This window comes from Eleutherodactylus coqui, chromosome 12 (genome assembly GCF_035609145.1).
Source record: "Eleutherodactylus coqui strain aEleCoq1 chromosome 12, aEleCoq1.hap1, whole genome shotgun sequence".
Classification (NCBI taxonomy): Eukaryota; Metazoa; Chordata; class Amphibia; order Anura; family Eleutherodactylidae; genus Eleutherodactylus; species Eleutherodactylus coqui.
Window position 1 is genome coordinate 52,194,417 of NC_089848.1, and position 72,089 is coordinate 52,266,505.

Here is a 72,089-nt window from a genome sequence, read left to right on the forward strand (position 1 = left end):
TGTAATCGCTTGTCATTTGCTCGTCCCGTAGAACCTTCATTGCGCTTTCATTTGATAACGTTTTCTGACCTAACCGATACATTTCTACCATCAGAGAGAAGAACAAGTGTTTACATTGAAATAAACTGTACAATATAGTAACTAGTATGAGAACTAATTTTTAATTGCCATTGAAACTCCATTTCTGATCTCCGCTATGAAAGGATATGTTCAGTCAGGCAAAACTATAAGCTATATTCATTGGTAGTTCGTTAAAGTAATGGGGCCATGGTTCACAAATAGAGATGAGCGAGCACGCTCCTTTAAGGCTGATGCTCGAGTATCTGATTACTCGTCTGAGCACCATGCGGGAGGGAGAGAGAAATCTCTCTCTGACTCACCAACCCCGCTGCCCCCCGGCATGGTGCTCGGACGAGTAATCAGTTACTCGAAAAGACCGATGCTCGCTCGAGCATCAGCCTTAAACGAGCGTGCTCGCTTATCTCTATTCACAAATATTCTTTTTGTGACACCCCCTCCCATCTTACTTCCACGCCACTTACCAAGACTCTTTTATATGATAGTCATTAATTATGTAGCAGTAGCTCATTTTCATTGTTGAATATCACTGCTCTAAGCCCCATTTACACGCAACGATTATTATGGCTTTTAAGCGATAATCGTTGCTTGTAAACGCTTCCATCTTTCACTGTTTGGCTGAATGATGATTTTCAGGTAAGCATAAAATCCATCATTCAGCTGGAGAGAGATAGCAGGGACCACATGCTGTGTTCTTCACAGGAGCAGCTGATTACATTTATTCAGCTGACAGCCTGCAGCAGCCCATGCAAAGACAATGCATCTGAGTGCAGTATCCAGACAACAAGCTAGGCTTTGCAAACTGCTGCTGGAGGCTCATTTACATGCAAATGAAGCTGATAAAGTGCTAATGGGCATTAGTGCCCATTAGTACTTTATGCAAAATGATCCCTAAAACTGTCAATCTTTCAATCATTTGAAAGATTGTCTTTGCATGTAAATGGGCCTTTAGAGTATATGAAACTTTGCATTGTAATTGGATAATAGAGTAATAAAGGGTATGCATACTTTTGGTACCAGAGTTTTACTGCTCCAATGGATTGGAAATGAAAAGCAAAGCAACTTTGCTAATAGTCCAAATTTAAAAAGTCTCTTACCATTTTGTATGTCTCCTTGTAAAATTGAACTACATCGAGGGTTTGTTAGTAGTCAATTTCTATGGACTTGGAAGACCTAAAATGATATTGTCAAGACTATATGCAAAGTTGTTTCATTTGTTTGGTTTTTGTTATAGATGAGCAATAAAATGGTTGTAACAGTATGCAAACCCTTTAAAGGGAATCTGTCAACTATTTTGAGTCCATAAGTGAAGATTATGGGCCCAAAGTAGCTCATCCGCTGAGTCCAGGAATGTATGTGTTCTGGTTTCCCTTTCCCGCCATTGCCCCAGTGTCTGAGCCCACCCCTGCCACTGCAGTACACTGAGTAGACTGCATGGCATACGCCAAGTAGTCCTCACATTTTAATATTAGAATAAGAGGACTACTTAGCGCGCCACTCAATACACTGCAGCAGCGGGTGTGAGCGCTGACACTGGGGGAACGTCCGGGAAGGTAAGTATAACACTTACATCCCTGGACTCAGCAGATCGGCTACTTTGAGCCCATAATCTTGGCATATAGGGCTCAAAGTAGCTGACAAGAGTCTCTTTAAATCAGACTAATCAGTAAGATTTCACATTTTATTCATTCGATGGAGCTGTTTCATTATAAGCTGTACCAAACAAAAAAGAAGTAATTTGCACATCTTTGATGTTACAATATGGAGTTAGCTATATATATCTAGATTTCACAGTAATAAGTGGAAAAGAATGATTACAAACTATCCCTTCTGAAGAAATAAGTGTATTCTATTATGAATCAGAAATTTATATTCACCAGTGTCCAAAAGTAGCAAAACATTTTATAATAGAGATCTATGCCAGTGGACAAGGAAAGAAAAGGTTTGGTCTCAGCCACATTTCTATTCATGTATCCAAGTTGTGTGAAGAAATTAGTATGTGTCCGTATTGTGTGAGTAACCTGCCCAGCTATATTGATGGAGGAGCTCAGGGTGCATAGTAGACCTCACCTATGGAGGTATTTACTGCCACCAAGAATTACCCAAAAAGAGAATTGAATTGAATTTTTTAACCGGGACTTCTATTTTAGGTTACATTGACTTTCATATGAGGACCATTTTGAGCCTCGAATCACTATTCTCAAAGAAGAGGTTGTTCCCCGCTTTCCTTCTTGTTTTGGCTCCAAATATACGATACTCATATGGATTCTTGAAGGACACATCAGGAATAGTCTGATCATACTAGCAGTGTCTAATAGACAAATGTTAAAATGGGCAGATGCATTTACGTTTATGTGTAGGGTATACAAAAACAACTTAGCTGCTACTCAAAAGCATTGTTAACCCAACTGAAATGTTGATGATTGGTTTAGGACTCATGACCATTACTCACCGGGAACTCAAAATACTCCTAAACAGAAGAAATAGCCCAGCATTCATTGGTTGCTTGCAGAATCCTCAACAAAACCCTTTTGTGACTTAAACCGCTAAGAATTTTACAAGCACCATGTGAGCGGCGGTCTGTTTCTTCTATCGATTACTGAGGCGGTCACCTTTCACACATGTAACCTTGGAGCAGTGGAGTACCAGCTGGATTTCTTTCTATATCAGACCACTCTGTCTGTACCTAGGAAACTCTTAACGGGGGTCAACAGATACATGATTTCAATAAACGTAGTACACAGAAAGGCAATAGAAAAACAAGAGTAGAACCAGCATTATTGTCCTTTCTCTCTTATATTAACCTCGAAATTCTTTGTGTTTTCTTAAAAATGTTTGTTCTTAAAACAGAACTACTACAGAAAACATTTGCGTGCCTGATACGGCTCAACAATCCGACTCGTGTTTTCACACATGCAAAGAAAAAAATTTTTGTAAGGCTGCTGCTAGAGATGAGCGAACGTACTCGGTAAGGACGATTTCACAATCTTGCACCGCGATTTGCGAGTACTTCACTACTCGGGTGAAAAGTACTCGGGTGCGCTGTGGGTGAGCGGGGGGTTGCAGCGGGGAGTGGGGGGGAGAGGGAGAGAGAGAGGGCTCCCCCCTGTTCCCCACTGCTACCCCCCACTCCCCTCTGCAACCCCCCGCTCACCCACAGCGCACCCGAGTACTTTTCACCCGAGTAGTGAAGTACTCGAAAATCGCGGTGATCGATTGCGAAATCGCCCTTACCGAGTACGTTCGCTCATCTCTAGCTGCTGCCCCTTTTCTATTACATAGGATATATATAGTACATAAGACCCCGTAGACACAATACTTGAAACATTTAATTCAGTTGTAATTCTCTTTTACATCTGGATCAATGTCACAAATTCTCCAGTCACGTTATCTTTTCTTAATTCACGTGCCTACAGAACCCACCAGCAACTTGAATTCCTCCATCGATTGTGAGCAATCATCTGTGTGGCTTTTATATTGCACAATTTATCTGCCTGATAAGCAGATTTTACAGCCTATTTTTCTGCAGAAGACAATCACAAATTTACTGTTTTTAGCAGTCCATGTTTCTACGGATATAACAAAACTAACCATGTCAAAGTTGGAGGTCCTGTTCTTGGCTGCCATGTGACGTGCTCAGAGGTCCTGTACAACTCCATCTGTAGTCACGATAAACCAATCCACATTACAGGACGCACTGTTGTATAATATGCAAACAACTGCATTAGTCCCAATGTCTAGAGCCAGAACATGAACATATTGCAGCATTGCTTTGAAAATGGCTTCTTTTTGACTCTACAAGTCTCTTTTTCTGGAAATAACAGAAATACAACAGTGCGGAAGGTAAAAAACCCCACAGTACTAAGAGCCATTGGTTGACGGTTATTGGTTGATGACTATATATTTAGGAGCTGTTAATCTTTTGAAGCAGAAACTGTAAATATATCTGTGCTCTTCGGTGCTCTTCTATTCTGCCAACTAGACACATCTCCAAGCACCGCTTAAGCCTCTGGATGTGTATCCCCAGCAAATACTGAGGAAGGGGCGCCGTAGCCCCAAAATGCATCTATTTATGGTGGGTTTAATAAACCAGAGAAGTTGAGCTAAACCCCTGATGTCTGGTGCTTCTCTAAGACGGTCAGGCCTATACCCAGTTTTTTATTAACTGATCGAGTTACACATACATCCTCTGTGAAGGTTGAGACGTTATTTGGGTTGGTTGCACTTGCTAAAAATTTTGCCAAATTTTTAAACCCATTGGGATGACCGAAAAATATATATGTCAGCTTCCTCCTAGGGGGTTGCTCCACCAATGTCTCTCTTTTTTATCCAAAAACATTTAATTGGATGCTTATCAAAATGGTAAAAATGTCACATATAACTGAGAAGTTGGGGCGGTACGAAGGGTTGGCGATTAGGTTTAATATATTTGCATTTTTCTATTTTTGTTGTATCAAACATTTTTTACAAAAATGACATCAGCAAGTGCAGCCATATTGGTAGCATCTCGGAAACCGATGGCACAACTTTCGTTCAACCATGTTGTAGATTTTCGAGGTTATTTGCCTAATATAGCTGCCCATTCTTTTTGCAAAAAATGGCTGCCCCAACAAAATAGTAAAATCCCAATATCTTCGTAAATAAACAGAATTGCCAATCTTTGACTTCTGCTCTAATTGCTGGTTTTAGTGTCATACAATTCTTATATTTTGGGTAGAGAAGTATGGAGATTTGTTGGTGGAGCTAGGGTGTCCGTTTTACCCTGTAAACTGAAATAGACAGACATTTTTTAGTTCACAGTTTCCTTGACCCAATGCTCTTAACCTAGCGGATGATCATGTAAGTGTGGCCGACCAGGCAGTAAAAAGCATAGACTCATGTGCCCTTTGTATGACAACTAACTATATCTGATATGCCTACAGATTGGTGTCATTGGCCGTACCTCTCAGATTCTAATACAATGTATGTTTGCTAACTGTTACTACTACATTTCCTAGAAAGGGATTGATCATGGCAGTCCCTAATACTGAACGGCTACCTCCCAACCTCTAGTACTCGACGTGGAGTGATTCCACCCAGACAGAAGCATTTGATAAGGAATGGTTTTGGTTTCGCTTTGACCGATCTAGATGCAACTATGCAGACATGATGAGACTTTTGCTGTACTATATATCTTACCTGCATTTTCGTCTTTGTGTGAAGCCATGTATAATGGTAAGATGCAAACCTTGATGGTAACTTGTTGCTCTTGACATAAAGAAAAGGAGAAATGAAATATGTTTAATTTTCTTGCCCAACAAGTATAGATCACATGCAAACTCATAGATGGGCTATATTTTGAAAACAGTGTTAAGTTATACTGCTAAGATTGTCATTTTTGTAGCATAACAAATAAATATGAATAACAACGAGTTGTGTCTTCTCTTACGTCCAACCATTTTTCTGTGATTTGTGTTTTTAATGTCATTTTAGGCCTTATGACCACGAGCCGCAGAATCCGACCCTGCCCGCGCCCAAGGTCCCTACGGGTCTTCTACTTACCCGTCTGGGTCTTCGTTTTCTTCCCTGCGGATGTGTGCGAAAGCACTGGCCGGCGTGCCATGCGCAGTAGAGTTTTTTTTCTTTTTAAACTACTGCTTTACCAAGGATCGGACAGCTTCCATTGACTTTAAAGGGGTTGTCTCGCGGCAGCAAGTGGGGTTATACACTTCCGTATGGCCATATTAATGCACTTTGTAATATACATCGTGCATTAAATATGAGCCATACAGAAGTTATTCACTTACCTGCTCCGTTGCTAGCGTCCCCGTCGCCATGGATCCGTCTAATTCTGATGTCTTCTTGCTTTTTTAGACGCGCTTGCGCTGTGCGGTCTTCTGCCTGGTGAATGGGGCCGTTCGTGCCGGAGAGCTGGTCACCACGTCGTCATCGTAGCTCCGCCCCGTCACGTGTGCTGATTCCAGCCAATCAGGAGGCTGGAATCGGCAATGGAATGCACAGAGCCCATGGTGCACCATGGAAGAAGACCCGCGGTGCACTATGGGAGACAAACCGCAGTGCATCCCTGGGAAAGGCCCGGCGGCCATCTTAGGGAGAAGATTTTTTAAACTCCTTATTTCGTCGGATCGGTGAGTAGCAAGCGGTGTAAAAACCGCTTTAATTTGCTATTTTATGCCAGGGGGGTGACAGGGGGAATGGGGTTATTTAAAATTTTGATGCTTGCCGCGAGACAACCCCTTTAATGGAAGCCGTTCATGCAGGATCCGCATTGAAATGGAGCATGCTGATTTTTTTTCCCCCAGACCAAAAGGTCTGCAAATGGAATCTGCATGCTTAATTTCATTTGCGGACTCCCCGTGTATCTCTATGGCTTGATTTGTGGGCAGTGTAGTACGTGGTCCAGTGCAGGTTGTCTTTAGTGAGACGGAGCTCCAGGAGTTGAGGTCAAGGGTGAAACGTGAAATTCACTTTGATATATTTAGTTTCTTCTATATCGTGGGCAGTGTCCTACTTACAAGTACCTAGAGGATGGTATAAGTGTTGCCTCTCAAGGTGATCACTTACGCCTATATTTCATATTTTTAGGAAGCCATGCCGCTCTTGGGAATAGAAAAAATGGGGCAGCTGGCATACCATACACACAAGTAGGTGTGATATATATGTATAGTACTGTATATCCAAGTCCTGCCTTAGAATAGTCTAAAATGTGGTGCACAAGCTTTTAGGGGTCTGAGATAAAATTGCTAGACTTACTACTTCTTCAAGGAAATAAAAAGGAAACTTAATTTGACCCACCCACTATGCAGAGAGAAGTGGGCCCTGCAAACGTTGCTTGCCAAAGACTACCCCTATGAACAATGGCTGCCAAACATTGCTCACAAAAGAATACTTACATTACCCTAGCTAGAAATCACCCCTACTGACTGCACCACACCCAGATAGTGCCACATCATGTCTCCTGGATCCCACGCCATCCACAAGCAGATGACGCGTGATTGGCCAGTTATTGGCCTCTTATATTACAGTATCTCCTTTTATAAGAAGTCTGAACCTGGCTGAGCGGCTGTCATTATGTGCAGAGCGCAGCTTACTGGTCTACAACCTTAGACTTGTATGAGGCTAAAACTCCCAGCATAACAAGGACTTGTAATTTCACAACAGCTTGGCCACCAAAAGTGTGCCGGCCATTGATACTTTTTGCCTAAAGGGACTAAGAAGACATTATTATATTGTTGTGGGCACGATGGGGGCCGCTTTATGTGTTGGCATGGTGTCAAGAGATCTGTGATCTAGAGATAGTTCAGAGGTGGGAAGTTATCGTTCAGACATTTATGGCATGTCAAGTGGAGATGCCCTGAATGTCAAAAATGGGAATACCCCTATAAGACCCCATTCAGACCAGTAGATTTGATGGAGATTTTTATACGTATGAAAATCCACAGAGAAGCCACAACAACCGCAGCACGTTCTGTCTTTGAGAGTTCCCGCGGAACGCCTCACCTATTGTATTCAATTGGACCTTTAAAAACATCAGCCTCATATGCAGTGCGGTGTGATGTTTCCCATTTAAATGAAACGCTTACGATTCTTTGGCGCGCCTAAATCACGCGCCTGATGATCGCAATTTCACAGAAGTGATGCAAAGCATATTTAAACAATTTCGTGCCATGCATTGGCTTGAAGAATGTACGCCGGCTAGCATCATATCGCGCTTGACCGTGTGAACGTAGCCTGAAGGTGATTATTTTCAGTGCAACAGTGCTGCAAGCTGCACCCAATTATTGCGCTTACTGCATGACATTACTGATTTTCCGTAAATGACTTGGACCGGCCGACAGGGAGTGTTTATATGAATGTCCCCACTAGTAGAGCCTTATTCACATGAGCCTGTCAGATTTCAGCGCGTGGAAAAACAAACATTTTAAGTATGTCTGTGTGATATCCATATGTATTGCGCTGTCTGGGTTTTTTTTCACATCTGTGTTATCCATCTGTCTATTTTTTTCGCACAAAAAAAAGCTAATGGAGGTCCAATTTTTTTAGAATTGCTTAGCTGTGATCAGTAAAAAAAAATGGAGCGCACACAGATGTGTTCAAGAGACTGGCAATCTTTAGTGCTCACATTGAAATTAATGAGAGCACCGGCTAAAGCCAAGTGCTTGAACTCGGCTATTTTCTGCATTCCCATTGAAATGAATGGAGTCACGGTCAAGTGTGCGCTCTGCTGCTCCATTCATCTTGCCAGTCTTCAAAGTCGTGGCAATCGGTGGGATCCCAAAGGTCGGATCCCCACTGATTAGCTAGTTATGCCCTATCCTGTGGATACGGGCTATCTGCTTCCAGCTCTGTCCACACTGACAGCAGTTCAGAGAATCAGCTGATCGTGGGGATCCTGTGCGTCCCCCCCCCCCCCCCCTGTTGGTCAACTATATTAATGATGACCTATCATGAAGATCATCAACAGTGAATGTCCTAGAGAAGCACTTTAGTTTATCTTTATAATGGTTGGAGCTCAGTTATTTCATACTGAGCTCCACATATTAATATAATAGGGTACTTGCTTCTCCGCCTGCTGTGCAACCAACATCTCTCTCCTTCTCTCACCACTGCCTGGCCCTCCATAGTGGTATTTGCACATGACATATGACATTTTAAGGGATAGGCACTGGCGGATATAGGGGATGCAGAGGATGAGGTTGCACCCGGGCCCAGGAGCCTTAGGGGGCCCACAAGGCCTCTCTTCTCCATATAGGGAGCCCAGTACTATGAATAAAGCATTATAGTTGGGGGCCCTGTTACAGGTTTTGCATTGGGGCCCAGGAGCTTCAAGTTATGCCTCTGTGTTAGAAGAAGTTGGGGGGCCCCAAGATAAACTTTTGCACCAGGCCTATGAGCCCTGTGGATAGGCCTATGTGGGTTGATTACCGGTATTTATTATAACCTACTCAGAGCTGCCACACTTTCCCTGAGCAAGTTTGTTCTGTTTCTTGTTCATTGGTGCAAGGATTTGCTATTTTGGATTTGACATGGACCGTTTCCTTAATCTCCCTTTGGATAGCTGCCTGCCCTGGCCCCAAATCTTAACAACACTTTGGGGTAAAATTCAATAAAGCCCGGCATTTCCGCTGCTGGTTTTAGCATAATTTGCCCCATCGCAGCTCCGTGCACCTTCATGAAAATGTACGCCTGGTCCCAATGAGGTGTACATTTCTGGCATCATTTACCCTAGCTTTTGGTGTAATAATACCTAAGTCTGTTGGCCTGGGGGAGCGCTCTCCTGACAAGCCTCGTCTTGAAAGTCACAAAAGTTTTGCACAAATTAGAAAGAATAAAAAAACATGTCCGTTTTCTTTCTGCCCACAGGTGGTTGTATGTGGTATTGCAGCTCAGTCCGATTTATTCCAATGGAGCTGGGTTGCAATACCATAAACAACTCTTGAATCCCGTTTGTGAAAGCAGCCATGTTTCTCCGCTGCTGTAGTACTTGTGCATTTTGACAGTTTCTCCTTGTCTTGCTTAAGTTCTAGAATAGGTTTTCATTTAAAAATTAGAACAAGTAAAAAAAAAAAAAAAAAGACTAAATTACACACTTGAAGGGGCATTTAACCCCTTGCAGTACTGATGACGTATCCAAAGGACAAATCACAAATAGTTGATCGGCGGGGGTATACCACTCGAGACCCTTGATGATCTGATCATAGCCTCCGCACTCACTGCAGCGGCACCGGACGGAGTGCAATGGAAGGTAAAACTCCCTTAATGAGGGTGAAGCTTTCTATTACACTTCTGGCTATGACCTAAAGTGGATGGAGCTATCAACACCTGGCCCATTGCAGTGAGTGCAGTTGATTGCTAGGGGTCCTGAACAATGGACTCAAGCATAGGTCATTAATATTGCAAGGGGTTAATCCCCAGAATACCAGTACATTGTTCTAAAGGAAAAATATCTCGAAATATACTTTCTTAAGCAATTTAGTAGATATATTGACAAATTATAAAGGGGAACATTTTAGTAATAGGGTTGCCTTAAAATGTGGGACTTTATGTTCCTCTAAAAGATGAACATTTGGGCGGTTCGGTCAGAAGCTTCTTTATGTGGAGGAGGCATAAGACCTATTGGTTTCAGTCAAAATAGCTGAAGATAAAATGAACTTCTATGTGATTATGGTGGCACAAAGCCCATGTGAAAGTCAACCAAGGACCTCACTTAGAAATGGAAGATCTCGAGTGTTTTAAACCTGCGCAGTGACCTACAGGGAGCTGTGAGGATTTTGCTATTTTGTGATGAAAATAGAAAAATCTCATTCAAGCGTACAAAGTTTTCAGAGACACAAAGAAAAGACACCAACGCTAAGAAAACTGAACACAACATAGCCAGTTCTAATAGATACACAAGTCGACCATTTATAGCTACAGTCCTGTGTGGCTTCCTGAAGCACTCTCATAGTGACATCTTGTGGCCAAACTCTGAGTCTTCCTAATCCTCTTCCTTTACTAGTGCCAATACACATAAAGGAAATCATTGTTTGCTATTGTTGTGCATGTCTCACTCATGTCTATTGTTTCCAGGGGAACCTGAGACATTTACATAGATGACTTAACAATGCAAACAATGTAAGACAAAAGGAAATATCAGCAAAGAAGTCTCTAATGGCCCTTTTACACACTCAGCTAAACGATAGCATGAGCTAAGGGTGTTAGTACTGGTACAAAAAGTTTAGACTGGTAGAGGCCACCGCTAGATCGTGGGCTTCTCACTCAGCGCTTCACCTTCTATATGAAGTGCTGAGCAGGGAACATTTACACTGAGTGAGAAGCCAGCGATCCACGAGGGTTTTCATGCTGACTGAAAGTCACCGATAACGACTTGCGAACAATAGCTGAGCAATTTTTTTGCATTTACACATTTGGACAAATTTGGAGTGATAATCATTACGTGTAAATGGGCCATAACTTTCCTAAAGGTCTATTTACACTGGAAGACCAGTCAGGCAAACAATGTTCGACAGCTTGTCTGTTACATCCCTGCAGGCTGTGGGAATAACGACCTACACAAACGCAACTAAAATATAAGACTCAAGAGGAGAAAAGGGAGTTGGGATGTGCATACACACTGGACACCAACATCAAACATAAACCAAAGAGCAAAAAAAACACAACAGACTACAAAATACTGACCAATAGTACTAATACACATAGGCCCACAGATGGAAGTGCTAATAACTAAGTACAAGGTATTGGTTTGTATTATGGCCAGAATACATAAGCTCACAAGTCCACGTCAAGGGTCCTCATTGTCTTGTGAGTGTCTACTCTAAGAAGACAACTAAAACCCCAAAAAGGGAACCCTGTCTACAAGCAGGGCGATTGTCCCAATACAGACAGCCCCACACTGGAACCCAAGGGCCTGGCTCGCCCCAGATGGAAACAAGCAGAAACATCAGACAAGGAAATGCAACAGGACAGTTCACACCAAGTGTAGTCAACACCTACAGACATATGCAGAACATGACTTTCTTCACACCAAGTGACTGCAATATAAAAGGAACACCACACAGAACAAGACATAGTTCATACCAAGTGTAGTTCACACCTTCAGTCATACACAGAACCTGTCATTGTTCACACCACACAGACAGAAGGAAACCTCACGCATCTCATGCCTGCAAAGATAAAACTGGAGCTAGTTCAAGTGTCCTCACACCGAGAAAGGGGAAAAAGTGTCAGACAGCAATCAGACAGAAAAGGAACATGTTGTCAGATAGTACCCACCAGACAATGTACAGGGCATCGGATATCTGGAGGACCCACCTGATAAAGGGGAAGGGAGAAGGGGCTCACAGAACATGCAGACAGGTAGATCGGGTGTCCAGACCATCTTCAGTGAAGGTGGGAAAAGCAATTCAAACCAGCAGCATGCATGGCACCAAGTACAAAGTGGGAATTAGATCAAGGATAAATGACCAGCATCCTCTAGTAAGAGGGAGAGACTGGGAGTTATGTGCACAAGACCAATTGTAATTGGCTAGCTGGAGCAATCTACACACCATCAGCCAGCCAAATCAACCACACCTGCAGCAGTGTGCTTCTGGAAACCCATAGCACTACAAGCCCCAGGAGCGCAACATGACATTGTCCCAGTGATGCACACAGGAGTGAGTATCGCTGGCATTGCTCACAGTGCTGTCAGAATGGAGGCAGAGTGGCTAGGGAGAGTTCTCTCCCCAACTGCCCCTTTCACTGTAAGCAGACATGAACAACTGCTGATTACACCGAACTGCACATCGTTCAGTTTTCTGCATGCAGAAACTAAACGACTGAACAACTCTCGTTCAGTTGCTTGAGGCCCATTTAGACACAACGATTTTCACTCAAAAATCGCTCAAAGCCGTCTTTTGAGCGAGAATCGTTGGGTCAAACTGAACGGACATCGTGCAGTTTTCGTTAACGAGTCAAGGCAAGCTGAAAAAGAACGATGAGCCTTATAAGTGCCGCTCGCTGATTTCTCAGCGGGACACCGCTGATATTGTTTCAGCTGGTATCCCACTCAGAGAACACAGCTGGAGTATGAAGAAGACAGCGCTCCAGCTGTCTTCTGCATACCCCACTTGGAGCACTCAGCTGTGTACCAGCTGAGTGCTCCATGAACACAAAAGGAGTAAGCCGAAGACAGCCCTGCAGCTTTGTTCTGCATACCCTGCTTGCAGCGCTCAGCTGGATACCAGCTGAGTGTTCCGAGAAGACAACAGCTGTATGCAGAAGACAGCAGTCCCTCTTGTATTCTGCATACAGTATGAGCCTTCATTTACACACTTAAAGTGAACGCTCAGGACTGTCGCTCAAACTGCCGTTTGAGCAAATTTTGAGCACTCATCTTGCCGTGTAAATGCACACAACGATTATCGCTCAAAATATATCTTTTGAGCGACTATTGAGCGTTAATCATTGTGTCTAAATGGACCTTTAGTCACTGCATGCCTTTACACGGGACATTTACTGTTCAAAGTCCCACAGGAGCTCGTAGAAGATAATCATATGAAAGTGCTATACAAATAAAGATTATTATTATCTTCCTGTGAAAAAGGGCCATAAGATGCCATTTTACCATTATCTTATTCTTACAACTTCTGAGAATAGCAATATGTAAACAGTGCTTTAACCCTTTCCAATCCATTTATTTTTTCTCACCCATTCTCCGCAGCTCCAAATAAATTGGAGCTGGGAGAATGGGTGAGAAAAAATACATTTTCCCTGCACCCTCCTGATCTGACAGAGTTCAGGAGGGTGCAGGGAGGGACCTGCTTACCTGACCGGCGTCTTCCGCATTCTCCTTCTGCCTCCCGGCTCGGCGATCATGTGACCGCTGGGGTCAGGTGACACCTGGCGGTCACATGATCGCCGGGTCGGGAGACAGAAGGAGAATGCACAAGACGCTGGTCAGGTAAGCAGGTCCTTGCACGGTGCAGGCTCCCGGCTCGGCGTTCATGTGACCGCCGGGGGTCAGGTAACACCGGCGGTCACATGATCGCCGGCCGGAATCTATGCATTGCATAGCGCTAATTGAGCGCTATGTAATGTATAAAGAAGTGGGCAGAAAGGGTTAAAAACCCTTTCTGCCTTCTCCTCGGGGGTCCTCGATGACGACCAGTAAAGGAGTGCATCTGCACCCGATGTGCCTGACGATCGGGTGAAGATCCACTCCTGCACTGCAGTGTCGGGCCTGCCCCGACATCGGAGCTGTGGAGGAAAATGATGATGTCGGGGCAGGCCCGACATTGGACTGGAAAGGGTTAACAACCTACATTGTAGTGTGTAGAGAAGGTCTATTTCTTTCTCACTGTGAAATGAGTCTTTGGTGTCCAAAGATAAACACACACACTTCAGCACGTTCACATTTAAAATATAAATAAAATTGCATAAAAATGGAAGGTTCTTAATGCATATTTTGATCAAAACATATGAGCCCATCCGCCACGTCCAGGCGATCATTTGCTTTCGGACAGGTTCCTAACATTAACACACAGTTGGTGCCCAAACAAATACATAATATGTCCATTTATATGAGAGCCTGTGTTATGTACAGTACATTGGCATTACTGATGTAATAGGTAGCCTCTAATAGGATCATTCCATACCAAATCATCACACAAAAATGAACTTTTCAACCCAACCGTCTCAGATTTTTGTGAAATATGGTAGAATAGTAGAGGGCATAAAGTAGCTTATAGATATACAGTATTAGCCCTCAGTGATACAAAGCCCTGCATGATTATAAAAATAGTTTTCTAATAAAATACTACATTCTTCATTTCAAGGTCACACACCGGAATGTCCTTAGGAAGATGGAAGATGGTCCTAAATTTGCATTCCCAAATTCTACTGTGACGTTGAGATTTGAAGTTGCTATGCACTAAATGCCTGATTAGGGGGATTTATGTTGGACAAACAGGACAAAAACTTCAAGCAAGGATGAGATCTCATTGCCACACAATTAAAGAAAGGCTGGAGTTACCTGTGGTTGAATATTTTGGTAGTCAAGGACACAACATAAAACATAGGAAGGTTACTATATTAGCCCCTTCCCACTATATGATGTACATTTACGTCCTGCAGCATCAGGGTATGTATGCTATAGCATTATGTCATACTGCAGGAGTGATCAAAGCATTGCTAGTTGTGGTCCCCCAGGGGAGCTAAAAAAAAAAGTCAAAATAAGATCAATAAAGTGTTATTAATTGTAAAAAAAAAAATGAATAAAAGTTTAAATCACCCTCCTTTTGCCATATCTGTAATAAAAAATATTGAAAAATACATATTTGGTATTGCCGTGTCTGTAAAAGTCTGATCTATCAAATTAGTGCATTATTTATCCCGCACGGTGAAAAAGAAATAAAGAACGCCAGAAATGCACTTTTTCAATCACTCTGTCTCCCAGACAAAATGCAATAAAAAGCTAGCAAACTCTTGTATGTATTCTGAATTGGATCTAATGTAAACTACAGGACATCCCCCAAGAATGAGCCCTCGCACAACTACATCGATGGAAAAATAAAAAAGTTATTGCGCACAGAAGATGGCAGCAGAAAATAATTTAAAAAACTTAAAGGTCTTTGAAAAAAAATATAAAAGTAGTACAGTAAAAGAAAACTATACACGTTTGGTATCTTAGCAATCGGACTGACCCATTGGATAAAGCTAACATGTTGTTTTTGTTGCAGTTTGTGCGCCGTAGAAACAAGACGCACTGAAAGATGGCGGAATGTCGTTTTCTTTTTCATTTTAATCAACGTAGTATTTTTTAAAAGTTTTTCAGTACATTATATGGTACATTAAAAAATACAACTTGTTGTGCAAAAAACAAGCCCTCATACAGCGACGTCGATGAATAAATAAAGGAGGCGCGATTTTTTTTTTAACAGGGGGGAGGAAAAAACGAAAATGGAAAAAAAAAGGGTCTGCGTCATTAAGGAGTTAAATACAGGTTCAAATCTCAACGTCATAGAAGAATTTTTGGAGTACAAATTTATGACCATCTTTGATACTTTCAACACAGGCTTAAGTAATAACAATAATAATAATCATCTTTATTTATATAGCGCCAACATATTCCACAGAGCTTACAAAACGGGGGAACAGAAACAAAACCACGGTTACATGTAGTAATCGATTAATGGAGACAGTAGGGTTAAGGGTCCAGCGAGCTTAGATACTACAGATAATGGGGTGATACAGAAGGTAAAGGGGCGGGAGATGTGCATGGTGTGGCGAGGTGGAGAGTGAGGGATGCTATACACAGACAATGGTCAAATTGCCATATAGTGGCCGAATCGGTGTGACTGCAGGGGGCTGTTGGTTGTGGCTAGCAGGGATTACAGTCAGTAGGACAGGGAGCATGTTATCAGGCGGAGTACAGAGGGGTTTGGTTTAGGAGCAGTGATATCCCTCTCTAAAGAGGTGCGTTTTTAGGGCACGCCTGAAGTTTTGTGCGTCAGGGGTAGCCTGGATAGTTTGGGGTAGAATGTTCCAGAGGACTGGTGCTGCTCTGGAAAAGTCTTGGAGGCGGGAATGAGAGGTTCAAATTTAAGGGGCGCTTAATTTGATTTAGTTAGCGGAGCTGAGGGCATGGACTGGGTGGTGGATTGAGATGAGGGATGCAATGTGGGGCAGCGCAGTGCTGTTGAGAGCTTTGTGGATGAGGGTCGTGAGTTGGAATTTAATTCTGTATTTGATGGGCAGCCAGTGCAGTGACTGGCACAGGGCAGAGGCATCCATGTAGTGGCCGGACAGGAAGATGAGCCTGGTTGCCGATTTCAGGATGGATTGGAGAGGGGAGAGTCTGTCGCAGGGGAGGCCGATCAACAGCGAGTTGTAATAATCGAGCCGAGAGTGGATGAGGGCAACAAGTGAGCGTTTTTAGCGTGTCCACGGTGAGAAAAGGGTGGACTCTTGCGATGTTCTTGAGGTGCAGCTGACATGTTATCAAATAATTCAAAAGGTTCCATGGCAGAATCAAAAGGTTCCATAGCTGAGAAATCTGGTGCAGAGATAACACACAGCCCTGGCGAACCCCTAACACAAATTTAGAGACCATAAAACCTCCACATCCTTACCAATGGAATAAACGAGTAATTACTCCTCTGTGCTGTTATTGTTTTAAGTACAAATTAATCACACCATGCCATATCTGTGCCATTTAATGTGTATACATACGGTACTTCTTCAGATTTATCCTTTTTTTACCCGATGAAGACTTAAGTAGATTTGAAAGCCTACTGTAACCTCATCTCTTTGTTAGCCATTAAAAGGGTCATATCTATAATATTACTTTGTTTCTATTATGGAGAACAATCCTATTTTGCTCTACTAACATGATACCAATTTTTTTTCTTTTTCTTACAAACATCAACATTGACACCTAAAGGCTACCAAACACACTATAAACATTTTAGCCAGAGTAGATTGGATGATCAGCTGTACAAATGTGTGTACAAACGGAGTTTAAATCCTCATTAGAACATAATGTTAAGGCCCATTTACACGCAATGATTATTGCTCAAAACCCGTTCAAACGACCGCAAATGAGTGATAATCATTGAGTGCAAACGCGGCCATCAGGCACTGAAGGATGAATTTAAGGTAAGCTTAAAATCCATTGCTCAACCCCAGAGAAATAAAGTATCTCTTAATAGACCGCATGCTGTGTTCTCCATGGGAGACTACATTATATTCTGCTGACAGCCCTAATGAGAGCACAGCATCTGTGTGCGGAGCCCAGCCCACATGCTGGGCTATGCAAGCAGCTCCTGGAGGCCCTTTTACATGCTAATGAAGATGATAAAAGTGTTAATGCTCATTAGTGTCCATTAACACTTTATGCAAAAAGATCTCTAAAACTTGCAACCTTTCAATTATTTGAAAGAATATCTTTGTGTGTAAATGGGCAGTTAGACCATTTTCAACTGAATCCACCCCCCACACACACAAATTTAAAGGACTACCATGAAAAAATCCACCTTGATAGATCAATTTCCCGAAAGAATATGTGATCAGGATAAGAAAGCTTGGCAATATGTATGGAGGATCTATACAGTTGTACTTACACTTATAGCTAATTTCAGCATTTTGATGTATCGCTGTTATGGCAGCTGACCACAGCATTTCTCTTTCCCTGCTTTTCTACCCCTAAACAATTTAAATAACTCTCATGTTATTTAAGGCATCTTAGCCCACTGGAGGATTCCAAACGGTTCTGCAAAGGTGCTTCTGTAGTCTGACTCCTGGTTCAACCCATGCCTGTTTTACCAAGCTTTCCCCTCTTCTCCAATCCTAACCTCGGTTCGCATTTTACCCACATTATATCTGTCTGCTGCCTGCCCTGATCATTAACTTGTCATTATGCAAGAACTCTTCCTGTTTTGACTTTGGGCTTGTATATCAACCATGACCCTTCCTGCTCTTCGGTTCTACTGACCTATAAGCGTCAGCTACCATAGTATTGAGGCTATTCTTGTGGCAAAAGACTGTAGGTCTCTGCAGAGAAGACCAGATCCCAATTGGTGGGGTTAAAGGGTGGAAACCAGAGGATCCCAGATGCTGCCCTCAAGGGTAGCCCTAAGCCAAATTGGTCTGTAGGACTCTGTTCTGACAACCAATTTTTCTTGCCCTCTAGTTGTTAAGTATAACTCCATGACAGACACAGGTTGTGTAAAGTTGTTTATTTGAAAAGGCCAACAACATATACTTTGTACAGACATCTCCGTGTAGCAAGAAATTACAACTAATGGATTACATGTCCAGGTCAAAACATTTTGCAGATTTAGTTTTGCCCCAGTAATTTCTTCCACAATAGAGTGGTTCATTCAAACACATATCATCTTTTAAGCCTTTCTTCATTTTCAGGAGCGCTTCATCAGTCAGCACAGACATATCAATACAATGTAGAAAATTATCTAAACTCTTTCACCATGTCTTAAAACAATAGTACCTATGTTATACTTTGAAATTCTAAAATAATACATTCAGTTAAAGTTGAGAAACGTTTGGAAGTGAAGCTCCTAGTTGCTAGAGGGTCCACAGTAAAGCACACAGCCTTGTGCAGCCTAGGATCACTTCTACACGAACACACGTCTATATAGAGAATTACATCTTGTGTTTCATCTTTGCAGGCAACAATGGTCATTTTACTATAGCACAGTACGAAATCTCTCAGAAATGCAGCTCGGAATATTGTTGTATTCAGTTGTGGAAATAAAAAAAAAAACATAAAAGACAACATACAATTTTAGTTAATTCTTCTGTTAGATGGGATCACTAATCTCAGCATTTTAGCACCCCTATAACATTTAACCTTACTGATACCTAGAGCAAAGCTGTATGACGCATCAATCTTGCAGAGGTAACATTTAAACCTCTCGGCCTTTTAACTTTTTGCAATGGGGCTAAAAATGAAGATTTAAGAGATTTTCCACCCAAATGTATTTTTAGAATAATGTGATTAATAACACAGGCGGAGATATAGAATGGCCTGACCTGACTGCTGCCAATCTACACTTCCCCTTCTCTGCTGCCAGCATGGTGCCAATCTAGCAGTGGGCCGAGTCATCAGACTGATTGGAACAGCCATTTAATTGGAGCTGTAAGGTCTGCCTTCATCACAAAGCCAAAGTAGCACTGAGTATGGGGCACAGGAGCTTGGAAGTGCTCAACTGCTTATTTTCTATTAGAAATTTGCAACTAAAAATTTAGGTAGGGATCACCTAATAGAGAACTACCAGAAATTCTATATGAAGCCCTTAAGAACGTGAAAACATTTTTTTAAACATCCTATTCTTGTACAGTTATCCGAGTTTGTGTCCTCGCAATAATACTTCCTGTCCCTGGACACTTCCGCTCTTTACACGGGACGATAGCTGAACGCTTAAAGGGGTAGTCCCGCGCCGAAACGGGGTTTTTTTTTTTTCAACCCCCCCCCCCCCCCCGTTTGGCGCGAGACAACCCCGATGCAGGGACTGAAAAAAAGAACAGCACAGCGCTTACCTGAATCCCGGCGCTCCGGTGACTTCTATACTTACCGGTGAAGATGGCCGCCGGGATCCTCTACCTCCGTGGACCGCAGCTCTTCTGTGCGGTCCATTGCCGATTCCAGCCTCCTGATTGGCTGGAATCGGCACGTGACGGGGCGGAGCTACACGGAGCCCCATAGAGAACAGCAGAAGACCCGGACTGCGCAAGCGCGGCTAATTTGGCCATCGGAGGGCGAAAATTAGTCGGCTCCATGGGAACGAGGACGCTAGCAACGGAGCAGGTAAGTAAAAAACTTTTTATAACTTCTGTATGGCTCATAATTAATGCACAATGTATATTACAAAGTGCATTAATATGGCCATACAGAAGTGTATAGACCCACTTGCTGCCGCGGGACAACCCCTTTAAACGCCCGAACTCCTCCCAACCATATCAGGATTGATAATTGCTCACTGAATTGAGGCATGCCGAAGAACTCTTTGGGCCGGCCAACTCGCATCAATCGTAAACAGTCATTCGTAGACGAATGACCGCCTATACATGGGCCAACTATAGTCAGGTTTATGCCTGCATAAACAGAACGATGAATGAAAAGCGAACACATTACTGTTCGACGTTCAGTTGTTGGCTGTGTTTACAATGAACGATTATCGCTCAGTTTCGTATTATCTAACAATTATCTGAACGATAACCGTTCCTTATAAAAGGTCCTTTAGGGTCTTGTGGATAATGGGCCTCAGAGCAACCAATCACCAAACTTTCTTTGTAGCAAGATTCAGACAACAAAAGCATAAATCCAAGTAGTTGTCGAGAGGACCGGCAACTTTATGGCCGAGCACACTCCAGTACATAATGCTCTTCTCGCGTATGTTTGTAAATTCAACCAATGATACTTCCGCACAGGAATAACATACAACATGTATGTATTTTATCTCTAGCCGCAGTGTCTTTAGGTGACGTGAAAGTTCTCCTTTAAACGAAGGCAAATAGGTGGCTTCCTCAATTTTGTTTTGCCCTATAGCTGGCATTAGACTTTACATTGATGCCCACTGCAGATGCAAAGATGCTATGAAATAAGACTTTGGATTTCCGATGTTTTTAGCATTGTCTTCCTATTACATTATACACAATTGCAGAGCAACAACAGCAACATGGAAACAACACACATGAAGTGAACAACAGGATAATGCCCAGTATCCGTTACTTGTGTTGCAAAACTTAAAAAATGGTAGTTTTTGACCCTGACGTTAAAGACTAATGGGATCTGCCATGTTGCTTATTGTCTAGATCTACCTACAACAATTATGGTAGCCATCTTGTAGCCAGGGACATGGGTCAGTCAATACAACTCTAAAGTTGGCCATTTCGTCAGGGTCCTTCAATGACATAATGTATATCGAGAGCAGCCCAACTGTTTGAGAGAAACAATCTCAAGGCATGTTGGATTTTGATGTCACATTCTCTATCCCTCGGTAAATAAAAGGTTTATGCCATAAACATTCACCCTCATCTAATCCTAGCATGTATGTTTATGGCCGACTTAACCTGCATTATTGTACAGTATTAACACGCTCTTACTTTACATGTGCGGTACCCAAGTTAGTGGAAATATAGTAGTTCTATCATTGTACTTTAATGCAAGTTAAGGCGTCATCTTTACTTAAAAACATGGCAAATATTGAAAAAAAAACAAATTGAGAGATTTAAAATGGGTTATCTAGGCAGCACCCACTAGCATACACTGGGGTTGAAGCTGAAGCACTGCTCCGATCCCTGTGTAGTGGCCGGTGCTCATAATTGTAGGCGCAGCTCCCACTGCAAACAATGGGAACTGTGCTTGTAATTGCAGGCTGAGCGTTCCATTGATTTCAATGAGAGTTGTGCCTACACTTACAAGCCCCAGCCAGTGCTTCCACCCGACCCTGGTGTATCCCAGCCGGCACTGCTTGGATAACCCCTTTAATGTTATCTTCATTTGTCATATGTCTATATGTATTTTGTGTCTACACATATACGGTACTTATAAGCCTTCGGTTGCCAGTAAACGAAGCAATATAAAAATATTCTGGTAAAAAAAAAAGCAACAACAATCCCTACTCCAGGCCGAAACAGTCTACTGCTTCGATATAGGTTATAATCTTCTGGAGCCCTTAAGGCATATTTGGGTATACATGTAACAAACACACTTAGAATTACAATAGAACACAACATTGTACTATGTATGCCTAAAGCAGCACAATCACATAACACACTGAAAGAAGTTTAGGGCCCGTATAAAAATAAAGACAAAACTTTTTGAAGTTTAGAAACAAAGACATGCAGTATTGTAATTTCGTAGTTTGTCCACTAGGAACTAAAAAAAAAAACATGGACAGCAGCACTTCATTAAAGAGGATCTCCACATTTATTATTTCAGGTCTATGGTTAAAATGGCAGTAAGAGGTAGAGAAAAACATAGCGGAAGACCCCCAAGCATCTTTGCCCCTCAGTCATAATTTTAGTGGTAACTCTGCCTTGAGCTTAAGACTTGAGAAAAATGAAAATGAAGCAGTTGTTGGGTCACATTGCCAAATAACTCAAGTGAAAAGACTTGTTGTTAGGCAGAGTTTCCCTAGCAACCAATCTGTCAGACAAGACAATGGTTTAGATCAAAGCAAAACGGTCACTATCCTGACAGCAGAGGTTAAAGTAGCTCGGCAGCCATGCTATGCTGTTCTCCATCACAAGATGTGGTAATCATCCGATATTAGACTATGTAGAGAACCTCTTTAGTCTGCTTTCAGGAGACGCATAACAAAGTATTCTAGCACCACGCGTAGGTAAGTATACACTTATTGAGGATAAAAGATTTAAAAGGGTCTGCTCAAAAGAATAGGGTTTACATGAGGCCCCATAAAGACATTCGATAAGATGGGTAGAGGTGACAGAGGTAGGGTTTTAAAGAACTAAGACAGCAGTAGAAATGCTGGGCTCTCGTAGGTGCCAAGTCCGGGTGACACCACCACAAAACCCTAGAAATGGAGAGATTAGTGGATATAATGCTAACATGGGATTTAGCAGCAGCTATCTTATTTCTTTTTCTCTAAACTATTTGATGCCTGGGATTGAGAGTTTTTCTTCAAAATATAGCTTTTGAACATGTTCTCCAGGCATCTGAGGACCCAACAGTTCCTGAGATATAGAGCTGGGCTAGACACAAAGCCAAAAGTATCTATTAGCCATGTGATGAGAAGAATAAATGGTGTCTTACAATTTCACCGGTGTAAATATGGCTCTTGTGACCTGTGAGGTAATGCTTGAGGATTAAGGACACCATGTGCCTTAAAGTTAGCCTATTACCTATGCCTAGTAGAGGTGCCCATATTGTGAACTGCAACAGTGATGTGACTGGTTCTTGGTGAACTTATAATATCAGTGTAATATATCACATAAACTAAGTCCTTTTTTTGTCTAGTCGAAAAAATGTTAGAAGCGGCTAGAAAGCCACTGGTCTAGACGTAAGGCCATAAGATACGTGAATGTTCACAAAGAAATACCTAATGATCTTGGAAGTCTGTACCAATCTGTAGCTTAATTTCTGTAAGGACTTTACTATTGATGACCTGTCTTCAGGATAGGTCATCAATAATTGATTGTGGGGGGAGGGGGGGGTCTGCCACTCAAGATCCCTGCTAATTAGCTGTTCACCAGGTATATGGTCAGTGCGGACAGAGCCGGAAGCAGACAGGTCTGCAAACATTGCACAGGCCTGTGTTAGTATTGCATGCACAGTTCCCATGGAACCCAATGCAACATGGACAGAGCTGTTTACTTACGACTCTGTTTGAACTAGCAAGATCGGTGGGGATCCCAAATGGTGGACCTTCAACGATCAATTATCGATGACCTATCCTGAGGACGAGTCATCAATGGTAAATCCCTGAAAACCCCTTTAATAAAGGAAAACACACAGAAGCTTGTAGAGAAAATATTACACCTGACATAATCCAGGGATACGGTGATATTTCAGAATATACATTTGTTAATAGTTAAAGTTACATTTTAGAGCAGTGGGAGCCCCATAGTTAAAGTGCATCTGGCTCAAAAACTTTGATGGCAGCCATTTAGTGATATTGAGCCAATCCATTTGGTTTGCCCCAATCAAGTCTCTGGGGCATATAATAACCGATACTGTGATTGTTGGTATGCATTGTATTTTACTGGACAAAATGGCTGCCTTCCATGTGTGTAAGCAACAGATGTGCAAACCCTGAATATTACAACATTAACCAAGAGATCTGTGCAATTAGAAAGGATATACTAACAGGCCGTCTTATGATTAATTGACTTTAAAAGCATTTAAATGGTTTCTAAATTAAGAAGCACGGAAAAACAGAATTTGTATGGCACATGACGTAAAAGAGATAGAACCACAGAAAACGCAATAAATAAAAGAATACGGATAACAAAAGATCAATCAAAAGGTTAAAGAATTACTGATCACATTTTTTTCTTTTTACCGCATTAGAATACATTTTTTAAAATATAAAAAAAATGACTTTATCATATCCTTTTTGGTGCAACACAGTCAGTAAAGAAAGTTATGTTTCGCTGGTTTTAACTTAAAGAAATCTATTGCTCAGTTTCACGCAGAGTTTTTGGCATTCCTGCACTCCAAAAATTCCTGCCGTTCTTGTATCTCTGTTTTGGGGATATATAGGGATTAGAGATGAGCGAGTAGTGCCTTATGCGAGTATCTGCCCGTCTGTCTCAAAAGATTCGGGTGCCGGCGGGGGTGAGCGGTGAGTTGCGGGAGTGAGCAGGGAGGGGAAAGAGAGATCTCTCCCCCGTTCCTCCCCGCTCTCCCCCGCCGCTCCCCGCCCCCTGCCGGCACCCGAATCTTTTGAGACGAGCGGGCAGGTACTCGCATAAGGCACTACTCGCTCAAGTAGTTTGCCTTAGCGAGTACGCTCGCTCATCTCTAATAGGGATGATCTGCCAGTGAACGGACTAACCTGGCATCTTTCTCCCTGTTCCGACAGCCGTAATCAGCTCATGCCATGCATCTTGCTCCCATTGCCGAAGACATATACCCAATTCCATCCACTGGAGTATATGTCTTGTATATACACAATACAAGTAGGCCATTCGCGACTGAGTGCCAGGCTACAGTTCACCCCCATATAACACAAAAACAGGAAACCCTATTATGATTGAAATTGTAGCACTGAGGAAATGCGCAATACCGGGCAAAACTACTTTTTGAGTTTTGCCTTGAAGATTTCTTTAAGTTGAACTAGTTCTTTTACTCCTAAAAATGTATCCAAACGGGGAGACACAATCATTCGACAATTCCTTTTCATATATATAGTGTTATAAAGTTAGTTTTGCATCAGGTTTTATATAATTTAGTGATGTTACACACAAAAAAATAATATTCTTTTCCATAACATTCGCAAACTGCTATTGGGAAGAGACCGCCTAGACGATCAAATGCAGCAGCTCGGAGAAAGATTAGCCCTCTTTATGGTCTAATAACCCAATGGTGGAACATGAAGATATAAAAGAGGTTAGTAACAAAAAAGCCCTGTAACTCATCGCAGATCAAGAGGCATGAATGGGTTTTTCATAAAGCGGTGCTAAAAGTTGGGTCTTGTTAGAACTGCTGAGTTACACATACCTCCCTTAACTACCGTCAAACTGGTCATGGACCTTCAAAGAAGATCGTTCCCGTATTAAGATACGCGCTATAAAACTTGGTTTGCCCAGGTTTCCAAATGTTAAAAGTGCGCATCTCATCTACTCTATTTGAAAACCTAACAGTGTTAAAAACTTCTAAAATTACATTTCTAGACATTAGTAATGCTGAACATCTATTTGGATGGTTTGAGTACATGAGTTTCTATCGACTTTCCCCCAACTTTTTTATTTATTTTTTTAAAGTAGACGCACATTCGTAACAAGTTCATTAGTCCGTGAAAGTAGGGCAAGTGCTTCCTTCATGCTTGTGACAATTCCATTTCTCCGGAGTAAATCCTTGTCACCTCCCCTCCACACACACAATCATTAGAAGTGTCATTTTGTGCTGCTCATTCGCCACTTTTTGAATTCAGCACTTCATGGAACGTAAAATGGCAATCAGGAGCATTTAAATATTACATTGTGTTTGATTGAGCTGGAACTCATCTGTATGCACCAGTCTTTGTGATGATGGACATTTTTCTTGCATTTAGCCCAGACTTAATCACTGCTGTTACTTGCCCAATGGTCCTTTTCTACAGCAAGTCATTGAGGTTGCAGCTTGGCCGCAAAAAGACCCGGTTACACTGGGAGGCTTCCGTGTAACAAATAGCTGCAGCATACGTATTAATGTCTCTCAAAAATATACAAGTAGTACTTTTTTTTTTTTTTTCTTCTTCGAAGATTGGATATCTTTATCCATTTTATAAATCTTATAGCTATGTGTAACGGCTCCCTTCGCAGTTTAAAATATTGCGAGGAAGCAGGCATATATTCATCTGTAACGTTCTAAGACCATTTACGGTTTCTAAAGACATCGAGTGTCGGTAAAAGATGATAAAATGTACATATAAATACATATGATGAGTAACGCTCACACCTGCTAAAAATCTGTGTGACAGACAACCATCCAGATCTCGGCAGAGGCACATGGCAGTCGGCAAAACATTTGGAAATGATAAGATACATATGTAAATGTACAGGATTCTCAGACGTCTAAAAAGTGACGATCACGTACTTCGCTGTACACAGCGTATAGAAAAACTTTTGACTACGGCCAGCAAAGATTTGGTGAAAAAAAACTTGGTTCTGCAAAATGGTTCAAAAATGTGTAAGCAAAATTATCGCCCGGTCTAGTCAAGACCGACGGACCTTTTTTTTTTTTTTTTTTTTTTTTTACAGGTTGGTGCCCAATTCTAAATACCTCCTCCTTAATGCAGAGTAAGGCTTGAGGAGTCCGTGTGACAATGTAATGCTGAAGCGTAAAGTGCTGGCATTGTCTGTGTTGTGCAGAGGTAGCCAATTTGTAGGCTGCACCAATATTCAAGAGAAAATATCCTCTAGGGACTAACGCCTCAGTCGTTTCACTATATTCTAGTGCAGTGTTCCCCTAACTCCAGTCCTCGGGGACCGCCAACAGGTCAGGTCTTCAGGATGTCCCCAGTATGGCACAGGTGATGTAATTATTGCCGATGCCTCAGACATTGCCACAGGGGTTCTTACCATAGGAGATCCTGAAAACATGACCTGTTGGTGTTCCCTGAGGACTGGAGTTGGGGACCCCTGTTCTAGTGAACTGTACACGTTGCCTCTTCTATAGGTTATATTTGCACTTATTATAAATATATTGTGCCAGATGTAATCTTAGGGAAATCTAATCTGTCATACATTTATACACTAGACATCGTACATTAGTCATTTATATAGGCCTACGGGTGAATTTTGAAAGCCAAGAGCTCCTCTGAGTGCATGTTGTTGAGAGAGCGCAGGTCTGCTAGCTTCAGGAGGAGTCTGGTAAAGGTGGAGGCCTCATTGGGATGGTTCTTCATAATTAAAGTCCTTAGTGCACGAATCAGTGTTTCTTGTAATGCTTCAACAGAGTTTACGTTTTCAATACCAGAACGATCTAAAAGAGCAAAATATAAAATACAAAATAAAACCTAGAGATTTTAAAAGTACATCCAATTATGAAATCATAAGCAGCAGATATGCAGACAGATGAATATCACATGTACACCTCTACCTTCAGGACTATACAACAATGTTACAATTAAGCCTCATACCACGTCCATGGACCCTATCACTGAACGCCCATACTACAGGTCTAGTAGTCCGTGCTCTGCCATAGGCGTCTCTGTGGGGCATTGTATTCTCCTCCAGACGCAATTTGAAAGGAGATACTGCAGGCCACCATTTTTTTTCAGACACTAATAAAAAATGCTGCGTTTCTCCAGTTGCAATCAAAATTATTCAACCCCTGTTGCAAGTTAAGTTTATCTGCCAAATTTCCAAACTTTCAGCTGTTTGCAAAAGAAAAAAAACAAACAAAGAAACAAGAACAATTTCAATAGTTCACCCCAACTAAATACAGCAAGTGGATTCTCCAAATACAACACAAAACTGCAATTGGTTTCTGCCCGAGTGCATGAAGAATCACTTTGCTATAGTATGCTGTGGGCAGTATTTGCTGCGGAATCCGGGGGCAGACACCAGCCACGGATTCCGCAACACAAATCCGCCCATGTGCATGCGGCCTTTATGACTGCTACACCCTTTTGTTGTTATGACCTGCTACAGACGTGATGCACAGCTGGACACTGGCTTTTGATTCTGAGAAATCTTAACAGATTCCTCATGGGCAATGGCCTCCAGTTCACTTATATTCTCGGGTTTTGTGCTGCAGCGGCCTTCTCCAAATCCCACCTAAGATTTTCTATGGGGTTCAAGTCAGGCCACTTCAGAATCTTCCAGGACTTCTTCTGGTATACTTTGAGGTATGCTTAGGAATATTGTCCTTTTGGAAAGTCTAATGATGCCCAAGTTGAGCTTCCTCACATAAGGCATGACATTTTCTTCTAAGATTTCCTAATACTTCATTGAATCCAACTTGCCCACCACACGCTACAGGTTTCCAGGGCGAGAGGGAGCAAAGCAGCCCCAGAGCATCACTGAGCCACTGCCATGCTTCACCGTAGGCAGGGGGTTCTTTTCAGCACATAGATCATTCTTCCTTCTTCATACATAGTGCCGGTGGCGCAAACAGTTCACGTTTTGTTGCATTGCTCCTCAGAACAGAATCCAAAACTTCTATGGCTTGTTAATATGGTTTTGAGCATACTGGAGCCAACTTTTCTTGTGCTTTTGGGTCAGTAGAGGTGTACATCTTGGAGTTTGGGCATGATGACCTTCAGCGTTTAGATGTGCCTTACTATGAAAATGGGAACCTCAGTGCCTGCTGCAGGTCTTTTGCAGTCACTTGAGGGCCTCCTCAGGAAACTGGCGGCAGCCTGTGACAGCTTCCTTTTTCTGCCACATCCAGGCAGTATAAATCATAAAAGAAAGAACATAATGGATCGTAGTCGCAGCCCTCATAGTGTAAGGTTAATGTAGACAAAGGGATTAACCCGAATCTTCTTTATTCATTGTTTATCAGCCAGCACATATATGATGTGTTTCGGGGTCACAGCCCCTTCCTCAGAAATGGTTGGAGTCGCTCCACCCTTCCCTTCTTTTCGATCCAGGCAGTGTTTCTTTCACTTAGAACTTGCACATTATACTTCCAACGGTATTTCTAGAAACATTCAGTGGCTTTGCTATCTTTTTGAATCCCTTTCCTTGTTTATGCAAGGCAACAATCTGTTCTCTTAACTTACTGGACTACTATCTTGACTTAGCCAAATTTCTGACATGCAATCAAACGCCACAGTCAACAAAGCCCTAGTCAATCCAGGTATTTGATATGTTTTATTTTAGGGATCTCTGACTGAAGTAGTCATTAAGGCCGGCTGCACACGACCGTGACGGACTCCGCCGCGGAATATTCCACGGCGAAGCCCGTCACGGCACCTCCCCCAGAGAACCCATACTTACCAGCGGATCTGGCGTCCTGGGTCCCGCATGACGTTTCGGCGTGACGCGCGCAGCGCCATGTGACACGCCGGCCACGTCACAAAACACGCCCACAGCATCACATGACGCGGCGGCGGTGGGCGAAGAGGCAATTTCACGCTATCTTCCGCTGTGCTACAGCGGAAGATAGCGTGAGCGACGGCTTCCAGTGACTGCAATGGAAGCCGGCCGCGCGTACACCCGCGGCAAATAGAGCATGCCGCGGGTGAGGACGGGAGATTTCACGGTGCGGAATTCCGCGATGGAATTCCGCACCGTGAGCATTGAGCTATTAGGTTCAATAGAACCTAAGACCTGCGGGCAACGTGGCGGATTTTCGCCACGTATTACGCGGCGGAAATCCGTACGTGGGAAGGAGGCCTAAAAGTGGCATTTGGTCCTGAATATGGAGAAATCACTTGTTATATTAGTTGTGTTATTATGGTTATTATTCTGGTTTGATGTTTTGTTTTTTTTTGCAAATAGCTTACAGTTTGTAAATTTGACAAATAAACCTAATTTGCAGTGGGGGGTTGAATGATTTTGATTGCAACAGTATGGCCGCCTGCAGACGGCCGGGTCGGATCCGGCAGCGAGAATTCTGTGCAGTAGGTCTTTACATTTCCTTCAACATCATAAAATCTGCAAAGATTTACTGGGTATTATTGTATCTTGATGCCACCGGAACTAGGGGGTTGAGACAAGATACACTCCCACAACCCACGCCTCCTCATGGATTGGCTGGCAATCATCTCCCCAGGCTGCAGCTGTGAATGTCTCCTCCGCTGCTCGAGAGTCATGACCTGCCGCTGTCAATGTTGGCTCTGCCGCTCCACAGCTGTCATCTCCCCAGCCTTCTGGAGTGATTTTGCCCTCCGCTGCTCGGCCTAAATGGGCTGCTGCTGTTGTTAATGTCCGCTCCCCAGCCAGCTGCTGTAAATCCCCCCCTCTGGCACTCGGCCACAATGCCCTGCTGTCAATGTCCCCGCGGCCGCTCGGCGTTGTTCCCTTTAACCGGCCGAGGACAGTGACAGCGGCGGAGCTGGGAGTGCTGAAAGCATGCCTGTGGTGCTGGCCCCACTGATAACTGAAGGCTTGTGTCAGCGGGAGACCTTTACAGCGCAGAGCTTGGAAGCGGCGCACCCAACAGACGAGTCATGACAGCAGCTCCGGTGGCCAGTGTTACAGCAGGGGGAGGGAGCGGACCATGCGAGATGGAGGAGCGCGATGCACTGTGGCGGTGGGGGTAAGTGTGAGCAGTGAAGCAGTAGCCATGGGCAGCAGTGCAGACATCATCCACGGCACAACGGCGGCGTCTAATTTGTCAGAGGTCAGCGCTGCAGAGCGGTGGTGGGGCCAACTGTGAGCAGCTTAGCAGTTGCCCGAAGCTGGCCTGGCTAGCCAATCCAGCAGGGGGCCTTGGTTGTGGGAGTGTATCTTGGCTCCACTCCCAAGTTACGGTGGCATCAAGATACAATAATACCGATTTACTGGTATACAGCCAACATTGCACAACCTTAACTGAAATTAGAATGTGTGCTGCAGGACATGCATCATTAATAAAGCATCCCCCATGAAGCCTTTCAAGCCCACAGATTTTTTTGTTTTTTCATTTTAGTTTTTTAATCTTTGTCTTCCAAGAACCATACCTTTTTTAAATTTTTGAATTGACATAGCCGTATAAGGGTTTGTTTTTTGCAGGAGGAGTTGTATTTGTAAAGGTACAATTTAATGTAACATATAATGTATGGGAGAACTTTTAAAAGTTTCACAATGGGGTGAAATTGAAAAATAAATAGGCAATTGGACCATTTTTGGGGCAATTTTGTTTTCACAGCGTCCATGATGCAGTAAAAAATAACATGCTAACTTTATTTTGAGCCTCATTTAACAAAACTGTCAAAAAGAAAGACTGTCCTTGCTGCCCATAGCAACCAATCACATCACAGCTTTTATGTTACCTCAGCTTGTAAAAAAAAGGTGCGCTGTGATTGGTTGTTAAAGGGAATAAGAACCGTCATCCTGTTAAACAGTTTTGCTAAATGTAACGTTTTGAGTTTGTTTGCATTGATATAAAATTTTTGTATTTGAGTGTCATTACACAAGAGTTCAGAGTAGAGATGAGCGAACGTGCTCGTTTAGAGTAATTAATTTTTGAGTAACTGCCTAATTGGGCGAAAAGATTCGTGGGGGGGGGGGGGAAGAGTATATTATTTATAGTTCTTCTCTGCTACCCCTCTGATCCACCAGCTCTGGGCCCAGTTTTCGGCTGTCCAAGGTGGCTGCAGCAATTTTCTACTGCTCTCTGATTGGGCAGTGCTAATTATGTGATCGGCTCTGGGTAATCAGTTAAATACAGAGTTCAATTTAAACTCCCTACCTTCATCCACAAAGCCCTCCACAGTGCAGCGTCCCCCTATATCGCCTCCCTCATCTCAATCCATCCCCCAGCCTGGGCTCTCCGCTCTGCTAACAAAACCAGACTGAGCGCCCCTTTAATTTGAACTTCTCATTCCCGCCTCCAAGACTTCTCCAGAGCAACATCGGTCCTCTGGAACGCACTACCAAAGGCTACCAGAGCAATCCAGGACTCGCAGAACTTCAGGCGTGCTCTAAAAACGCACCTCTTCGGGGAGGCATACCGCATTCCCTAAACAAACCCCTCTGTACTCTGCCTGATAACATGCTCCCTGACCTACTGACTGCAATCCCTGCTAGCCACCATATACCGCTCCTGCAGTCATACCGTTTCTGCCGTCACACGGCTAAATGTCTGACCATTGTCTATGTGTATAGCATCCCTCACTCTCCACCCTTACCTTCTGTATCCCCCCATTACTTGTAGTATGTAAGCTCGTTGGAGCAGGACCCGCACCCCTATTGTTTCCATCAACTGATTACTATGTAACCGTGGTTCTGTAATGTTTGTATTTTTTGTCTTTCTGTATTCCCCCTGTCTATGTAAGCGCTGCGGAATATGTTGGCGTTATACATATAAAGATTATTATTATTAGTTACTAGCAGAACACAGCAGGGGAAAAATTAATGTGAAGTCTGTACCTCATTCTGAGAAATGATATAAGAGTGATAGATAGAATCTATTGTTCTACGTTATGTTATTATTGTTGTCACTTATTTCATTACATATTTTCCTTACTTCTATCCTTTAGGTTTATCATACAACAAGACAAACTCAATGCTCTTTTACCTTGAATAACACTCAAGGCTTACTTCAGAGAAAGCTAAGGACAACGATTACGTTAAATAGAGCATTTAATAGATTATAATTTGGTCACTGCTTAAAGGGTTTTTCCAGGAAAATACTATTGATTATGTATCCTCAGGGTAGGTCATCAATAGTTGATCGGCTGGGGACCATTGCTCAGGTTCCCAGCTGGTTGGGCGCCTGCTGTCAGCACCATTTCACATAGGGGTACGGAGTGGGAGCGCTTAGCTCTGACTCCTGTGTAGTGGCCAATGCTTGTAACTGCAGGCACAGCTCTAATTAAAATCAATTGAAGCTGCACCTGCATTTACAACGTTGGCCACTACACAGGGGTCGGGGCAGTAGCTTCCGCTCTGTACCTGTGTTTTGTGGCGCCAACAGCTAGGACCCAATCTGCTGATTGGTTGGGGTCCAGAGTGGCAGACCAGAGCTGATCAACTATTGATGACCTACCCTGAGGATACGTCATCAATATTTCCCTGGAAAACCTCTATAAGCAATTAGAAAAATTATTATTTATTAAACATCAACACTAATCATGCAAACAGTCAAACTCAAAACTCTTTTATCTTGAATAACATTCAACACTTAAAGATAGTTAAAGACAACAATTACATTAAATCAAGGACCCCGCTCCGTACCCCTGTGTGTAGTGGCGTGGACTGCAAGCACCCAATCAGCCGGGGTCCTGAGCAGTGGAACCCAGCCAGTCAACTATTGATGACATATCCTGGGTATACATCAACTTTCGTAATTTCCTGGAAGCATCTTACATAATGTTTTAAAGCAGTTTTGTAGTTTTTAAAAATTCATGACCGATCCTCAGAATAATCCATATCTGATTTCTGGGAGTCCATCTCCTGCTGGCAACCCCACCGATCAGTTCTTTGTAGCGGCTGCGGAGCTCCTGTGAGCAATGCCACTTTTTCACTGTTTACATCCAATAGTGATCCTATTTGTACTCTGTGTACTTGGTGGTTTTCATAGCAGCAGAAAACAGGCCATAAATTTTTGAAAACTAGATAACCCCTTTAAGACAACAGCGACAGATCTATCAGGTCCATAACATCCGATAATATTGGAATTTTTTATGGTAATACAAGAATGAAAGGTCTATCAATTGACAAATATCAAATCAGTGTCAAATCCAGCCACTAGTATTTCCACTGATGCAGAAAACTAGTTTGTTCTGGTCACGACCAGAACCAACTGGTGGGAATACCACTTCCAGTAAAACCCTCTGATACGGTCTTTATGCTGCCTGACTTACAGGCTGGAAAAGTTTTTCTCTGATGTCACGTCTTCAAATGGTCCCCACACTTTGAGACGACTTGTGTTAATATGAAAGGTCATGTGAGAACTAGCAAAGATACAAATGACTTTACTTACCTCAAATAACCTTTCTGTATTAAACAAAAATCACTCTAAAGTGCTGGCCACTAGGGGTCTCCCTTCCATCTAATTTGCTTTCCACTGCTTGCTGTCAAGTGAAGTCTGTCTCTAGTAACAGAGATAACAAGACAGATAGCAGGAAGTGGAGAGGAATGATGACTCATGCTGCCTGTAGCCGTCCATGAAGAGGGGAGTGGGACTAGAGAGACTCACCCATATGTGCTGCAGATGCTAACTGGTGATTTACAGCTACTAGGATTCTGATGATGGTGTGTATAGCAATTTAGGTGGCATAATCTACGGTTTTATCTATGTGCAGTGTATAGAAGACAGCACAGCAGATAGTCTCCACCCTCCAGCTCATTGAGAACTGCAAATTAAAGGTACAACCTGCAGTGGGGAAAACTGGTGAAAAATACAGGATACAAGTGATATAATAATCAGATACAGTGTTATTCCTCGTGTCCACAGACATGGTAGATTATCCTGAAAAGTCATCTTAAAGTGTGGGTACTCTATAGATTTTTGATGTAGTCAACAGTACTGCATTTGCAGTTAATGAGACAGTGATCAAAGATTTGTTCGGAGAGGACAAGCAATGTTAAGAAAGAAAAAGAGAAAGTATCTTTTTGTTCTTACCAGCAGAGACGAGGACAACTGCTGTAAACAAACTCATCTCCTCCTCACTAAGCTGCAGAGCACTAAGCTTCTCACTGAATTCAAAAACAGAGTTCAGCAGCTCCCCGGCTCCCATGGAGCGGAGCTCATCCACACTGTACTTTTTCCCACTAAGAAAGGTCACAGTACGATCCTTTGCGTCAAACAATGACGCAAACCGTACCATCAATACCTGGCAAAAAAAAAGAAAAGATGACAAACATTTAATTTTTTATTTCATCACCATTGAAGAAATGTACAAAGTGCAGGTTTTCATATTACCAAATACACCGTTGTATGCAGCAAACTTTAATGAAGACCTTTGGTGGGCAGATTCAGCTTTCTGACGCATGGACAGTGGACTAACACGGGGCACTTGTTGCGAAGAAAAACGTTTTCTTTGCAAGTTTCTTTTTAATGAGTTACATTGACTTGTGTCATGCATCAGATATCAATACATACAAGACTAATGCCCACAGGGCAATAAATGGCCTATAGTTGCATCTCTTATTACAATGTAACTTTTATTAATTTTGTTAATTAAGGAGGCTGGAAAAATTGCAAAAACAAATATCTAGCTTTGCTTCAACACTGGAGGGTTAAATAAACCTTAAGCTTATTTCAGTTCCCAGATATTGTATGACTGCTAGAAAGGAACCCATCATCAGTTTTCTTCCTATACTTGTCAACCTGTTAATAATAGGCGAGTCCCTGCTGCCTACTAGCCTGGATATTTGTGCCTAAAGAGATAGATGGGACAGAAGCGGTGTCATGTTTCTTAAGGAGAGCACCCAAAAAGTGTGTGGAGAGACCTAGGGGGTGAGTGGGTCAGGGGATGGCATAGTTTCTTCCCAAGGAGAGCACCCAAAAGGGGTGTGGGGACACCTAAAAGAGGAGTAAGGAGACTTTATAAGGCGATGCTAGCATCTCTGGGAAATTTATGCAAATAAGAAAGATGGAAAAATACCTCTACAGCGCCAACTATTGGATGGCAGCATTACTTCAGAGATAGATATAGAAACACACACACACACACACACACATTATGGCAATTTAAAGGCCTCCTCAGGGGAACAATATCTGGGAGCTGACCAAGGTTGTTTAACCCTCCAGTGTTGAAGCAAAGCTGGATATTTGTATTTTTAATTTCTCTAGCCTTCTTCATTTTGATGTAATTACTAAAAGTTACATTTTATTAAGAGATGCAACCATGGGCTATTTATTGCCATGCGGGCATTGGTTGTGTATATATTGAAAAATAAGCCTGGTGTTACCCTGAGGCATTCTTGTTTGTACATTATGGAATAAACCAGATATCTGCACTAATTATACTTATGTTAAGGCCCAGTAGAATGTCATTATATAATAATATAATGTTTGCCCGTAGAACACTATCACACTGAATGTCAATGATTCTCAAGCAACTGGGACCCACAATACATCCCAATATACAGACAAGTCTTTCACTAGCAGTGCTGCACCTGTCCATCTGGTTTTGCAACTCAGCTTCATTAAAAGGGGTTTTAATATTGATGATCTATCCTCAGGATAGGTCATCAATACTTGATCGATCCACCGACCCGCTATCTGTGCGATAGGGCTGGATGTCGTCATTGGTGATCACAGCCATAAGTGTAATAGATGGCTTCACTTCTATTAAAATCAATTGGAGCGATGCCTCTTATTACATTTCTGTCTCCTCATTGCCGTTAGAACCGGAAGTGATCGCCAGAGATTTCGAGTGGCGGACCCATGCCGATCAACTACTGATCACCTATCCTGAGGATAGGTAACATCCAAAAATACTCCTTTAAATTATATAGGGTTGAGCTGCAAGACCACACAAATCTTGAGGACGCTTGTTGTGCTGTTGAAGTCAACAGTCATGTTTTCTTACTCTAGGAAAAGCCTATAAATTACAAGTTCATAATTAATTGCTAACCTCAAATGTTCCAGCCTTCAGCAAGTTGACCTGATCATACTGGGAAAGGTCTTTAAATCCTGGAATACGCTTGGCAAATTCTACAACCTCTTTTACAGCCGGGGTGAAACTCATAGAGAACTCTTCCCAGATCTGGGGTCCTGATTTATTTGGGTCTATGAACGGAGACATGCTCATAGGACAGACCTGTAAAATGTATATAAAATTAGTAAAAAGCATGATCTGGAGTATCCACGTCTTAGCGGCATTCAACATATTTCCAAAAATTCTCCAGCACAATATAAATCAGCAGTACAGGCATGGGAAAGGGAGTTGTGCCTGCCGAGGAAGACGATGCAGACTAGGAAAGGTTTAAGTGAGGTGCTAACAAAGCAACATGATTTTATTAGAGCATGAAAATTAGATAGATAGATAGATAGATAGATATGAGATAGATAGATAGATAGATAGATAGATAGATAGATAGATAGATAGATAGATAGATAGATAGATAGATAGATAGATAGATAGATATGAGATGGATAGATATGAGATGGATAGATAGAGATGAGATAGATGGATGGATATGAGATAGATAGGTAGATAGATAATTGTAAATATGATTCAAAAAGTTAACTTTTATACCAATGAAGAAAAAAATAATCAATGAACTCTGTACCAGATGCATTCTCCTTCCTCTATTGCACGGGTAGCCATTCATATGGTTAGCCTGGGATACATCAAACATGGCTCCTTTACTACACCCTTTGTGGAAGAGCCCATTAGAAATGTTGATATTATGTTCATTGGAGTAAACAGCATGGATGTTGGAATAACCAGGGGTGATCTTGTCTCGGTGCTGTCCGTTTATGTAATTCTGGCTTTGGCTAGCAGGACAGCGAGCGGTGCTGACACCGTTATTGAAGTGCATATTGTTGCTCTTGGCCATATGCTTTACATTATTCATTCTCTGGTTGTTGGCTTCAGAAGGCTCCTGGTTATACATAAAAGTCTCTCTGTGAGCCCTAGTTACCGTACCGATAACATCATCTTTGCTAACGTCTGACGATGAAGGAGGCGGAGGAAGAGAAGAAGGTGCGGGTGGAGTGGAGCTTTTATTTGGACCACTGATGTCCAACTTTTCTTGAACAGGTGGGGGCATAGGTGGCAAAAGTGAAGGTGAAGCTTGGTAATCTGGCAGTGCTTCTTGGTGTCCTGAGCTACCGAATTGGCTGTTCATCATCGTCTTCATGGCAGTCTGCATTTCAATCAGCATTCTCTGCTTTTCCCGTTTTGGAATGCGACCAAAACGAACAGCTGTGGAGAGGAAAGAAAGCAAAAATTCAAAAAAGTGAGCAAGATCATTACTTGATGTACCATGCCTGATAGATTACATAAAATCTGACTCGGTTCACATCTGAGTTGATCTTCTGTTGGAGGGTCTGTCAAGGTTTCCGTCACTTTGGATGGTAAGAACAGCATACAGTGCTGGTTTTGTTGTCAGAGTGATGGAAACCTTGAAAGAATCTGAAAGACCCACTATAAGTCAATAAGGCTTGTCGGTCATCATTAGGATCAGACATAATGCTACGGTGTCTATTATAAATGGTACAGATGTAAAAATATATAAAAATGGTTTGCCCTTGAATTTTTGTGGATGTTTTTTAAGTTTATTTAGGCTCTGGTCATATTATAGTCGTGACTGCAGTTTATAACAGAGCCAATGACAATTATACTGGTCTTCTAGCCTGCTGAAGTCCCATAAACCGGTTATGTGTGTTGCTAATTTAGAAGCCCCAGCAAGTTTATAGGATGTCACTTGTGACAACCTGTGTTGGGGCCTCCCACTGGCTACAGCGGTCCCATATGTAAACAACCATGTGATCGCTGCAGTAAACAACAGATCAAACGATCAGAGCAACGTGGCAGCGGAGAGGGGAGTATTGTTGTTAAATATAGGATTCATCCCCCAACTGCCACCAATGTGTTTATTACTCGGAAAACCCTTTTAACATCTATGGAAGTTCGTGTGATCAGTAAGTCAAATTGACTCCTGGGCAGACAGAGTCTTCTATACCTTGTGGATTTTGTCAATGCTTTATATTCGTTATGGTTTCTCTGAGCATTTCCAGCATTTTCTTCCCAAATAACCAAATCTACTCGGCAATATGATGTTTTGTACTTGATTTCTTTCTCTATTTTTAACATGGAGATATTATATCCATAAGACATACAATAGGGACGCATTTACTTAGCAGTTTACATCGGTTTTTGGTGTAAAGTGCATCAAAAACATTGCAAATGATGACTTGTGTCAAATTTGTGCTAAAATTTCCGACTTTTATCATCACCCACCAAATCTAAGACACTACAAAAAATATGAGCATGACCTTCAATGGGGTAGTTTTAGTGAAGTCTACCAAGAAGAAAACATAAAAACGGCACAAGTGTTGACACCCATAGTAGGCCTTGATTTGACTTCCTAACTATTAGACATTTCCAAAAGCGCCAAGTTTATTAAGAGATGTGTGCCTTTTAATATATTTGGTGCAAGAAACTGCAACTTTATCTTCTTCATTTAAACTGATATAAATATTGGTTCTAGGAAGCAAAGTGAGGAGGTCAGTGATCAGCAGGAGGACAAAACAATTAAGGTCATGTTTCACTTCTTCGCTTGATTGCCTACAAATGAACCATCAAGCAATTGCAGCCTCTTTCTGTATGTCTTCATAGATATTATTGATGTGAATGTTAGTAAAGGCAGGTAACATAAAATACTGAGGAGGGTATATTAGGGGGCATGGTGCCACTTTACCACCTGTGTTAATGGGCACTGTAATGCAAAACAGCATTTGTTGCAACCTCATTCGGGAGGGGTATCATCTCCCCTTAAGGAGAGCACCTAGGAAGTGAGTGAGGAGACTTATCCTTAAGGCCATGCATGCTGCTCTGGGAAATATATGCAAAGAAGGAAGATGGGACAATATCTCAGCAGCGCCACCTATTGGATGGCAGCAATCCTGCAAATCAATGTTCAACCCTTTATACAGGTCTTATAACAATGATTAGGAATTGAAAACCAAGCCAGAATCCATACACAGACAGCTGTTTCGGGGTGTTTGCCCCTCATCAGTGTGCAGTAGGATTCTGACTTGGCTAGTGAGAGGCCTGTGATGTGAGTCGGATAGGGTATCATCTCTCCTTAAGGAGAGCACCTAGAAGGCGAATGAGGAGACTTATAAGGCCATTCATCTGCCCCTGGGACATTGATGTGCAGGAATACTGCAGAGGCATTGTTCCATCTTCCTTATTCGCAACGTCGACACATGCACCCTCTTAACTGTGTGCACCACATCTACTGCAACATAAAACAGATGCAGAAGTGAAGTTTGACCTGTGGATAGGAAAAAACCTGTGATTCTGGGTAAACCCCTACATTCAGTTTTATGTAGAGGTCTAGATTACGCCATTTAAATCAGTTAGTATTCTGTACACTGTATCTATAGTCCTACAAATCGTAGAAAAGTCCTAATATTTTTTTTATCACAGGTCTATTTTCATAAGAACCTAAACTGTATAGCACTCAATGATTTGAACAAACTACATTTTTGTGTTTTAAATGCCCAACTGGCACATACCATCTCTTGACATGCCGACAGACAGACACTTCTTGAAACGGCATTGCTGGCAGCGATTTCGGTTCATCCTCATGATAGAACAGCTCTCATTCTTGAGGCACTTTTTGTACTGGATGTTTTGTTGAATGCTTCTTCGGAAAAACCCCTAAGAACACATAATCCTTGTATTAGAGTCAGTCTCCAGCCTGGAACGAATCGATCAGTTGTATAGTGTCTTATGGATCGAGCTGCGGGACGCACAAGCAGCTCAAAATATTCTGTTTTGCAGAAGTTTTACTTCTGAGATGTTCCTTTCCTGTGCAGTAATATGCAGTATATTCATGTCTTACTGAATCGGACAACATCCTACAGTCTATGCTTTTTTAAGCAAGGGTTAAATTTAACAATGGAAAGTTGTATTTCTGAAAGCAGGCTGGCGAGTCGTCCAAGATCCATTTGTACTTCTTTATTGGCATGTTACTTACATATGCTGTGTGTAACCAGTGGTTATATTATATACAAAAACTAGTTACATACAGCAACAACAAAAATACATATATAGTACGGGCAACAAAATATATTTATAGTATGTATTTTGTTGTCCATTTCTACTTGGGTAACTTTAACTCTTTCCAATCCAATTTTGGATTCAGGGTTTCCTAAAAGGCTTTCTCTTTTTGCTGTTATGCAACAGTGCCATCTGCTGGCTAAAGCCAGTGTGTGTGTGCCAGAGAGGCTCCGACAGCGGAGTGGCTGGCAATAGACAGGAAGAATACCCTGTCGGACATCTTCTGACATTAGAGCTGTGCAAGCTTCAATCAGAATGTAGGAAGACGTCAGACAGTGGATTGGAAAGGATTAATTGGTGAGTACAAGGATGCACAAACATCATATTCTTCTTTATATATTTTCCCTGTTTGAGATATATAACACACACACAGGGAAAATATATAAAGAAGAATATGATGTTTATGTATCCAAAATACACTATATACACAATTACTGAATTACTGCATTAGAAGTAATGACCCTTACCTTACAGCCTTCACAGGCGTGGACTCCATAGTGAAACCCAGAGGCTACATCTCCACACACCTTACACAGAAGTATCATTCCGTTAAATTCTGAAAAACAATCACCAGATTATGATTACACTATTGTCAAAACATTTGTAACATAATTAAGCCTATATCTGTCCTGTTTTTATATTTGCATTGTATTAAAGGGACACCAAGATTAAGGTTTTTCCGATGTATATTTTTTGTTGGCTCTGTTTGCTGAAAAGAGAAGAAAATGTGTTGAAGTTAAAGCTCACCTTCTAAGGCTATGGATATGTTTAGGGGCATTTTTCTACTAATCTAATATTTTCGGCTGCAATTTTGCGGTAAGATTTAATTAAAAAAAAAATATTGCATCGTTTGGCTTCTGCAGTTTCTACATATCACTCTACATAGCAAGTCGCAGAATGCACCTCCCTTCAGAACCATCAGTGTGCTAGTGTGACAACTGAGGGCCCTTTTACACGGGCCAGTAAATCGTTCACATTCCTGCATCCAGTGGAAATCTGAAGGCTTATCGCTCAGTGTAAAGGCATGCCCCAACTAAACGATGAATGAGAATTAGTTTGCTTCCCATTCGTTGTTCAGTTTCTGCATGCAGAAAACTGAACGAGAGGTCGGCCGTGTAAACAGGCAGTCGCTCATTTATGCGACTGGAGGTGGGCGGACTGGAACAAATCCCCCGGCTGCTCCACCTCTATTCTCCAGTGATGCTCGTTGCTGTGTAAAAGCACAGGAACGATCATCGCTGGAATGGATTGTCGGACATCCACATACCACAAATTGTACCGTGTAAAAGTTGCCCTTAGTTTCTCTCTCCTCACTTGAACCTGCTTTCCAGCTAATTTGTAATTGTGGTCATAAATTAGTTGATAGGAACTTTCAGGAGAGGAGAGATAAAGGCTTAAAACCAAGTAGTTGGTCTAACACACTGTTGGATAAGAAGACATGGTCAGTAGACTTTATCTACTTACAGATGTTCCTTCTTAAAGGGGTTGTATCGAATTTTTAAAAAAAAGCTCTGTGAGGTACTGTTGCTCAGCTCCATTGACTTGAAAGTAGCACTAATTTTTAGAAGAATGGGCTATGTGTTTTAAGTTTCATGCAACCCTCTAAGTTTTCAACCGTAGTGCCATGCACAATGACAGGTATATTCTTTTTAATGTAAGTTAAGATTCAGTACTACAGGCAAGAATTCAGAATCTCTTACTAGTGGTGACTCCGCCATGGCCTTTGGTTAGGATTGCTGCACTAGTATAGGTTGTTTTTATGCACAGTGTGTCCACCTGCTGGTTCTTCTGAGGTTCCTCTAGGGTGGTGAGGCTCCCACTTGGAAGGTCACTTCTGCCGCTACAATTTCCGATGCTCCCACCATTGCTTCCACCACTGCTACCCTCAGAGGCAGAACTGCTGGGGGAGGATGGAAGAGAGGAGGATGAAGACTGGAAACTACTATTGGAGCTCTCGCTGTGGCAGGAGGAAGGGCTGGAGGCTGAGCTTGAGGAGCTGATATAAGCAATGACACCACCTAGAAGAGAGAAGACATGGCCAGTTATTAAGTCCTAAAGATCTCATGCAAATAAGAGGACCATTCAATTTTTAAAACAGAATGGTGACAGAAAATTGACAAATGGATTGAAATAGAAGCTCTTCAGTTCTAATGCATGTCTATAGGCGCAAAAATAACGGTAGAAAATCTAGACGGAAACAAAAAAAGCTAATGTGAAGTTAGCCTAAACCCCATTTACACGCAAAGATGATTGCTCTAAATTCATTCAAAAGATAGTTTGAATGACAGTTTTGAGCAATCATTTTGCATACGCTACTAATGGGCACTAATTGCCATTAGTAGCTTATTAACTTCATGTACATGTATTTACAGAACAGCAGGTGGTCTGTTCTCTAAATACATCTCCTTTGTTCTGCCGCGGGCTGCACGCTGTGTTCAATGTTATCAGCGCTTCCCATGGAGAGCTCAGCATGCGGTCCCTGCTATCGAGACAATGGATTTTATGCTGACTTTAAGTCAGCAATGAACGAACAGTGGAAGAGAAATGCACGATGGGTGCGCATTTACATGCAATGGCTATCGCTCAAATACCATCGTTTGGACAAATTTTGAGCGATAATCGTTGCGTGCAAATGGGGCTTTACTCTGTTTAGCAGTGTACCCAGCACCAAATTCTAAGGAAGGAAAAGTGGGCAACCGCCTCAGTGCCCACACCAACCAATTCTGTCCAGACACTTCCAGCTCCAGGACAAGGGAAAAATCTAAAAGTCTAATATGTGGCATTAATACAACTTTTTTCGTTGTTTTGTGTAAGAGCTCTGGTCTCCATGCACAGAGCTTCAATTCTCGGTCTGCCTGCACTGCTATGTAGAAAAAAATCTGGTGGCTGGACATGCATTTTTTTTTATTGCCATTGGAAAAGGGTGATAAGGGCACTTGTGGCTCCGATTATCTCCTGATTAAAAAAAAATAGATCAGGCATGTTAATTCCTAAATGCCAAGCCTTGTAGTCGCCATCAGGAAATATGGGAGGACGTTTCAGCTGCCTTCACAAACTCTCTCACTAGATTCTCATTGGGTCCTGTCAACCTAGGCAGAAACTAGTTATATAAAGTTTATATCCAATGTAAAGCATTTGCTTCTTTCAGATTGGAGGTGGGCCACGAGGGGAAAGAAGGGAAATGTAGCATTACATGGCTGCCATTCAGGTACATGTATATAATATATGAATAGCTCAAGCCGCCTTAGGCTCTGGCTCATAGAGGGAAGTCCCAAGTGGGGAAAGCAGACTATGAAGCCCTTATACCCTAATAAATTGTTTCCATGAGATAATCCCTTTAAGCAAGCTACCCATGATGTACCACTTTTATTGAGGAAGGAGCCCAATCAAATATGTTTGCCTACGACCAAGGATTCATTCCTGACTGTATGGCAATTAACTATAAAATAGGTTAAGTTACTACTGAGAGTGACACTAACCATTCTACACTTTTGCCCATGAGACTAGATATCATACCCAGTTGGGCACAGGTACATCTATACCAGTATGGACCTATGGGTGGATTCCCTTTAACACCACGGTATATGAAAAAATTAAATCTTTTGGAGCAAAAATTAATATAAGACCCTGTCTTATTTTCAGGGAAACGGGGTATATGAACACTAACATGCAAACATAATGAAGCATAATAGAAAGCTTTCAGTCTGTAGTATTACATGCACGGAACGGTTTTGGTGTTGATTATTCCTCCTGCTTTACATTTGGTAATGCCCTCCAATACATGACACTGTTTACCTTATGTCATTGTATCTTTGATAAAATAGCATCTGCTTTTATCCCTTAGCTCCTTAGTTCAGCTCCTCCGGTTACATAAGTCCCCCTGGGCAGACATACTCCCCTCCCCAGGCTAAAAACACATGTTTAGTTAAGAATGTCCTTGTGTCTCTTTTAACTGGGATCAAAGTGGCTGAACACGTGTTCTCCCCGTACGGCACAGGATGCAGGAAACACTGAAAACCCATTCTCTATAGAAATGTGAGACCTTCTCTCCTTCACTAACAAGTGCATGGCTTACTAATCATTCCAGCTCATTACTGTACCCAGGAGTATACTTCATCCAGCCAATATCGGACTATAGATGATTGTTTGGATGTGAAACGCCCACATCGCACATCCCCGATAGGCAAAGAGATAGTTTGTCACCGATAACAGATTGTGTTGCCTATCTTCTAGCCCTAGACTTATAATAAGACGTATCTGCACAGTGTGAGGGATATGGCCGAGAGGAGAGGAAGGTAGGAGAGCCCAGTGAGAGCAGATATGGCTGACCATGACAGCCGTCAAGAACCAAAGGCAGCTTCACCCCGGAGAACAAACAGCCGAGTTAGTAGAAATCCGATGGGACACGGATACCGCAGACGGGGATCCAGGAACAAAGACAAGTCTGGATTCGCTGGCTGGAAGTACGTTGTGTGCTGATCCCAAGTTACTGCCTTTATTGTTGGTCAGTGTTCGAAACATTCAGCAAGTTTAATAGACGCACCCATAGGCCAAAACCTCATAGGCCATGTGTCATCCATGGAATACACAGAAAGCACATGGCCCGAAAATCCAGCCATGTGAATTGGCCCTTAGGGTGAGTTCACAATCCAGGTGTGGAATCCGCATCCACATTCCGCTACAAGGTCCTACAGTGTTAGTGTATGGAGCATAAAAGAATCGGCTGCGGATTTTCAATTCTGCATCATGCCCAACGAGTGGAATTGTCACAGAATGTGTCCATGGGTTTCATTCATCGCAACGCAATAACTGAAGTCTGCCGCTCGATCCGCACCAAAATCGGCAGTGAATTCTGCAAGTAAGACAGTGTATTTCATTCCAAATTTGGCTCAAGAAAGAACACTCGGGTGTGAACCTTGTTAAACTCTTGTCACCATCTTTTTCCACCCCTATTGAGGGCAGCACAAGGTAGTGCCTGTCACACCGATTACAGTGATCTGGGCAGTAGTTTGGGAGAAACTATCAGTACCAGCACGTGTATAGAGGACTACCAGGAGCTGGATATTCAGGAGCTGCAGGCTAGTTACACCCACCCCGCCCTCCAGTCACTGACTGCTGTCTGCCTATTACTGTGCATGATGAAAGAGCTGCTAATCATTGGCTGGAGGGCAGATGGGTGTGGCTAACCTGCAGCTCATGAATATCCAGGGCTAGTTCTCTGTCTGGCTGCTACTACTAAAATGCATGTTTCTCCAAAACTACTGCACAGATACATGAAGCAGACATATCACTGTAATGGCTGCAAGAAGATGGCGAGAGTCTCTTTAAGCTCCTGTAACACAGTGAAATAATTTCTCCTCCATCAGATTATTCTTGCTAACATGGATCTTAGTTCAGGCCATTAGACCCATGGATGGCTGTGATTAGCGGCCATATTACAGAAACAAAAAGGCGCCCATATTACACCGATCCATAACGGCCCCTAAGTCACTGTCACACTGCCTCAATATAACCTGAGGGGCCATATGGTTTTTTATTGAATTTAAAGGGGTTTCCCACCAATTACATTAATCTCCAATCTGCATATAAATGTTAAACTGTTATCCCCTCCTATCGTATATAGCTTCTATGCAGATGTATGTGTTGCCATGGTTACTTGAGGAAATCCCATATGTAGTCTGATGCTGCAGTCATACTCCCTACCATCTCCCATACTCAGCTGGTCTCTAGATGTCTGCAGAATAAGACTCCATGCAAGGTTTGTCTGTAGAGCTGGAGACACAGGAGTACTGGGAGAGTTATATATATATACACACATATATACACAAGTGTGTATGTATACATATATATGTCTATATCACATGCTTGGACATGTTTCTGAGCTGGAAGGGAGGACAGGGCATCACCACAGTCTTAGTAGACTTGTCATTAAAGAGTGCTGACAGTTCTGATCAAACAGGTTTTACCGTCTTTTACCGTACATACCTCGCATATTTGGCGCTTAGATGCGAGGTTTCACATTGAAATCAATGGGAAACACGGGCCGCGCCGGAGGACCGCAGCTGTACGGAAGTGATGAGAGGCGATTTTGACACAAAACCGCCTCAGATCTGCGGGAACATCGCGCGAGATAGGGTGGAGTTTCGCGACTCTATATCACGTTCGGCCGTGTGAAACTAGCCCGAGGCCTCCTTCACGTGGGACGTATCTGCCGCAGGCTTCCTGCAGCGAAAAACGAGCAAATGTGCCGCAAGTGCGCAGTCACCAGATCCGCTCTAAATGGTGCAGATTGGCGTTTCAGATCTGGCGCAAATTTTAACCCTTGCATTTCTAGAGTTGAGCAGCATAAACAAAAACGCTGCAGATTTTTTATAAACGCTGCGGATTTGGTGCGGACGTTTTCGGACCGGACGTAAAAGAGATTTCTGAGATCCTCTCCAGACGGCCCGTCCTGTGAATGCTGCGGAATGTCCATTGTAGGAGCACGGAAAATGAATCCCCTTACGCGGAAGGAAGCAGCCGAATCCGCAGCTGCGCAATTCCACACGAAAATACGCAGATCTAAGTCTAATTTAACATAGGCAAAGGCGATATTGGGCCATTAGCGCGCTCGCTAACATGCGACGTCCCCATGGGTGTGAGACGTTGTTTTCGTTAAAAACCGTCTCACATTGTTTCAGGAAAGTGGCGATCCGCCGCAGCGGCTAAAAAGATCGCAGTGTTTCTCATTGTTTTTAATAGGAAAACTTCACATCGCGTCGCACTCACGGGCACCCGGAACGCCGTGCGGTGTTTTAAAAACAATGGGCGATGCGTTCTGAAAGGACACCCAAAGATAGGACATGCTGCGATTTTTTTTCCTGCCCTGTGATGCGTGAGAAAAAAAAACAACGTTCATGCGTATGACCCGCAACGCGCAAATCTCACACGATTTTCTCAGCCGTGTGAAACTGGCCCCCATGGTCTCATTCAGACCGGTCGGTGCAATTGCGCCTGGGAATCTTGGGGAAAACAGGTGTTGGAGGCGCCGCTCATGCGCTTACTGAGCTAGTTATTTTTGCGGCAGTACGTATGCCGTAAAAACGGGAGCCCCCTATTCCCAAGATGGCGGAATTGCATTTTTTCCCCCATTTCACTCCATTTAGAAAGTTTTTAGTTCAATAAATAGTAACATTACAAAATATATATATAATGCAAGGAAAAAAGTCCTCCGACAGCCATGAAGGCAAAAAGAGGAGAGGTGGAATTTTTTGAGAGTAGGGGAGAAAAAACAAAAATGGAGGTAAACCCCCCCCCCCCCAATCATTAAGGGGTTAATAATTGCTATATAGCGCCGACTTATTCCGCAGCGCCTCACACAGGTCAGACAAGCTCAGTCATTACGTACAGCATTATGGACGCTCCGCACAGGCGGAAGCATATTTCGGCCGTATAAATACGCAGCGTATCTACACGACTGGAAAAAAACCCGCTTGCGCATGTATTTTGCCCGTTCCAGCATGTTTGTGCGCAACTATACTGCATGCAAAAACGGGCGCACAAAATCCCGCAGCTGTCCCGTTATTTACGCGCGTGCATTGACGTCAATGGGCTGTTGCGGTACGTAAAACGCAATTGCGCTTTATGTGTGACAAAAAAATACGCTCGGGTGAGCAAGGCTATTGGAATCCATAGGTTCTGTTCACTGCATATGATGCGGGCAAAAATTGCGCCTTTAATACGCGACGCAAATACGTTCATGTGTGCGAGCCCTCAGTGATGAGACAATTGTACTTTAGGAATGACAGCTCTGTGCACAAGAGCTTACAGTCTATGGAGGGGGGGACAGAAGGGCTAGCTCTGTATATAATCTTCCCCTCACGTCACCACCTCCTATGTCGTGACGGACTAGTAACACAATACAATACACATTTCCAGTGCCGCCATTGTGCCCCCTATATAACACAACAGCCCCGCCCCCTGCCCGCTCTCCTCAGGTACAGGCCCCGCCCCCTCACACACGTGTACTCGCACATCTCAACCGCCGAGTCCCATCACCCAGCCAATCAACGAGCGCCTCAGAGGCCACCTGCAAGCAAAATGAAGAGGTGTGGCCAAGCCAATTCAGTCTCGTCACTGATTGGCTACCGGTCTCATGTCTGGAATCCATGTGTTCTAGAAAATAGGTCACGGCAGCCTCACGTGGAGGGCCGCTCGGCGCCCTGTCTCATTATATAATCATGACGTCGCGCAGGACAGCGGCCAATCAGAAGGCGCGCTGGGCAGAACGTAAACACAAGCCGCACATGGCTAGAGCGGCCAGTCCACGTGATCCTGCTGGCTGACAGGACCCGGGCGGCCGGCTGCCTTCTCCCCGCTGTAGCCCGCGCTGCTCACACCATAAGGCTGCTCTTACCCCGATGTATCCGTCTAACATGACAGAATTCACAGTGCAACCTGTTTATACAGGCAGATACATCGTTCACAGCAGTGCATTCTGGGAAATGTAGTCCAACAACAGTTAAAAGGACAACCACACACATCCTTAGACTAGGCACTGGACATTAAAGTGTTAACAGATCCCCCCACATGGGACACTTACCTGCATTATTCTCCATGTTGCTGCGGTTGGGGGGTTACGTTGTGTACGGGGGTCTGTAGTGCAGGTGGGGCTCCCCTCGCAGGGTCCTCCGTCTCTCCCTCCTGGCTTCAGCTATTCATGCTGCCCACAGATCCATGTTGGGGGAGAAGCCCTGCTGCCCTCCGGGGTCCCCACTGTCCTGCTGGCTGTCACCTTCCCTCTGAGGACTACTTCTGCCTCTTCCTAGGACACAGCCTTCTCCAGGGGCGGATCTGCCTCTGCTTGCCATGAATTACTCATTGCAGAACATGCTCCCAGCTGCAGCTCCTCCTCCGGAGCAGGCGAGCGCTGCCGGACACATGTCAAGCTGGATGGTTTGTGGGACACCGTGTTCTGGCTAATGCTCTGCTTGCCATGAATTACTCATTGCAGAACATGCTCCCAGCTGCAGCTCCTCCTCCAGAGCAGGCGAGCGCTGCCGGACACATGTCAGCTGGATGGCTTGTGGGACACCGTGTTCTGGCTAATGAGCCCAACAGCCGTCACCTGTAATTGGCACATGGTCTACCGGTGGTCCGGCTGCAGACCCCCGCACTGCGCCTTCACATTAACCCTTCGCTCACTTCTTCCGATCCAAAAAAAAGACCAAAGTCATGTGCGTGACAGGACTTTAAATTCATTCAATTTGGGATCCCCCCCCCCCATAACGCGGACTGCGATCACAAGCTATTCCGTATTCGCAGTATAAGGGTTAACTTGCTGATCGCGGGGGTCTCACCAGAGGGGATCCTGTCCCCATCCCATCCGCAATTCAAGAACATGTATTTTTCTGCGTATCAGCAGATCAAAGGTCTCGCAGTCAACGGCATGCGCAAATGTCTGTGCAATACGCAAGAAGATGCGTGAAACACTGCTTAATTGGGCAGGAAAAAGAACCCATCTGGCACGCACTAAGGCTCATTAGCCATTTTAATTGATGCGTCTTTGTTTGCCGCACGCGAATGAACACTCCTTGTGGGCGCAAAAAGAACAGTAAAATACGGCGATGCGCGCGCAAAAGAAGCATTCGTTCCAAGAAAAGGCTACATTCATGTGCGGACCAATACGCATACGCTTGTGTGAAGCCGGCCTTACTGCACCCCCCACAGTGAGGAGGAAACTGAATGGCGCGACGTTGGCGCAAGCGTGCTGACTAGAGATGAGCGAACGTACTCGTTTCGAGTAATTACTCGATCGAGCACCGCGATTTTCGAGTACTTCTGTACTCGGGTGAAAAGATTCGGGAGGGGGCGGGGGGAGGTGTGGCGGAGCGGGGGGCAGCAGCGGGGAACAGGGGGGAGCCCTCTCTCCCTCTCCCCCCACTCCCCGCTGCAACCCCCCACTCACCCACGGCGCCCCCCGAATCTTTTGCGCTCGGGCGAAAAAGGGGCGTGGCCGCGTATGCTCGCTCATTTCTAGTGCTGACACTTCATTCACTTTCAGTGGGGCCGTGGATATGGCCGCACGGCAAGCGATCGCGTATATTTGTCAACTCCACTGAAATGAATGGAGCTCCGACTGCGCACGTTCAGCTGATGCTACGTTCACTGCGGAGGGAGAAACAGCGCCACACTGAGGCTACAAGCACACAAGCACGAATACGATCTCTATTGTTTTCCATGGAGTCATCACATGAGTGCTGCTGTGAGGGAAATAAATCGCTGCATGTCCTTAAGATTTCACGTTCCTCAGAACCTTAAAGACATCGCGCGGCCCTCGCCCGCCATACGATGTGCATGAAATCAATGGGATACACTTGTGATCCCGTATTGCACATGAAACGCGTGTGACACTTGGAATCTCATAGAAGTGATGCGAGGCGAAATATGCCGCGCATTGTGCTGGTAAAACGCACGTTGACAAGTGTAATATTAGGACGGGTCGATATCATACTCGTCCGTGTGAATGTAGCCTGACAGGCAGAGCGGGACCCCTGTTCTCAGCGGTGAGACCCCCACCAATCAGCAAGTTATTCTCTATCCTGTGGATCCTGTGTGATCCTGGAACAACCCCTTTAAGAGCCCCTTTACACGAGTGCTTGTGTATTTGTGCGCCTTAGTGCAACTTTTTTGCGCACTGAACAAGGTTTATTGCACATCTTACTGTACGTTTTGCGCCCGTGCGGCAAACACAGACGCATCGCTTGAAATGGCTAATTTGCTTAATGAGTTCCAGATGTGTTGTTTTTCCAGCAGGATTATGCAGCGTATCTCGCACCTCCTTTCCGCCATGTATCGCACGCCTCCCACTGCGAAAATCTGCGTGCGGAATCCAACCTGTTTGTTTGAGCCTTCACATGGGCGAGTGCGATACCATGAAGCTCGGCCCGATATCGCGCTCACCAACATGCAATTTCCCTGCTGATGCTTCGCATCACTTCAAGGAAGTCCGGGCGGGCGATCAGCTATTGTTTTTTCGAATGTTTTCAATAGGAAACCTCCCATCACATCACAATGTGCGCACTTAGCACGCTGCGCAATGCTTTGCCGGCCCAATGGAAAAAATGAGTGAGGTGATGCAAGGGAACGCCCAAAGATAGGAAATGCTGCGATTTTCTTCTGCACCATGATGTGAAAAAAAAACTGCTCATGTATACGACCGCATTCAAAAGAACGAGGTGTATATTCGTGCGAGATTTTCTCAGCCGTGTAAAAGTAGCCTTAGGTCCCTTTTACAGGGATGATAAATCGGTACCATTCCCGCATCCAGCTTCCGCGACTGAACAACGAATGAGAATTCGTTCGCTTCTCGCTTGTCATTCAGTTTCTACATGCAGAAAACCTGAACAACTGATCAGCCGTGTAATGAGGCGGTATTACTTATGAACGACCGCCTGCTTACTGTGAATGGAGGCGGGCGGCTGGAACCATTCACATCTTACTCTGCCTTCATCCGCTGGGCGGTGATCGTTCCAAGTAAAAGCACAAAAACGATGATCGCTGGAACGACCTGTGGGGCATCCGCGCCGGACGAGTCACCCCGAGTACAAAAGGGCCATAGGGAAGAGCGTGGGGCTCTTATCTCTAATAGATAGAAGGTTTTCCAGGCTGATGGGAAAAAAAAAGTATAACAGGCATTTTACCTTTTTTTGCGCATTCCTCAGAAGTGAAAAAACATGTTATTTACGATTTACCAAATGAGAGGTATGTGGATGCATATCAGCGGAATGTATGTAAAGAGAAGACGGCCGCGGCATACAGAGGGCTCATTATAGTCTATTGACCCATCTGCAGTACATCCCGTAGTCTAAATGGTAACGAGTTGGAAGAACTGGAAATTCGGGTTATAAATAGCTCCTGGGAGTGGAAGAGAAGAGAACATATGCCAAATTGCCAGAAATAGTGCGATTTCCCGGGGGAGTGGTTTATGCACGGTAATTACTTGTGCGACATTAGCTGGTAACCTTTTAGGGGCGGTTCTAGTTCCGCACGTGTCCGCTGAGACATTTCTAGAGAAGTTTTTTCTTAGAAGTCTTTTTATTCGCCATTTTTGATTGGTACATAAAAGTTAAAAAAAGTGATATAAAGCTCTGGCGACACTGATGGCAGCTTCACACGCTGCGCAAATGATGTAGGACGTCCTATTCTGCAGCACTGAGGATGACGTCACACGGGCGTATTTGTGCACGCAATACGCAAGGCAAAACGCAGTGTGCTCAATTTTCCTGTGCATTTGTGCAGCAAAAGTCCCAATAGAAGTTAATGGGGATGTGCAAATGTGCGCAAAACACACAAAGAGATGCATGAAAACTGCGTAATTACACAGGTAAAAGGCCACATCTGGAACTCATTAGAATAATTAGTCATTGCAATCGCTGTGTATTTTTTTGCCAAATGAACATTACAGTAAAATACGCCGATGAGCGCCCAAAAAATATAATTAGTTGCCAATATGCATTTTTCATGCCGATGCGAGGTGTTTTTCATTCAAAAATGGGTCAACAGGGGTGTCGTGTAGAGATGAGCAAGTATACTCGCTAAAGGCAATTGCTCGAGCGGCTGACAGCAGGAGGGAGCGGGGGGGAGAGAGGGATCTTCCCTCTGTTCCGCCCCGCACTCCCCCGCAGCTCCCTGCCGGCACCCGAAGCTGCAGTCTCGAGCGGGGGAAGATACTCGCTAAAGGCAATGCTCGCTCGAGCAATTGCCTTTAGCGAGTATACTCACTCATCTTTAGTGTCGTGCCTTGTTAAGGAGAGTACCAAATAATGTGTGGAGACACCTAGGGGATGAGTGGGTCAGGGGATGACATTGTCTCTTCCCAAGGAGAGCACCCATTAGGGGTGTGAGAGGACACCTGAGAGGTGAGTGAGGAGACGTATAAGGCCATGCAGGCTCCTCTGAGTAATTTATGCAAATAAGGAAGATGGAATAATACCTCTGCAGCGCCACCTATTGAATGGCAGCATTCCTTCAAATCAATGTACAACTCTTTATACAGGTCTTTATAACAATGATCACTACAATGATCACCACTGTGAAATTGCGATGCTCAGGCTCGTGTTTCACGTTCTTCAAAGGATCTCAAGTGTTTCCATTGATTTCAATGGGAAACATCACATCGCCCTCGCATGCACATCGCACAGCATGACAACACCCCTTAGGCTGCCTGTCGACGTGTTGCGGTATCCCGTGGCAGATCTCCACCCAGGAGCAGGCAAACGGATCTCAGCTGTCAGCCCATCTGACAGATAGGCTCACCGCGGATAATCGGGGCAATTCGCAGCATGCTGTGAATTGCCGTCCACGAGCTGAGAATCGCTATGATTCTCCGCTCATGGACAGGGGGCCGGTGCTTTCCATAGCAACACTATGGAAAGCATGCATTGCGTTCCCCTTGGCCGGATTATCGCCGCAGGGAACGCAATTCAAAAACGCCCGTGGACAGGCATCCTTAGGAACCAGAATGTGTCCATATTAACCCCTTAAGGACACTGTACTTTTTTTCCCCATTTTTATTCTTTCCTCTCCCCTTTTAAAAAAATCGTATCTCCTTTATTTATCCATCAACATAGCTGTATGAGGGCTTGTTTTTTGCGGGACGAGGTGTATTTTTCAATCTTACTAATTAAAAAAACACATAATGTAGTGAAATTGAAAAAAAATGAAATTCCACCATCCTTGGGTGCATCTTGTTTCTACGGCATACATGCTGCAACAAAAATGACCTGATAACTTTATTCTATTGATTACTACAATACCAAATGATATCGTTCTTTTTTGCTGTACTATTTTTATTTATTCTCAAAGATATATTTAATTTTTTAAAATTATTTTCTGTCTCCATTTTCTGACCACCATACCTTTTTTATTTTTTCATCGACATAGCAGTGCAGGGGCTCGTTTTTTGCGGGGCGTCCTGTAGTTTCCGATGGTACCATTCTGGAGTACATGCAACTTTTTGATCACTTTATATTCCATTATACAATTATAGCCACAATTCTAGCGTTCTTTATTTTTTTTTCCGGCCGACGTTCACTGTGTGGGGTAAATAATGTGTTACTTTGATAGATCGGACTTTTACGGATGCAGTGATACCTAATATGTATTTTTGTTTTATTATTAAATATTTATGTATTTAACTTTCATTACCTTTTTTTTAATAATTGGTAAAACTGTTTTAAATTTATTTTCAGGGTTTTTTTCTGTCCCCAGAGGGAAAAAGAACATGCAATGCTTTGATCGCTCCTGCAGTATGATGTAATGTCATAGCATTACATCAGACAGGCATTTTTCAAGTCACCCCAAGGGCGTGGCTTTCTTAGGCATTCTACTATAACTACTATAACAGCCCTGGGGCCTTTCAGAAGGTCCCTGGCTGCTATGACACCCGCAGAGCAACGCGCGATCTCATCGCAGGGGGAAGCCTACGGGACCCCGGAACATCAGCTGGGGGATTTAAATGCCGCTGTCAGAATTGACTGTGACATTTAAAATGTTAACAACTCCGATTAGCGGTGGCGCTTATCGGAGCTGTTGCAGCTGGTGCTCGAGTTGTATGTAGAGAGATCGCCACTAGAGATGAGCGAGCGTACTCGCAAAGGCAAACTACTCGAGCAAGTAGTGCCTTATGCAAGTACCTGCCTGCTCGTCTCTAAAGATTCGGGTGCTGGCGAGAGGAGAGTGGTGAGTTGCAGGAGTGAGCAGGGAGTGGGGGGGGGGGGAGGGAGTGAGAGATCTCATTTCCATTTTTTGTTCTATGAGGGGTAATGCGTACAAAAAGCTAAAAAAATATTTTCTTTAATTTATAGTTCTTTATTAGTATATTTCCCCATTTTGTTTAGGGTGTTTTGTCATATAATTTGTATAGTCTCGGGGGACATTCACATTTTTTCTTATTTCATAGTTTTCCACTGTAACTGGGGCATCCATAGCAGCAGTTACAGGGCAAAATCCCCCCAATAGTCACAATAGTCACTGGCAAAGCTGGGCTGGGGTCTGCTAAGACCCTGCAGCTCTGACATGCCAGAGGTTGCTGGTAATCATGTAATTGCCGGGTCCCATAGGGAAATGCACTTGCTAGATTGCAGGGGTGGGAGCCTTAAACCCATGCCAGATTTTTCACTATTAAGCAACGTTAAAGCCTAGGATCAGGTGCCATATTTATGGCACTTGGTCTTTAACTGCTTATGGTCTTTAGTAGGATCTATTGGGGGTTATGGTATTTTTGATAGCAAGGATTGCACTGCAGATGGTGCCATTCTTGCCATAAAAAATAACAGAAAGACAGATAGATACTCAGCGGACCACCTAAATCACTCGTCAAACTTAAGCCCCGTAAACCCAATCCAGCCCTCCACCTCATTTTATGCGGCCGTGCAGCAAACTAACACGCATTATACTCACCTTGGTGGCAGTGCAGTCTGTGACTGCTGACCTCTTTTCCCCAGTGTCCTGTACACAGCACCGATGCTGAGGGGACAGCTCAGCGGTCACAGACTTGGTGTGTGGAATTCCTGTAGGGATGCTGCCTTGACATAGGCCAATAGGGGCTCGCTGTTACCAATGGGACTCTATAGCGGTCACTTATTACCAATGAGGCCAGTATGGGGAACACTATTACTGGTGGAGCCAATATGTGGGTCACTATTACTACTGAGGCCACAATAGGGGACGTTATTACTACTGGACCACTATATAGGGGACCCTATTACTACTGAAACCACTATAGTGTTCCCTCTTATTACTGGGGTTACTGAATGGGTCACTATTACTACTGGGGCCACTATGGGAAACACTATTACTACTGGAGTCACTATGGAGGGATCCTGTTATTAATGGGGCCACCATGGGCATCACTATTACTACTGGGGTCACTATGGAGGTCACTATTACTACTGGGGCCACTATGGGGAGCCTATTATTACAGGGGGGCCACTATGGGGGCCACTTTTATTATTAGGTTCACTATAGGGATCACTATTACTACTGGAGCCACTATGGAGGTCACTATTATTACTGGGGGCACTATATAGGGGACCCTATTATTACTGAGGGCTACTATGGAGGTCACTGTTACTACTGGGGTCACTATTACTATACAGTCTTACAACCATAAGGCTGCTACTGCCCTCAGTGAAAATCAGTTTGACCCCCCCCCCCCTGACCTTAATGCAAATGTAAAGGAAGTGTAAAATATTTTCCTTTGTAGTCAAGCATATTCATCACAATCTACGAGCCCGCTCACCATCACTTTCGTAGAAATGTATATAATATATATAGTTTGGGGGAGGGGGGGGTTTCTTCTAACAGTAGCATCAGTGTGTATAACTAGCAGCGGATGACATGCACTTCCACCTCTTACCTGAACGGGGCGCATACGATCCCTCAAAGAGATGTACACTATGTTACGTAACCGCTGCTTGAGCTGATACTGTGGCTCCAGTGCAGCTTCACCAGGTACCCGCTGTCCTCCTGAGGCATACAAGGTCATGCCAAGCATAATTGTCTTGTATTAATCACCAGGAAACTATGACAAAGACACAGTGTATAGCTGGAATGTTCAAATGAGGAACTCCGACCTGACTGATGAGGCATCACACTAATCTGGAGCAGATAAGAGCGCTGTGTTAATGACATATCTCTGGGAAGGAGACGCTGACTTTGGCTTGTATGACTGCGGGAATAAACAATTACATAACATAGATATGTTACATCAAGCAGCAGGATCTGGTAGCTTCAGATCCTTGGTTTTTCCTTTCTTACGTAAAGCAGACAGAAGACTCCAAATCTAATTTACGGATTCATGGTCTAAACCGGATTACCTAATGTATTCATTGGTTGTGAAACCTTCTTTTCACTTTGCTAAGTCAAAGCGGTGCAAATAAAGGCTTTGTATAGAGAAAACGTATATCCTGTATGCTTTCTGTCATTCAGTAGGATCCTTCATTGCTACTTCCAGTAGATATAATGTATAGTAAAATAATAAAGCCGACTTATGGGACGAAGTTCAAAAAAGTTACTAACTTGAACGTAGTTGTTTCCTTTTGAAAGACGGAATAATTATCGTTTACAAAAAGTGAATGATAATATCGTTCAGTCTAAATGCGGGCCAATGATCGAAAGACAAACGGTAATCGTTTGCTTTTCGCTCATCGTTCATTTAATGCAATCATAAAGCCATTGTTGGCTCGTTCACTAATCGTTCGGTTTAAACAGCAATCGTTCAGTCACCATCTTGAGGGTGCGTTCACACGAGCGCATAAACGGTGCGTTTTTGCGACCAAACGTATATACGTGACCATCTGAGGCAATGGTTTCAAATGTATTCGTTCACATGGGCGATTTTACGGTGCGTAAAAACGGCAACCCGCGGAAAAACGGACATACGCGACTGAAATACGTGCCGGCGAATATTCGATGGCCGAAAAGACCGTTTGAAAAGTAGGAACAAACGAAAATACGCTTTCTAGCTCTGGTTGTGATCGGCGAAAAACGTTCTTTCTGGCAATTATACGCTGCGCTCGTGCGAACGTAAATACGTCTACGCTCGTGTGAACGCACCCTGAGGCTGAGATATTTTACTTATCCTAGTATGAAAAAATGGCATAGCCTCAGCTAATGCTGTGCTGATTAGAGATAAGCGAGCATGCTCGGATAAGGCAGTTACTCCAGCGAGCATCGCTCTTCTCGAGTAACTGCATTCTTGTCCGAGCAGGCTCTGGGGGCGGCGGGGGTTAGTGGGGGGGAGAGAGATTTCTCTCACTCTCCCCCCCGAGCCTGCTTAGACAAGAATGCAGTTACTCGAGAAGAGTGATGCTCACTCGAGAAGAGTGATGCTCGCTCGAGTAACTGCCTTATCCGAGCGTCCTCGCTCATCTCTAATCAGCACAGCATTAGCTGAGGCTATGCCATTTTTTCCTACTAGGATGATAGTTTAATTATCATTATCTTCTATATTCCCCTAAATAAGCTATAGACCATAAGTATACACTCAGGAGGATGAGCTGTGATCTCCTCTATTATAACTGTGTGACAGGAGCTATGTGATCATCATGAGTAATTGTGACATTCTGTGTCCCCTTGTAGGCAGTTCCTGTAGTTAGGTGCATATAACAGCATCCCACAGACTGACTTAAAGGGGTATTTCAGCAATTCAAAGTGAAAGCTACATGCTTCATAAGGCGATAGCATGTAATTTTGCAATATAATCTTATAACTTGTTTTACAAAGATAGCTTCATAATAAATGAATTTTAAAAAATCACTGGAGTGGCCTTTCAATAAGACACCAGACAAGTTTTTCATAGAACATTTTAGGAAATATCCCCAAATTTACATGTCGTACTTTAGAAAAATATGCCAAGATATCCAAAAAGAAAACATCACACGCGCATCTTCTGCAGGACTGTTGGCAGTATTCTAGTCTATAACATATGAAATTTACTTAGATTGTTGTTTTACATGCTGTTCTAAGTCAAGAGCGCTCTTGGGTGATGTGTGCCAAATGTTTGCCGCATGTCTGGCCAGTCTGTGCGCCAGACTATGAAATGTAAGCCAGCTATGAGCTAACGTTAATTTCTGATATAATTTATACAAATGTTCTGGTATAAATAATAGTAAATCAGACGGGCAGTAAAAGGGCCACCCCTTTCTAAGCCCCACCAGCTTGTGTAGAAATTACCGAAGGTAAAGGTACAGTTATAAAGTCAAAGAACACCCTTAGGCCTCATGCCCACGGCGTGATGGACTCCGCCAGTGGAATATCGCAGCAGAGTCCGCCACGGCGCCCCCCAAAACCACCATGCTCACCACTCCAGATCCGCTGTACGCAAGGTCGGGCGACTTAATTGCAGTTGTGTAACAAGTACACCCTCACTCGGTATCAAGGGCAGGCCATCCAGATAATGCAGGTCCTTAGATTTGTGCAAGCTACGTACAGACCTCCAGGGATAGAAGGAGACTCTAAGTCGCCCAATTCCGTAGTGTCTACACAATACGCTACATATTATTTGTCTTCTTTTTGGCTCCAAACCCCAGTTTTAATTGTATTTCATAAAATGTACAGTTTTAGGGTGTTCTGTGACATTCCACCTGCTTTTGTGTGGCACAAAAAAAGTTTAAAAAGTCACACATTTTTATGACAGAACACTGGCATAAACCGTTAAACTTCCATCTGTGTTTGGCTCTACACGGGACAACTGTCATGCGCATAGTTGTCCCCAGACTTATTGCTCCTGTGCTTTTACACGGGTGCGATGGTTGTTCGATGAACAGTCAGGCAGTCATTCAAAGATGAACAACTGCCTGTTTACACTGTGCGGTAAGCCGCTCATTAGTCTTCACTTTGGTGAGCTGAAACAAATTGAGTGGTTTCTCGTGCAGAACTCTATGAGATGGGACAATTATGTCTGAAAATCAATTGTTTGAGCAACTTTTTTCATTCCATATATGTCCCATATAAAGCCATCCTTTGTCCATCCATCATCTTCATTTATCTATTCAGTCCGGTTCTGGACAGGCGTATTGACAAGTGCTGACAAGTGTTGGGTACAATGTACCAATCCAGCTCTGAAATGCCTCTCAATCTGATAACTCAAAGTTGAACAGCAGTGTGCCTGGGCATGTGGGAAATCCGGAGCAATGCATCCAAAGAGATATCCTCCGTGGAGCTGAAGTGGGTTGGCTGTAACTTGCTCTTATTCACAGCAATGCTACCTGTCCACTGGATGGGTGATAAATGCTGGACGAGTGGGGGTCTGATGCTGGGACCCACATGATGAGGGGACCATTATCTCCTGACACAAGATGGTGGCTAGGAGTTGGAATACAGCAGTAAATAAGCATATACACTCTGTCAAAAAATCAAGCACTTAGAATTAGTTGTCGTTTTGCTGCAAAACTCGGCATGCAGTTACATCTCAGGCAGATACCAATTGATTAGAGTTGTGGCGCGATTGGAGAGACCCTATAAGTGGTTCCACCCTTGGCTATAAAAGTCTCTTGCTACAAAAGACTACTTCCAGCTGATAGCTATAGGTACAAGCGGATTATGAAATGCACTGCAAACTCGGCTTTCTTAGGTGTTTTTTTCTCACTTGTGGTGAGTTTTTGGGTCCATGGCACCCAGAACCCTAGGTGACAAGAAGTGCTTGTAAAAATAAAACAAAAAACATCAAACATGTTTTTTCCAAGCTATATAAAAAAAACATTGTGTAAAGGCATCTGTATAGTGGAAGGTGTGGACTAGAGATGAGCGAACGTACTCGGATAAGCACTACTCGTCCGAGTAATGTGCTTTATCCGAGTATCGCTGTGCTCGTCTTGAAAGATTCGGGGAGCGCCGCGGAGCGGGGAGCTGCAGGGGAGAGCCGGGAGGAACGGAGGGGAGATCTTTCTCTCCTTCTCTCCCGCCCTCTCTCCCCTGCTCCCCGCCGCAACTCACCTGTCAGCAGCGGCGCTCCCCGAATCTTTCAAGACGAGCACAGCGATACTCGGATAAAGCACATTACTCGGACGAGTAGTGCTTATCCGAGTACGTTCGCTCATCTCTAGTGTGGGCCACTTTAACTATAGGGCACATGGTGTATCTGCAACTTGCTGCCCCCCACTGACATCTTACAATGACCCTGCAAGTGGGCCAATGTTGATGATGAAGCTGACTTCAGGATGTAATCAAAAATAGTGATCCAGCGCTACATCTCAATACTGCCGTCCTATCTTGAAATAACAATAGCGTATTTGAATAGGAAGGCATGGATGTGCTACATGATAGTATGATGCGTGGGGCCCCTGAGCTTGGACTTTAATTGTGTGTTATGGCCCCTGTAGGAGATAGAGAGTAAAACCCAATTGTAAAGTTGAAGAATAGCATGCAAGAAGCAGAAAGACAAGAATTATTCTTACCGTTAATTCCTTTTCCATGAGTCCATCATGACAGCACACATGGAGGTTGCTCCGCCTGTGATCCTTGGGACAGGAAGAAGGAGTTCTTTAAAAGCCACCTCCCACCGCTTGACTCCAGTGACTTCCAAATTATCACAATGGATACGAGGTCCAACAGTTTTTTTATTAGCACTGAAAGACATTAATCGTATGTACAGACATTATATACATCAATCAAGGGTGGGAAAGCATGTGCTGTCATGATGGACTCATGGAAAAGGAATTAACGGTAAGAATAATTCTTGTCTTTCCATAGCGTCCATCATGACAGCACACATGGAGGTATACCAAATCATAAGACCTTTTTTTAGGGGGGGGACTACTGCCTGAAGCACTTTCCGTCCAAAGGCCAACTCTGTGTTTGAATGGAGATCTAGTCTATAATGTCTTGCGAATGTATTTATACTAGACCATGTCGCTGCCTTGCAGATCTGATCTATTGAGGCTCCACTGCATTCTGCTCAGGAGGTGGCGAGAGCCCTGGTAGAGTGGGCCCTCGTCCCCTCCAGAGCTACCAAGCCTCTGGTCTTGTAGGTCTCCTGGATCGCTAACCTGATCCATCTAGCTATAGTGTCCTTTGAAGCTGGTCTGCCCCTATTGGCCCCTTGGTATTGTAAGAAAAACTTTTCTGACTTTCGGAAAGTTTGAGTAACCTCTAGGTAGGTTTTTACTACTCTTCGGACGTCTAGGTTATGAAAACGCTCTTCTTTCGCGTTACTGAAATTTTGACAAAAAGATGGCAGTGTTATTTCTTGATTTAGATGGAAAGGGGACACGACTTTTGGTAAGAAGTCAGGGGTGTGTTTGAATATTACCCGATCATCTAAGACCCTTAAGTAGGGTTCTCTACTAGATAATTCTCCTAGCCGATGTGATGGCGATCAGAAAGGCAACTTTCATGGATAGGTTTCTAACCGTGATCTGGTTAATGGGCTCGAATGGCGGGTCGCAGAGGCCCTCCAGGACTATATTAAGATCCCATGAGGGTGATGGCCCCCTCACGAAGGGTTTTGATCTATCAGCCCCCTTCAGGAACCTTCTTATTCATTTGTTTTCCGAAAGTTTAACAAACAGGGCACTAAGAGCTGCTGTCTGAACCCGCAGAGTTCGGGGACTAAGACCTTTGTCTAGCCCTGCTTGCAAAAAAATCTAGAATTTTAATAAAGTCCGGACAATCTAGGTTAGGGCTCTCTGGTTTATACCACGTACAGAATACTTCCCAAATTCTATAATAAATTTTCGAAGTAGTTGATTTCCGACTCGGAAATAAAGTATTAATCACCTTGTCAGAAAGCCCCTGTTTTTTTAATCTCTGCCTCTCAGCAGCCAGGCCGTCAGTTTTAGCCAGTGGATTCTCTGGAACAAAACTGGGCCCTGGGACAGGAGATCCTCTCTGAGGGGTAGCGCTATCGGAGATTGTATTGCCAACCAATTCAGCATTGGATACCATAGATACCATCGCCGGGGCGATGAATACGACGGTGGTGTGACTGCATGCGATTTTTTGCAGGCATCTGGCTATCAGCGGTAAGAGAGGGAACACATAAGCCAGGGGCATTTCCCATTCCTGGGATAGTGCATCTAATGCTAGTGGCTGGTCTGCTGGATCTAGGGAGAAGAAGTCCCGGCATTTTGCATTTTTTCTTGAGGCAAACAGGTCCACTTGTGGTAGCCCCCACTGGTCCGTAAGTTGTCGGAATACTTCCGGGTTGAGGGACCAGTTTCCCGGATCCAGTCTTTTCCTGCTCAGGAAGTCCGCCACCTGATTTTGAGTCCCTTTTAAATGGGCCGCCGAGAGGGATGCTGTGTTGACCTCTGCCCACGATAGTATTTTGCTCGCCATATATTGTAGGCGAGGATACCGGGTGCCTCCCTGGTGACGAAGAAAGGAAACTGTAGTCATACTATCTGACAATATTTTCTGTGTCTGTTTTGCAATACATCCTCTGATCTAATCAGGGCCTCCCAGACCTCCCTTAGTTCCCTGTAATTAGATGAGTGGGTACTGGTGAACCTTGACCAGGATCCCTGCAAGGCTTCACCTGCCACTTGGGCACCCCATCCTGTACCGCTGGCGTCTGTACTTATAGTGACGCACGGAGAGAGTGCCCACTGGACTCCTTTCCTCAGGTTTGATGGTGCCAGCCACCAAATTAGGGATTTTTTTACCCATAGTGGTAGTTTGAATTTCTCCTCCAAGGACTCCTGGGAACGATCCCAGGTCGTCAACAATTTTTGTTGTAAAGACCTGGAGTGAAACTGAGACCAGGGAACTGCCGGAAGACAGGACGTCATTAGGCCCAGGATGTACATTGTTTCCCTTACTGACACCTCTTTTTTCTTCTGGAAATTCCGTATCTCTTTCAAAATGTGGGAAAGTTTTGATTCGGGTAAAAAGGACCGATTTTTATTTGAATCCAGGAGGATCCACAGAAAAATCTTTTTGGTTTCTGGGACTAGGCTAGATTTTTCGTAATTAATGAACCAGCCTAGTTTTCTGAGTAGCTGTAGCGCCTCCACTAACTGGGCCCTCATGGTTTTAGCGTCGCTTGCTATCAGTAGAAGGTCGTCTAGATAAGGGACGATTTTAATATTGCATTCCCGCAGGAACCTAACTGGTTCTATCATGATTTTTGTGAACACTCTAGGGGCTGAGGAGATACCGAACAGTAGGCAGATAAATTGAAAATGTTGTATGGTGTTATCCATATAAACTGAAAATCTTAAAGATTTTTGAGATGTCGCATGGATGGGGATGTGGAAATACGCATCTTTTAGGTCTATAGTACACATAACGTTACCCTGACCTATTAATGGGACCGTCGAGCATTTGGTTTCCATTTTAAACGTATTATTATTTACATAAGCGGTCAACTTTTTGAGATTCAAAATAACTCTAAACTTGCCATTCGGCTTTGGGACCAAAAATAAACGGGAATAATAACCCTGGCTTTGTTCCGCCGCAGGGACAGGAATAACCACTCCTGTCTTAATCAAATTAAATACGCCCTCCTCCAATTTTGCTTGGAGATTGAGGGGCTGCAGTGGTGTTATGCAGAAATTATCGGGGGGATTCGAGTTCAGCCTGATTTTATAGCCTGTAGAGACTATCTCCAGAACCCAGGGGCTTTTTGAGATCTGCAGCCAGTTTTCTGAGTACTGGAGAAGTCTACCCCCCACCGTAACTCTTTTATCTTGGGTCAAATCTAGAGGGAAACCCCGAAGTTCTCCCCTCTACCACCTTTCGGGTAGGACCACCTACCTGTCTTCCCTTTGCTTTTTCCCCTTGGAATATACTCTCTCCAAAAGGGAATGGTTTTCTTGGGTAGATAGTCCGTTGGGAAACCTAGTTTTTTATCTGCTGCTTTCTCCAAGATTTTGTCCAGTGTTGGTCCGAAAAGGTATTCGCCCACCAGAGGGATCGTGCATAACCTGGACTTGGACGTTTGGTCTCCTGCCCATGATATGAGCCATAAGGCCTGTCTGCCCGCATTTCCTAGGCCTGCACTTCTTGCTGCGAACCTCACGGACTCCCCCGCTGCGTCCGCTAAAAAAGCTGTCGCTTTTTTAATTAGGGGTAGGCATTTGACGAGCTCTTCCCTAGGGGTTTTTAAATGTAGGTGGGAATCCAACTGATCGAGCCACAGGTGCAGGGATCTTGCCACCGATGTGGCCGCTATGTTGGTCTCTATGACCATAGAGGCTGATTCCCATACGCCTTTCAGAAACCCCTCCAATTCACGCTCCATCGGATCTTTCAACTGGGAGCAGTCCTCAAAGGGGAGCGCCGTCTTTTCTGTCAATTTTGCGACTGGAACGTCAACTTTGGGGATTATTCACCAAAGCGAAGCATCCTTTGCAGTAAAAGAGAGTCTCTCTCTGAAATCTTTTTGGATGATGGACCCCCGTTTGGGTTTGTGCCACTCATCCAAGATCATATTTCGCAGGTTTTCGTTAACTGGGAAGCACTTCTTGTGGTGGGTTCTGAGGCCCCCAAACATTTCATCTTGCACTGATCTGACCTGCGGCGTATCAGTGACCTCCATGGTGTTACGGACTGTGGAGATTAGTTCCTCTAGGTCCATATTTGAGAAAAATAACTTTTTATCCCCTTCTAGTATGGGGGTTGACACTTCCGATGAGTTGTCTGAAAACTCTTCCTCGGAATGTTCAGGTGAAGAGATCCCATAAGTTTCGGTGTGGGCCCTTTTCCGGGATGGTCCTGGCTGGGCGTCCAAGGTTTGCTCTTTTAGTGCCTGTACCTCTTCATGCACCATTTAGCGAATACCCTGTAATAGGTTGTGTTGCTCGTCTTTAACTATTTTTGTAGCACAGTCCGAGCATATGGGTCTCTTGGCGTTATCGTCCACTTTTTTTGCGCATAACGCACACCTCTTGATCCTTTTTTTCTCCTGCTTAGTTTGTAATGCTTCCTCCTATAAGGAGAAGCCATTACTAATACCAGGTGTGAAACTTCATTACTCACAAAAAAATGTCCCCCATTTTTGTCCAAGTGGACTACTTACAGTTGGCACAATCTTATCCCCTTCAGCGCTATCCATATTTGCTCAGCCAGGAAGGAAGGGACCCCTAGGACATGAAAGGGATCATTCATATTTGAATTTGGCGCCTTTAAGCGCCCGCGCTACGTCTGACATCATCGCGCACGACGCGGCGCCACCCCATACCCGGAAGCTGGCCGCCGCTAGACGCCAGAGAGCAGGAGCGCAGAGCAGTCGCACCTGCCCCTCCCTCCCCACAGAAGATGCCGATCCTCCGAATGGAGCAAGGAAGCTGCCTCCCCTGGCCGGATACCCCGTGCCCCGGTGAGTAGCGCTCGCAGCTCCCCCTGCGTCCATCCTCAGCACGGAGAACTCCTCCTGTGTCCGTTTGGGACAGGAAGACACTGGAGTCAAGCGGTGGGAGGTGGCTTTTAAAGAACTCCTTCTTCCTGTCCCAAGGATCACAGGCGGAGCAACCTCCATGTGTGCTGTCATGATGGACGCTATGGAAATCCACTTTCTGCATTTCTCTCAGTCCTGTGGGTCCGCCGCTAGGACTGAAGTAAGGAAAGCGTACTCAAAGTGTCCTCCTTCTTCTACGATGGGGGCAGATCATCCAGGAAGTCATCCCCCGGTGTCTGCAGGAGATACAAGCACTGATCTGGGTGGAGAGTTTCTAGAATGAACGCAGGTCCAACAAGGCAATCACACCAAATTCCAACTCATACATTCACATTGAGACTTGCATTGCCCGCTGATTGTGTTGCGCTTTTACTAGTCATTTGCATGGCATCTGCACTGAATTGGCGCGTTGCCAGCAATGATCGCGTCAGCCCTGGACGGCACTGTCCAATAGCTCCATGCATGTATCACAGCAGAAGGAGGCCACTTTAAGTACTTTCTTTACTTCGGTCATAGCAGCGGTCCCACGGGACTTAGGGCGGCTTCACATGATCATATGCGCAAAAACGTTCACCGCAACTTATAAACGAGGTTTGAAGAGGTTCATAATCTGTGTGCTGCACGTGTGTCTGTGCATGGTACTGTACTTTTTGCGTACAAGGCCAGTTCACACACGCATGACACATCCTTTCCTTGGACTTCAAAGCTATTTAAAGTTAATGAGCCCCAGATGTGTTCCTTTCCCTGCATTTTGCGCAGCGTCACACCCTTTCCCGTGCATATTTTCGCACATTTCATAGACTTCTATGGGAGTTTTTGCTGCGCAAAATGCAGAAAAATGCGAGCAGGTCCTTTTTTTTTTTTTTAAGTCCATGCAAAACATGCTTATGAGAACAAACCCATTGGAATCAATGGGTTCTTTTCTCTGTGCTTAGCCCGTGAGGAAGCCCTAAGGGAGATGAGGGAAGAAAATTTCTACTTCTCACATGCTGCTTTTCAATTTTGCAATTGGGTTTTATTCTCCGTCTGTTACAGGTGCCACAGCACAAAGTTGAAATCCATGTTCCGGGGCCCCAGGGACCCATGTGTCATACCATAGTGTAGCGCATCCATGCCTTCCTATTCAAGTACACTACTGTTATTTCCGTATAGGACACTGGTACTGAGATATAGTGCTGGATCCGACTTTTTGACTCGACCCTGAATCCACTACAATATTTGCATATAGCTAACTGAATGAATTTGTAATGACTTTGTGCCATGAGGACAGTATGCCGGCAATAAGCAATAGTATACCAATCACCGGTGACCCTTTACATAGATCTACCAATGCTGTATTGATTTCTCCCCTGTTGCATTGCCTATTAGCTCTGCTTATTATTCCATTTTCCGCCCCTATAATATAATAGCGCTGCCTCTCCTCGCAGGAATAGTGACAACTGTCTTCTCCGGTGTCAGATTATTGAACAATGGCTTTTAGATCGCATTAAAACGCACAATTATTTTAACCCCTTAATTCTGTCATTTAGTGGGATTCTATGCAGTAGCTGCCTGGTGATGATGGCCTCGGTTATGGAGCTGGAACATCATTGCTCCCTCCTGCAGGGACATCAATAATTCAGGCAGGGTCTGGTGTTGTCACATTACTTCTCATATGGCCTGCGCTCTATACAATGTGACCGTAATTGTTCGACATGTAACATCATTGTGTGACTGCAGAATACAAACACGTGTTCGAGTCTGTAAAGCACAGGACTGACTGCCTCCAGCAACAGAAGTAGAACGACTCAGAGCAACTACCAATAAAAAACATCCCATATACAGGGGTGGAGTCAAAAAGTTGGATCCAGCGCTATATCTCAATATCCGTGTCCTATATTGAAATAATAGTGTACTTGAAGGCATGGATGCACAATGGGATGGCATACTGGAACATGGATTTCAGTTTTGTGTTGCGCCCCCTGTAGGAGATGGACAGTAAAACCCAATTGCAAAGTTGAAGAGTAACATGTGAGGAGTAGAAATCCACATATCCGCATATCTATAAGCCCCGTAGGATTGCTGCTATAACTGAATGAAAGAAAGGTACGTTCTGCTAGTACAGCCTATACGAAAGTGTATGGGAAGTGTCTTCCTTCTGCTACGATAGGGGCAGACCATCCAGGAAGTCATCCACAAGCGTCTGTAGGAGATTCAGGTAGCGATCCACGTTGGACCTTCTTCGAGTATGCTTCCACATTGTACGTACTACCAGAACCTATGTTTCCCTATTTTAGTCACAGCAGCGGTCCCATTGGACTTAAAGAGATGCGGAGACGGATTTCAGCTACTCTTCCAACTTTACAATTGGGTTTTACTCTCTGTCTGTTATAGGGGCCACAACACAAAATTGAAATCCAAGTTCCGGGTCCCCAGGGATTTGTGTGCCATACCATCATACAGTACATCCATATTCAAGTTCGCTCTTTGTATTTCAATATAGGATACCAATCACAAATGGTCGGTTAGTCACAGCACACGCTTCACCTTAGATTATAAGGAAGGATATCATCGCATAGGTGGTGCATGCTCGTCACGATCCTGGATCCCTGGATCAGAAGTATGTCAATCCAATGAAGAAGAGAAAAGCAGCACTCCAGAGGATAAAATCAAAGTGGTATCTTTATTATGCCCATGAACAACGTTTCGACCCTGCTCCAAAGGGTCTTTGTCAAGAACTTTTCTCTTCTTCATTGGATCAATATAGGATACCAGTATGGAGATGTAGTGCTGGATCCGACTGTTTGATTACACATATATATGTTACTACGGCTAGTATAGACTGGCACAGAATCCCCCAAAGCATCAGCACCGGAACTTTAAAAAGGTGAATCATTTGCTTTAACATGTATCCAGAGTAGTCGTCATTTTTTAATGCATGGAAATACCCTTTTATATCCCTTTTTCACACTGAAAGATAAATGGAAATTTCGGGCTATACAGACCATAACGTACCAGACATGACTCACTGCTTCTACATGATAGTAAAGTGTTGGGAAATATTAAAAGCTCCCTTACCAGCATCATTAAACATCTACAAGTTATGCCGTTCAGATGTGCCAGTAGGTAGGGGCATTTCTCTCAGCAAGTCAAAAATAGCCAGAAAAGCCCAGGGGAAATGCTGTAGGGTCATGTGTTCAAATATGAACTCGCAACGCACAAATCTCGCTCAGTTTTCTCGGCCGTGTGAAAGCGGCTTAATCAGGTCTTCTATATGGCATGATTATTGTGCAAATCGGTTGTTGGATTGGACAGTTTGCGTGACAATTGTGCCATGTGAACGCATGCAGGGAATGACACTTAGCGATAACTTACTGATTGGATTTTTCATGCAGACCATAAAATCATCCCATAGCAGCGCCGGCCCCATTGAAAACATAGGGAGAACATTGCAGACAGCTTCAACACAGGATACCTTCATCCCTGAGGGGGGCGTCCCCTCATCACTGAACAGTGACAGCAGTGGCATGGTGTTCAGTGATGAGGGGACTCCTCTCGGGGATGAAGGCATCCCCTGCTGCTGCTGTCATAGCAGTGGCAGGAAATTGTGATGTTCTCCCATTGCTTTCAATGAGGCCACCGCTGCTGCAGCCGCCGCCCCCATTGAAAGTAATGGAAGGAAGGAAACTCCCGCAGTGATGCGAGGCTATTTTCATATGAAAAAGCCTCACATCCAGGGGGTTGTAGAAGGTTTGTGAGATTCACGGCCCTACATCGCTCCGCCGGTGTGCAGGAGCCATTACGGGGTTCACACTGGGCGGAATTACCGTGGAATTTCTGTGCTGACCCTCCGCATGGAAATTCCATTGCATTTTTAAAACTGAGACTAAGCAGTAAAGTCGACAAGATTTGCAAAAATCCTGTTCGTGCACTGCCGATAGTCCACTGTGGACAAGCCGTGGAGAAACTGACATGTGGCCGGACATGTGCAACATGGCTTTTTTTAAAAATTTCCCACTGTTTTAAAGCTGGGTTGCGTATGAAACCGCCACCCATACGCAATGTATTGCGTAGGGACAGCACTTTATGCACTGCCTATACGAAATGCACAGGGCTCAGATTGTGTGGTGCGCAGAGAAATAGAACATGCTGCGATTTATTTCTTGTGGGTATTGATAGGTGTCCACACACACGTGCATGGATTAGTGAAAATCCATCGACTCCATTCACATCGTGGATATAAGCCCTTAAGCTTGTTTCACACAGACGGGACGCTAGCGGGAGTTTTTTACCCTGCAAGACGCACAAAACTCATGTGAATATGAACTCTATTCTTTTAATTAGAGTAATTCACACGAGTGACGCTTTGCCTCACAGCGATGCTGCGAGGAGAAAAAAAAATTGTGGCATGTTCTATTGTTTTCACGTTCCTTGGAACGCATCGCCCATTGGTCTCACTAAGACCTTAAACACATCGTGTGGCTCCTACATGTGAGGTTTCCCATTGAAATCAATAGCAAACACTTACGATCCTCCGATGTGTGTGGGACTCAGGCAAGGGGAGGGGAATTTCAGAGAAGTGATGAATAAGATATCCGGATGAGTTTCTTCCCCAGATATTGCGATCGCCCCGTGTTAAATTAGCCTAAGGGTGGTTTCACACGGGCGTCAGTCAGTTAAAAAAAGAGCTGAATTATGAAACCAATGATTTACAACGCTTTCATTCCCATCTGCAATGTTAAGAAAACAAAGAAATAAAAATAATTGTTTCATGCTTACTGCGATTTTCTTTTATCTCCCATGTCTCCTATGAAGGCTTCTTTTTAATCGCTTCAACACGTTGAGATTTTAACATTGGGAAGTCCCATTGACATTTGCGATAAAAAAAACTGCGTGATTTCATTGCAGGCGGCAGCAATGCGAGATTCTCCAAAAATTGCGAGAGCAAAGACGCAGCTTTCTTGCAGCAAAAATCACAATCGCTCGTGTGTTAGGGTGTTTTTACATGGACTATTTACGCCTAAATCTGCAATTTCTATGAAAGTGCCACGCAGTTCTGCAAGAAAACCGAATCGTGGTACATGTGATTCACATATCAATCAGGTTTTAACAAAAAAAAAAAATGCGATTTTTAACTTTCCCATAACAAGTAACTTGCTGGGAGAAAAAACAAAACACATGCTTCAGTTTTAGTCTTGTAGCACTGCTGCTGCGTGAGCAGATAGGCCCCATGTTAATTAACCCCCACTGGAGACAATGGGTTATACAAGTTGTAGGTCATGCCAGCACACAACTCATGCAGGTCTATTGCTTGTGTAAATAAGCCCTTCTAGTGAAGCTGATGCAGACAAAAATCCACCCCCTTGTTTCTATATCTTAGGGCTCATTCACATGGGGAGCTAGATGCGCAAAAATCCCATGCTCAAACACGCAGCCATTAGAAACAATGGTTTCCCATGGGAACTTTCAGATTCCATGGGAACCCATTGGTTCTAATAGCTGCCTTTTTTGTGGGAGAGGCCTTAAGCGGACCTCACAGGGGTGTAAGCGTCTTTAATTGCATAATTGTGAGATTACCTGTTTTACTGTATTTTTGCACATGCAAAAAAACAAAACCATATGTCGATTTCAATGGGCAA

The 72,089-nt window shown here is 43.8% G+C and overlaps 1 protein-coding gene across 3 annotated transcripts; it reads right to left on the minus strand.

The window, feature by feature from the left end:
- Positions 1-18,278: 18,278 nt before the first annotated feature.
- On the minus strand, positions 18,279-49,456 carry NR1D2 (nuclear receptor subfamily 1 group D member 2). 3 transcript variants are annotated; one of them, XM_066585047.1, is made up of 8 exons: positions 49,171-49,454; positions 42,290-42,607; positions 41,057-41,145; positions 40,043-40,187; positions 37,084-37,721; positions 36,426-36,611; positions 34,466-34,676; positions 18,279-27,226 (listed from the first exon to the last, which is right to left on the minus strand). In XM_066585047.1, exons 1-8 carry the CDS (start codon positions 49,184-49,186, stop codon positions 27,030-27,032), a joined length of 1,800 nt encoding a protein of 599 aa, XP_066441144.1. In that variant the 5' UTR covers positions 49,187-49,454; the 3' UTR covers positions 18,279-27,029. The 3 variants fall into 3 exon arrangements, with proteins under 3 accessions (XP_066441144.1, XP_066441146.1, XP_066441147.1); XM_066585049.1 differs by lacking the exon at positions 49,171-49,454 and having other exon boundaries at positions 42,366-42,446; XM_066585050.1 differs by lacking the exon at positions 34,466-34,676 and having other exon boundaries at positions 27,058-27,226; positions 49,171-49,456.
- Between the last annotated feature and the right edge of the window lie 22,633 nt (positions 49,457-72,089).

Excerpts from the sequence above, each read along its gene's own strand:
- NR1D2 (XM_066585047.1), bottom strand. Across the intron at positions 34,677-36,425 it reads TGAAGGCTGGAACATTTGAG|GTATTGATGGTACGGTTTGC; the intron begins GTTAGCAATTAA and ends TTTTTTTGCCAG. Across the intron at positions 27,227-34,465 it reads AGTTGTCCTCGTCTCTGCTG|ATCGTTCTGGTATTGAAAAC; the intron begins GTAAGAACAAAA and ends TTGCTCTTTTAG.